The 55,154-nt window shown below is 33.7% G+C and overlaps 6 protein-coding genes and 1 long non-coding RNA gene across 17 annotated transcripts; 2 read left to right on the top strand and 5 right to left on the bottom strand.

The window, feature by feature from the left end:
• The first annotated feature begins 1,756 nt into the window (after positions 1–1,756).
• Positions 1,757–4,012, top strand: LOC130965447 (uncharacterized). Its single transcript, XM_057890208.1, has 5 exons — positions 1,757–2,298; positions 2,409–2,711; positions 2,796–2,969; positions 3,117–3,320; positions 3,406–4,012. Exons 1-5 carry the CDS (start codon positions 1,894–1,896, stop codon positions 3,772–3,774), a joined length of 1,455 nt encoding a protein of 484 aa, XP_057746191.1. The 5' UTR covers positions 1,757–1,893; the 3' UTR covers positions 3,775–4,012.
• Positions 4,013–4,953: 941 nt separating this feature from the next.
• Positions 4,954–9,939, top strand: LOC130967373 (phosphatidylinositol N-acetylglucosaminyltransferase subunit C-like). 10 transcript variants are annotated; one of them, XM_057892196.1, is made up of 5 exons: positions 4,954–5,193; positions 5,347–5,438; positions 6,415–6,489; positions 7,005–7,112; positions 8,193–9,939. In XM_057892196.1, the coding sequence occupies exon 5, from the start codon at positions 8,403–8,405 to the stop codon at positions 9,315–9,317; it is 915 nt and encodes a 304-aa protein (XP_057748179.1). In that variant the 5' UTR covers positions 4,954–5,193; positions 5,347–5,438; positions 6,415–6,489; positions 7,005–7,112; positions 8,193–8,402; the 3' UTR covers positions 9,318–9,939. The 10 variants fall into 10 exon arrangements, with proteins under 10 accessions (XP_057748179.1, XP_057748175.1, XP_057748174.1 ...); XM_057892192.1 differs by having other exon boundaries at positions 6,283–6,489; XM_057892191.1 differs by having other exon boundaries at positions 6,283–6,489; positions 7,002–7,112.
• Positions 9,724–16,006, bottom strand: LOC130967372 (phenylacetaldehyde reductase-like). 2 transcript variants are annotated; one of them, XM_057892189.1, is made up of 6 exons: positions 15,886–16,006; positions 15,614–15,786; positions 13,567–13,767; positions 10,745–10,904; positions 10,460–10,643; positions 9,724–9,868 (listed from the first exon to the last, which is right to left on the bottom strand). In XM_057892189.1, the coding sequence occupies exons 1-6, from the start codon at positions 16,004–16,006 to the stop codon at positions 9,724–9,726; spliced, it is 984 nt and encodes a 327-aa protein (XP_057748172.1). The 2 variants fall into 2 exon arrangements, with proteins under 2 accessions (XP_057748172.1, XP_057748171.1); XM_057892188.1 differs by having other exon boundaries at positions 10,745–10,913; positions 13,576–13,767.
• Positions 16,007–19,054: 3,048 nt separating this feature from the next.
• LOC130967374 (uncharacterized) lies at positions 19,055–19,925 on the bottom strand. The gene is made up of 3 exons (XR_009081326.1): positions 19,615–19,925; positions 19,321–19,496; positions 19,055–19,227 (listed from the first exon to the last, which is right to left on the bottom strand). It is a non-coding gene; the product is annotated as an uncharacterized LOC130967374 (long non-coding RNA).
• A 3,094-nt stretch (positions 19,926–23,019) lies between these two features.
• Positions 23,020–26,045, bottom strand: LOC130967371 (phenylacetaldehyde reductase-like). Its single transcript, XM_057892187.1, has 6 exons — positions 25,813–26,045; positions 25,562–25,734; positions 24,672–24,863; positions 24,390–24,552; positions 24,027–24,210; positions 23,020–23,401 (listed from the first exon to the last, which is right to left on the bottom strand). The coding sequence occupies exons 1-6, from the start codon at positions 25,958–25,960 to the stop codon at positions 23,257–23,259; spliced, it is 1,005 nt and encodes a 334-aa protein (XP_057748170.1). The 5' UTR covers positions 25,961–26,045; the 3' UTR covers positions 23,020–23,256.
• An 18,342-nt stretch (positions 26,046–44,387) lies between these two features.
• LOC130968240 (cinnamoyl-CoA reductase CAD2-like) lies at positions 44,388–47,500 on the bottom strand. The gene is made up of 6 exons (XM_057893415.1): positions 47,377–47,500; positions 46,967–47,136; positions 45,843–46,037; positions 45,473–45,635; positions 44,735–44,921; positions 44,388–44,644 (listed from the first exon to the last, which is right to left on the bottom strand). The coding sequence occupies exons 1-6, from the start codon at positions 47,498–47,500 to the stop codon at positions 44,503–44,505; spliced, it is 981 nt and encodes a 326-aa protein (XP_057749398.1). The 3' UTR covers positions 44,388–44,502.
• A 5,061-nt stretch (positions 47,501–52,561) lies between these two features.
• LOC130968239 (cinnamoyl-CoA reductase CAD2-like) lies at positions 52,562–54,745 on the bottom strand. The gene is made up of 6 exons (XM_057893414.1): positions 54,502–54,745; positions 54,236–54,405; positions 53,966–54,157; positions 53,710–53,872; positions 53,059–53,245; positions 52,562–52,834 (listed from the first exon to the last, which is right to left on the bottom strand). The coding sequence occupies exons 1-6, from the start codon at positions 54,623–54,625 to the stop codon at positions 52,690–52,692; spliced, it is 981 nt and encodes a 326-aa protein (XP_057749397.1). The 5' UTR covers positions 54,626–54,745; the 3' UTR covers positions 52,562–52,689.
• Between the last annotated feature and the right edge of the window lie 409 nt (positions 54,746–55,154).

Genomic DNA, 55,154 nt, shown 5'->3' with positions numbered 1-55,154 from the left:
GAATATAATGAGGAAGAGGATTTGGACATTTGGTTGATCAGAATTAGACAAAATAAAAAATCAAATCATAACAGGGAAATCCACCAGTACTTATTCATTAGTGGGACTTACTAAAGTCTTTTGAGTATGGACAATAATATCATGATTTTTTATATCTTAACTACTAGTAAAGTGTACGAAGTGAAGTGATGGGTCCGAATTTAAAATTTAGAACTTATTATATATGCTTTCTCAGTGATTATCACGTAAAAATGTTTGGCAAATTCTATAAGAAAAATAATTTTGTATAAAAAGAATTAAGATAAGTATATAATTTATTTTTAAAAATGAATAAAAATAAAATAAAATAATATATTAGATAGACATCCAATTATTTATCAATTTTTTTATTTTTTTCTTCATTATAGCATGTATCAAAATATTTTTATACGAAGGTGATAGTTAAAAATTATTAGATAATTTGTCATATTAAACTATATCACTTAATATATTTCATATTCATGTAAAAATACCTTTATCTTAATAATTATTATATAATTATTTAAATAAAATTTTTTTTCATATTAGAGTATTTTAGTTAGATTTTAATTTAATTAAATTATTTTCAAGAACTTATTGTAATAAATATATGCACATATATTAAATATAATATGCATATCTTTTTTTTTTGGTAAAAGACAGACTTATAAAAATTTATATCATAAATCTTTTGTTTTCTCTTTTTATTTATCTCAAACTTATGAATAAAAGGCTTGATTTTATCCTTTAAAATTTTCCTTTGCTTTGTTTTCTCTCCGGTCTAAAACGTTTGATTTTCTTATCATAAGAATATCCATTACTAGAGACGATTGAGATGATTAATGATAATGAGAAACAAACTCAAACTGCACAGAGATTCAAATTGGAATTCGATTTGCTAATATATGAGAGTATGGTTAGGCCATATTGGATTTAACTAGACTTGGATTCAACCTAATATTTTATTAGGTCTATTTTAAAAATTTGAATCTAAACTTAAATTTAATATATAATTAGTATATGTAATTTTATAAATTTTACATGATAAATTAGTAAAATTTTATCTTTAAAAATTAAATTTAATAAATACCAATAAAAATATTAATTTAAATATAAAAATATAATATTTTATTATTAATTTTATCATAAAGTATATATTTTAACTATAAAACATGACTCTAAATCATATAAAATTATTTAGCCTAAGTATTTTTTAGATCCAAGTCAAAAATTATAAATAGCAAATAACAAATTAAAATTCAGCAAATTTGAATTCAAATTTAATTTTAAATGGTATAGGATTTTGAAGATTTATATATAATAAAAAAAATATTCAAGAGTCAATAAATTTTATAATTTGTGATTATTAATTAGTCAATATTAATATTTTTAATAATATAAATTATATCTAACAGTATAAAATTATTTAATTTTTTTATTAATTAAATACTGAATAAATTTTAATAAAAATAGCCGCTTTTAGAGTTTCTTTATATGATATATGAGAGGTATATAAGGGATCCATACATATTATTGCATGTATAAATTTAAAAGTATAGGGTAATAATTAAGTTGGAATAGATGATTGGTTAGTATATATAAAAGGAGCAACAGTAATGTTTTTCAAATTCCGATGAAGAAGCAGTGGCAGTGGCAGTGTCCGACGTTGGAAATAAATAATAGTTACATAACATACACACATAACATAACACCACACCTAATAAGCTTCCAGCAATACCCAAACCAAAAAAGAAAACAAACCACCTTTCATTTCAAATCTCTTGCATTGTGTTGTGTACTTAACTCACTTCACGAGGACCTTGTTGCACTCCACACCACGCCCATTCTCTCTCTCTCTATTTTTCATTGCATGGTATGTATGAAACCCGTACCACTACTACTCCCGCCATGTCATCAAGGAGACCCCCACTCAATAAGTGGCACCTTCCACCGCCTCCCACTCCCCGCATCCTCCACTTCCCTCGTCGCCGGAGGCCTCACAACGGCAACAACGCCGACACCTTGCTTCATGGAGAACGCCGTGCATCTGCACCTCCCATCGTCCTCTTTGCTAACGGTGGGGAGAGGAGAGAGAAAGTCGCCGAAAGAAGCAGCAGGGCGGTGGTTGATGAAGAAAACTACTGCAAGTTTCAGGCGGAGATGCTGAGGGCTGAGTGTAACCTTTTGCGGATGGAGAAGGAGATTGCATTCAAGAAGCTCGAGAAGACTCGTTCCAAGATCGACACCACTCTCAGATCTGCACTTCGGACTCTTGTTTCTGTTAGTTCTACTCCCTTCACTTCTCTTTCTTTAATATATCATGTATGAAAATGATTTGGTGGCTGATTTTTGTATATGCATTACGCATGCATCTATCTTGAATAATGCAGGGAAGAATAAAGATTTGTGAAGGGGAGAACATTGAGAGTGTTTTGGACGAAGGGATTCGTGAGTTGACGGAGAAGATTCAGAGGCTGCAAAAGAGATCAACAAATTCATCCCAGGCTACTAATAATAATTATAACAGGAGAACCAAAAATTTCGACAAGCAAGTCTCGGTTTTGCAGAGAAGACTTGACAAGATTGGAGGATCCTCCAATGACATATACTTGAGGGAGTTTCAAGAGATGGCAAATATAAGCTTCTCGGTTAACACCATTCATGAATCCGTTGTTGCAAGAGGAAAACTAAATGTAAGCGGCAAAAACAAAAGCATTAATCAGTCACTAGCTAGCATCTTAATCTACATTTTGAGATATTTGTGTTTGTTTGCACAGGTGGAGATATTGAAACGGAAAATGGAGGGACTATCAAAGGGGGTATTGTTGAAGAGAATGGAAGAAGAGTACAATTCAATGTTGTCAAGTGCTAATAGTTCTGCTTCAACTTCAAAGAGAGTTGAACTTCAAGATTCATCATCTTCTTCCATCCGAGTACCTCAATCGCATCAGGTATAAATACATGTTTATTTGCCTTATTTTTAATGTATATTTTGTATTTCAATATCATTCTATACAGTAACTGGTTTTTTGTAAAAGGTAGCATATGTAAATGCAGTATTCCTGAACCCAATTGTGGTGTTGTTTTGTTTAAAACAGCAGGAAAAATTGGGTTATGAAGGAGGGAAATTGTGTTCAGGAGAATGCAAGATGATTGTTCGAAGAATCGTGGAGCAGGTTAGAGCTGAAACAGAGCAATGGTCCCAAATGCAAGAGATGCTTGCTCAGGTTAAAGAAGAGATGGAGGAATTGCAGGCTTCTCGCAACTTTTGGGAAGATCGAGCCCAGTCCCTTCAAAATGATGTAAGAAAAACTTATTTAGATGATTACTTACTCGAAAAATAGTTTGACATATTTGACTAAATTGTTATTTAACTGTTTATTATAGGTGCAAGAATGGAAACAAAGGGCTATTTCGTCTGAAAATAAAACAAAAGAGCTTGAAGCGAAAATTGCTATGGTCTCTGGTGATGTTGAAAGGCATGATGAGTTGGAGAAGAGAGTAGTGATGGTTTGCAACTCAAAGGAAAATAGTAATAGCAACAAGCATAAAGAAGTTTCAGGGAATGGGGAAAGCAAGAAAGCACAACATGCTGCCACCATAGGTGGAGTCCTCGCCACGAAACGAACACCGTTCCGAGACATTGGGAACTCATCATCATTGTTGGTGAACCACAATGCCAAGCGATTTTCCCACTTCCATAGCCATAACCATAGCCATGTTGCTTCAAATGCTGACAAGATTTTCTACGAGTGACCCTCACTAACACAACAAATATAGATATCATATAACAACCTTTAACATAATGGGATGGATCAAGATAAAGGTGATTTGGTATGTGTCAATGTAATAATGTGTACTAAGTCAGCAGAAAATGAATGCCCAAGGTTGTTATATTCATGGATAGGTTACCAACCAAATTCATTATCCAAATGAATATGAAGAGTGTAATGCGTTTGTTGGCCGGCTTCGTTCATTATTTACAGCATGATCAAAGTATAGTTTTCAAGCATCAATTCTGTGCAAATTTGTGTTTCTCTATCTCCTTCATATTCCATACACAATGCTATTTAATTCGGAACAATAACTTTTAGTTTTACACATATACATAACGGTTCCAACATATTTCAAGATTTAAATTCCAACTTCTTGGATTCTGTCTCAAATTTTATTTAGAAAATTTTTTTGAAGTACGAAAATTTTTTTTCTCTAAATTTATAGAAAATATATTTATTGTATATGACAATTTTGTAGGTATTTTTTTAATAAAAAGTAATTTTCACTCTTTATTGCACCATAATATTACTATTTTATTTAAGTTTTTCAAAAGAGAGTGTGTAAAAAAAACCTCTTACTACTATTTACAAAATAAGTTTAATTTTGATGTATTGATATTATAAAACGTATTCGTAACAAAGATATTTTTAAAAGGTCACAAAAAATTTATAAGATATTTTTTTTGGATTAAGATATTCTAGATAATTGTATTTTCTTTTTCACTAATAAATATGGATGAGCTTATTATATGTAAAACGGATTGTCTTGATATTCTGTGTATTATGTAGTAGTATTCATTTGAAGTAACAGATTTGGTTCACAAAATTCAGGAACTATTATCTCGACTTTGGCTTGTTCACGTTGAGTGGGTGTACAAGAAGTACTGCGGATTGGATGGCCAGATATAATCCCAAAAGTAACTCTAATCCAATGTTTTGAAAATCGGACCGAACTGGCCGGTCGAACCGGTTCAACCAAGAACCAGCAATACAAACGGTCCAATCTTCACCCTAAAAACCGTTAAAAAACCGTCGAATTGGCTGAGAACCGGTCGGTTAGGCCAGACCAGTAACCGGCCGGTTCAGATAAAACGGCGCCGTTTTAAAATTGTAATTAAAAAAAAAAAAAGGGATCCAGTGCTCCTGACCCCCCCCCCCCTCCTCCTTCCTCCAATCATTCGTTCATCCATGTTCTGGAGAACTCCGAATGAAAGAAACCCTAGCCGTGTAGCCCTCCGCCTAGCCCTCCATCGTCGCCGCCTAACCCAGGTCCTCAGCGCCGCCGCCGTCCCAGCTCCTCAGCACCGCCGCTTTTTCCTCTTCCCCGTGTCCAGAACCCAGAAACTCGGCAGGTCCTCTTCGGCTCTTCATCTTCGCTGGCTTCTCGGCACGGACCCAGGTTAGTGGCTTCTCTTCTTCATCTTCACTGAATGTTTGGTCTTCTTCTTCAATTTTTGTTCCATTTTTTATTTTTCTTCTTCCAACCACCGTCTTCTATGTCGTGTTCGTCGCCTGGCCTCTGTCTCCGTCGCGCTTCTGCCCCTCTGCTCAGACTGCTCAGAAGAAAAACACTTCTCCGTTCCGATTTCCTTCCTTCGAGTTTAGAGAGCAGCTCAACCAAGAAAAAAACCCGAGACTTCGAAGGTCAGTTCACAGCTAACTTCTTCTGCCTTTTTTATTTATGCCATGTTCAATGATTATTTGATTACTGATTATTTGAATGTTTTGTGTTTTAATTTTTTATTGAATGATTATTTGATTACTAATGAGCTCTGGTTCTGCTTCTGCTGTGTTGCTGTTTTTGTGTGTTGTGATTTTTAATTGAATGAGCTCTCGTTCTGCTGTGTTGCTGTTTTGTGTGTTGCTGTGTTGCTGTTTTGTGTGTTCTTTATTTTTTATTCTGTAAGTTAACTACTTGCCCTTTCTCTAGTCCATAGTATCTTGCAATTGCATCTGTTTGTAGAATGTGGGGTAGCTGACAACAACAAAGCTTCAAACCAGAATAATATAATAGTGTCTTGTAATGTGAACAATAATTCTGACTCTAAGATGGTCACAATCAAATTTTATGCACAAAAAACATGTAATGTGACACTGAAATGCATCATTTATGCTCTGTTCTGAATTTCTGATTTCTGAATAATCATTGATAAGTTGTGTTGTTGAAATTATTGATAAAAATGGCTTTGCTATGCTGCTGCTGCTGATTTTTAATTTCTGAGTCTGCTATTTTTGAATTTTTGTTGATAGATTTATTGATTTCAGGGTTTAGGGTAATTATTTGTTGCTGTTTTTTTAATTTTTGTTGCTGTTAAACAAAGTGCTTGAACTGAATTGTGTGTTTCGAGGTCCCCTGAATCCTAGATTCCTTTCCAAATTAAAGGTTTTGACATTGAAAAATTGCCCCTTTTTAAGAACCATTTTTTTGCAATGGGGCTATTCAATATCTCTCAGAGCTCCAGAAACTGAAAATTCACAGTTGCTTTAGATTAGAAGAACTTATTCCAGTCACAGAGATCGGTAGGATGTTCTTCCAAAACTGGATGTGCTGCTGCTAGCTAACTTGCCAAGACTCAGATTTGTAACCATAGACATGACATTGAGATGGTCCTCTCTACAGGTGCCCTTTGTTGAAATCTTTACCATTTTGCAAGGATAAGGAAACAAACTTAAGATCCATGTGGAATGAGTTCAGGTGGAGACACAAAACTCAATCCAAGATATATTTCTACCCTCGAATGAGCTTACATTTTAGTCATATTTCTTCATGGTTCACATTAATGTTTTATGAAGAAGTAAAAAGCAAGTTGTGCTTGTGCCTGTTGTATTAGGGTGTTTATTTGTAATTTATTTATTATTTAATTCTAAAACGGTTTTTTTGGTTGAACCACGGTTAGACCGGTTAGACCAGTAAACTAATGAATCAGTAACTAAAGCGGTTCGATAATCGGTCCGGTTCTCAGAACCTTGCTCTAATCATGTTATTCATATCCTTGGATATAGGATTTAGTTTACTTTATTTCTTTGCATGTTTTTTTTTTTGGTCGAATTTCTTTTCATGTTTAAACACACAAAAAACATGGATGGACTTATTTTCTAAAGGGTATGGCACAATCCTTTGTTTGGTAAAAAAAAGCAAAACAAAATGAAAAAAAGGGGAAAAAAAAAGGAAAGAAGAAAATGGTAATGAGTAGTGTTCATTTGCAGCAGCTAGCAAGCTGAAAGTGATCTTTGCCAACTCAACGGTGGTGACTTCCGAGTGATGGTTGCCAATTGAATTAACGCATTTCATTCCGTCTTTTCTCGTCTCTCCCTCTGGTATTCCTCTTTTCCTCTCTTCTGTTGCCTTGGAATTTGGGTTCTTAGGGTTTTGTGGGGAGTGAATCCTCTCCAATGAAAAAAAAAAACTGGATGGTGTCTAGTGTTTAATCTCACTCTTCATTGCTTTCTCTCTCCTATTTGTTTTTGGTTCCACTTATAAAATTAAAGGTGAGAAATCACACTTTATTCTCTCAAGTGTTAAAAAAAATGGAGAAGATCCATTTCCAGTTTTGTGGCATGTTTGTTTGTTTGGTTGTTCTTGTGGATTAGCATAGCATATGCTTTGGAATTTGTGAATGGATATGGCTTGAAAAAGTTGGAGATATGCGTAGCTCTGTAATTGCCTTTTTTCTTTTTCTATTGCTTGCTGCGATATGTCTTTTATTTTTATTCATTTTAGTTAAGAGTAAATGTTTCGAATCAATTTCAGTGAAAAATTTTAAAATTAGCACTGAAATAAAGTAAATTAGTTTTGATCTACAAGTTATGCATAGCCCTCTTCTCTACTTTGTTATAATTTTCTTCTCACTTAGGTAACTACATAACTGTCATTGGTCTTCTGTATTCTGCTGATTAATATATCTGGAATTTTCTCTGTATTCATTTTTCTGTGGCTTAATCTGTAATTCTGTATAATCAAGTTATAACAAAATAGAATTAGAATCACTCTTGCATAAATAGTGACAGGAGCATTATGGATTTGCTAAGTCATTCGGAACTTGATTTGTGTAGCGCACACACATCACATGAGGAATAAAAATTACTGTCTCTTTGAACTTGAAGTATTGATAGTGGCTACTTATTTCTGGCTAACCTTTTATCAGGTTTGGGCTTTAAAAAAACCTTAACAACTTCGCTGCATTTAATCCTTTATTGATTTATCTATCTAAATGTTAAGTTTTTGTTAATTGATTTTGTGTCTCAATAGCTGTTTTGTGTTGTGTAGCATAATCATATTCTTAATTCCTTGTCTTTGTATTTATTTTTCTGTTACGTCTTCAATCATATGTTCCTTTAGTTGCAAATGTGAATTTATTTCTTTGCATTTATGTGAATTCTTCAACTTTTTATCTTCAGGGTTTTGACATTTAAATCTGCAAGCTTGAAAACACAAGAGAGAGTGTGAATAAACTATGATTGTCTTACCTTACTGATTGTATAAGCCCAAAAGTGGCATCATGTCTGGGGAGCAAGATTTAAGCACATAATAGAAGTTGGAGAAGTGTTTTCATATGATAGATTAGAGACTTGAGGCAACATTTGAAGAAAATTGGGTAGCTTCTTGTGATGGATCATCACTTGGCTAGTGATTCTCCGCAGGTTCGTCCTAGATGGAGGAAAGTAGCATATGGCGGTATGCAACCTGGTTTTGATGACAATCATACCGATGAATCTTTCCTTGAAGGAATGGTCATGAATGCCAATGTTGTAAGGAGGGACATGCTAAAGGTGATGTTAGACTCTGTTTCCATTTCTGAATACTTATGCATTGTAGCTCTTGTTGTCTTAGTATGGACCTACACACTAGAATCAACCATTGATGAGAATCGTCTTCTGTGCATAGATGTTAGTCTTCTAGTTTCGGGTTTCTTGATTCTCCTTTTCACTCAGGAAAAGATTTCCCTTAGCATCCTTGTTCATCATTATTTCCTCAATATCTCGTTTTTCATAATGGGATTATATGTTTTGGCACCCATCTACCAAACCCTTACAAGATCCATCAGTTCTGATTCCATTTGGGCGTTAACCGTATCGCTTCTCGTGATTCACCTTTTCCTGCATGACTATTCGGAATCAACTGTCAATGCACCTGGGGCTCTCAAAAATCCTGCATTGACCAGTTGCATCTCTGTAAATGCTTCTGTAGTCGCCTCTGTATTCATTGCTTCTCGCCTTCCGTCGAGACTACATGTTTTTGCCATCATGCTATTCTCCTTGCAAGTTTTCCTATTTGGTCCCCTGGTTACTTACTGCATTAAGAAATATTCGTTCCGTTTACACCTGTGTTTTTCTATCAGTTTGATGTTTGTGACATTAAGTTTCGTGTACATGCTGCATTGCTTACTTTTCGTGTTGCTGCTTAGTTTGCTGGTTTTTGTCAATGTGGTCTGCCCTTATTGGCTTATACGGATTCAGGAGTACAAGTTTGAGATCAATGGACCTTGGGATGAGGCTAAGCTTTGTTTTGCTATTACAGACTGAGATAAAAACAAAGCAATTTTGAGTAGCTTTCTGGGGTTCATGTGAATGTAATCTTCTTATTTGCTGATTATGGTCCTAGATGCAAATTTTGTAATGCATGGGGCCATGGAGTTACCCTAAGTTTTTTGTGTCCTTCATAATTACAGAATGAAACTATAGTGAAAGTTTTATGTGAACAAGTTTTTGAAAATTAGTTTCACCTAATTTGAGTTATGGTGCCTTACCCTAGCTTTAAACGGATTGTTATTGATAATGCAAGTTTAAATTAATATAATTTGGTCCCTTTCCAAAGATTCACTTGATCTGGTTTAACACTCATAAGGTACTTATTCCTTCTCATTCATGGAGTTTCTAATGGTATATGGTCACCAACCGGACATGGTTGACCTTATTACAAAGCCATGGATTAGAAATTGACAATGTTCTTCTCTCTAAAGCTTTCAACAGTTTCTTTGAGGCTTACTTCCAAGGGTTGGAATTCAATTCCCAAACTCTTTGCCTTCTCTTTAGAAATCTGATATGTTGGCACATACGGCCCATCATCCTCGCACCTATTGATTAAAAAAAAAAAAAAATCAAAGTGAAATAAATTAGAAAAAAGATAAAGTATTATTTTGGTTCTTAATATTTGGGCTAAATTCTAATTCAATACTTATCGTTTCAAACATCCAATTTTAGTTCTAAAAAGTTTTAACCATCTTATTTCAGTCATAAAAAGTTTTAAATGGAATTAATGTTGTTCTACTTTTAAATTTGATACGAACAATTAACATATTTAAAAGCTAATAATATTTTATTTTAGTACATAAATAAAATTTAGCCACTACTAATTACTAATGTAAAGTTTTTCTTTTGATTATGGAGTGTTAATGATTGATTGATAGTATTTGAGGCTTTTTTACAAGGAGATTGAGAAAAAAAAAAGTTATAAGAAAGTTTTGGTTATATTTATCTATTATATAACCTAATAACTATTTATTTAAATTTAATAGTAGAACAACATTAAACCCGTTTAAAGCTTTCGTTTGAAATGTTAGAAAGTAAATTAAAATTTGACCCAATTATTAGAAAATAAAATAATACTTTAGCCTTTGAAAAAAATTGATTGTAATAAAGGGATTTCAATAAACAATTAAACTTACTCAGTAGTAATTTGTAACGTTGGGTAGAGAGAATTTAAAATCCTAGCAAGTTCAGAGTAGTGAACCACTCTTTCAGACAAACAATATCTTCCACTAGCTGAAGCAATCTCATATGCCTTAATGTGTGCCTCTGCAACATCTTTTACATTGACCCATCCAAAAGAACTATTTGGAAATTTTTTCCCTGAAATCAACCAAGTTAAAGAATTCTTCCATGTTTTTCCCTGGTAACAAGGAATGTATCAAACCAAAAACTCTAGTGTTTAAATTTTGAATGAAATGTACCATTGATTAGATTGAGGATTGGCTCAACACTTGCATTAACTTCTGGTTGCAAGAGAGGTCCTGCCACCAGCACTGGGTTGATAACAACCATGTCAATGCCGTACTTCTCTGCAAACTTCCACGCAGCTTCCTCAGCCAAAGTCTTTGAAATTGTATACCACTGCCATGACTGAGAATATGAATAGGAACCGTGTCAATTCAATGTACATAGATAAGTATAAACAACGTCTTTATAAAAAATAAAAATTAAAACTAATCAATTTATTGTACAAAAGAAAATTGAGTATGAATAGCACATTTTCTTAACAAATTTAGTCCGTTAGACACTTAGGCCAGTTTGAGTAAACAGTTTAATTAAGTTCTTTTTTAAAGTGGCTGTAAGTGAAGTAAGAATAAGAGTATATGAAGGTCTCTACCAGTCTTTGGGTACGAAAGAAGGAGAAAAAGGTATATATAGAATCGTAAATAGCCGTGAAAGAAGAACGAGAGATTTAGATCAGGTTAAGTGCATAAAGGATAAGGACAGAGAGGTGTTGGCTCAAGAGGAGAAGATTAATGAAAGGTGGAAGAGCTATTTCTAAGAGTTATTTAATGAGGGACAGAAGACTCTTTCGAGTCTTGGTCGGTTACGCACAAGAGAAGAATATCAAAACTTTGACTACTATCGAAGGATTCGAGGCTTCGAGGTAAAAGAGGCTCTAAAACAGACGAAAAATGGCAGGGCAGTAGGACCTGTTAATATCCCAGTTGAGGTTTGGAAGGGCCTTGAAGAAAAAGACATCAACTGGTTAACCAAGCTTTTTAATGAGATTTTAAGGTTAAAGAAGATGACTGATGAGTGAAGAAAAAGCACATTGGTACCTATCTACAAGAATAAAGGGGATATACAAAGTTGCGGAAACTATAGAGGGATCAATCTCATGAGTCATACTATGAAGTTATGGGAAAGGGTGATAGAACAAAGGTTGAGAAAAGAAACACAAGTAATAGAGAACCAATTTGGATTTATGCCAAACAGATCTACCACTAAAGCGATATATCTATTAAGAAAGATGATGGAGAGGTATCGTAGTAATAAAATGGATCTACATATGGTGTTTATTGATTTAGAAAAAGCATATGATAGGGTGCTAAGAGAGGTCTTATAGAAAGTTTTAGAAAAGAGGAGAGTAAGGATCGCATATATTCGTGCAATTAAAGACATGTATGATGGGGTCACGACTAGTGTGAAGACTCAAGGTGGTGTGACAGAGGAATTTCCTATTGGTATAGGATTAAACCAGGGATCATCCTTAAGTTCATACATTTTCACATTAGTCTTGAAAGTACTCACACACATCTAAGAGCCTGTGCTATGGTGCATGCTTTTTGCCGATGATATCGTCCTTATGGGAGAGTCAAAGGAAGACCTAAATAGGAAGTTGGACTTATAGAGAGAAGCTCTAGAAGGGTATGGTCTGCGCACAAGCCGTAGCAAGATAGAATATATATAATGTAAGTTCAGTCTAAGAAGGAAAAATCCTAATATAGAGGTGAAGATTGGAGAAAACATCCTACGAAATGTTAAAAGTTTTAAGTATCTTGGGTGCATTATACAGGATAATGAAGAGATTGAACATGATGTAAATCATAGGATCCAAGCAGGTTGGTCAAAATGGCGGAGTGCATCTGATTTTATTTGCGACAAAAAAGTGTCTTTAAAACTTAAAGGTAAATTCTATCGCACCGCTATAAGACCGGCTATGCTTTATGATACGGAGTGTTGGGCGGCCAAAAGGGTGCACGAACATAAATTGAGTGTGGCAGAGACGAAGATGTTGAGACGGATGAGTGGTCATACGCGATTGGATAAAATAAGAAACGAAGATATAAGGAAGAGAGTAGGAGTAGCACCCATTGTGAAAAAAATAATAGTTTAATCGCGTCTCAGGTGGTTTGGACATATGAGAAGAAGACCGATAGAACATCCAATTAGGAGGGTGGATGAGATGGGAGATGGTCAAGGGACGAAAAGTAGAGGAAGACCTAAGAAGATCATCCATGAGGTGGTCAAACGAGATCTACATGTAAACGGTATCTCTGTAGACATAATACATGACAGAGTACAATGACGTCGTTTGATTCATGTACGATCCCACTTAGTGGGACAATGCTTTGTTGTTATTTTTTAAAAGACAACTTAAATAATAAATGTTTATATTAAAAGTAGCTTATAAATAAGTTATTTTGTATTTGATTTTTTAATTTTAAAAGTGTTTATTTTAAAAGAAATGTGATAAAAAGAACTTATATTATGAGAGAAGTTATTTTTTTTAAACTTCTTCATAAACACTTAAATAGTTTCTTAGAAAACTATAATTTGGTTTTAAAAATTCTACTAAATATTAATACTATTACTTTTCATAAGTCAAAAATTCAAAAAAAAATTTGAAAATTTTCAAATAGACCTTAACCTTTTACTTTGGGTACATGAGCTGGCCAAATTGGGTTTAATTTGAAATGAATTTGATTCTAATATTTTACTGCACTAATTTTATAGGTCTCCGATCTTAAATTAATCAAAACCAATCGAGTTAAACTGAATTCACCTAATTTATATAATTTTATATGACTTAAACCCAGGTCAAAAATTATACTAGTAAAAATAACAAACTTAAATCGGACAAAATAATACCTCTATCTTCTACTATTAGAAAGATGTACGGATAAAAACAAATGTGTAGATTAAAAAATGTCATTCAATTCCTAACTTGGATGTGCTTGCTCGGTTAAATTGGTGTTTAAATCTAAGAATGAAAAATAAATAAAACACAGAGAGACACAAAGGAAACCTTCAATTGGTGGGAGAATTGTGGATCTGAGAACCAGGTCTCATCAACTACTACTTCAGGAGTTTTAGGCCTGGAAGAGAATGCAACTGCGCAAATAGAAGATGTTAAGACAACTCGTTTCACAGATGGTGATTTTACGCATGCTCCAAGTACATTCACAGTTCCCTTCACTGCTGGATCAATCAATTCAGCCTGCAACCATAAATGAATTAACACAACAAACAGATCTGTGAGCTGCAAAATTGTTAATAGATAGTTTATATAAATACAGAAATATCATTTATTTCTATAGGACCACTTCGCTGCACTCGTAACTCTATGTAGGACCAGTTTCCTATCCGGAGACATGGTAGAGTATGTGTGTGGTTTTTGTTAACATATATGATATATTTTATTCTCTCCTTCCTAAAAAATTAGGATGATCACAGTATCATATTCGATTATCCGTTTGAATTCGAATTGAATCAATTAAATTGGTTCTGAAATTAACGTATAATCGAGTCCAACCCAAACCAAATTAATTACTCTTTCTAGTAATTAGTTTGGGTGGGGGTGCAGAACCTCAACCAATTCATAGATCCGATCATATGTTAATTAAATAAAAAATAAAAATATAATATATATATATATACTTTTAATTATGTTTGGATTTTAATATGTTTAGTTTTAATGTGTTTAGTGTTTAATATGTTTATATTATTTCTATTGATTTTACATGTTTATTGTATTTACAGAATTTTTAAGATAAAAATTTTATTTTTTTATGAATTTTTGTTTCATCGTGTACCCAATTATTTGAAGTGAACTAATTCGTTTTTAATTGATTTGATTTGGGTAGATATGCGAAAAAAAACATAAATCCAAATAATACAATTCAATTGTTTCGGTTCTACTTTTACTCCAAATATAAACCAACCTAATCCATGATCACCTGTTAAAAATGTCTAATTTTATGGTTAAGATAAAATTTAGATGAATATTCAATTGTATTATATTGTTTGAGTCTCAAATTAATAGTTAAGATTCGTTAAATAATTTAATATGTTTGATTAAATTATTGTGTGATAATTTTCAATTGTCAACATTATAAAAGAAATAACGAAATATAAATTTTTACATAAAATTTGTATAAAATTTCTTATTATATAGACTAGAGTCCTTTCTTGAAGTTTTTGGAAAATTTGTTTTTTTTTCTTTCTAAAAAAATAGTCATTTGTCTGTGCTTTTAAAAAGAAAAAAAAAGTTAACATGACTTGCCAGTGGAATAGAATGCATGTAAACAGTTATTAGAATTAATGCTTAATATTTTTACAAATTTATCAACAATTTAAATAAGCAAATTAAAGCTGCTAATCTTTTATTATTGAATAAATAAATAAATTAAACTAGTATTATATATACTAGTATATCAATAGATACTAACATATCTATTATTTTTTTTATTTGTTAAACATGTATAAAAATAATAAAAGATAAAGTAGTTGAAATGACATGTGTATGACCTATAATAGTATAATTTAATTAAGGGTACTTTAAGAAAAAAAATTGGACGTTAACTCATCTTATATTCTCAATATATATAGTATATAAATATATATTATACTACAAAAAATTATCTTATCTTAAATTAAATATTTGTATTTTATTACAATATTTATATTTAAATATTGAATATTATTTTAAAATATTAACATTATTAGCATTTTAACTTAAATATTGTGAACATAGTTTAATTATTTTAAATTTTGTTTACAAAATAATTGTTGACTTAATAGGTACTTGCTTGAGCAACTTTTTATTGTTTATAAGAGAAACTTTTCTTAAAATTTTTGTTTAGATAGTTTAAAACTTTAGAAAATAGGCAATGGTAGTGGAAAGTAGTAGTATGTATATATTCTCTTTATATATGAAAATAACAAATATAGATTTAGATGAGTGGCCTTAAATTTTGAGAATGTTCATAATCAATATGGCGTTGACAAATAGAGTCATGGTGCTCTTTACTAAAGCCAAAGCAAGCTAGAAAAATGGTGAGAACCTCTGGATCTTTAACAACATGAAGTAAAACAGGCGAAGCTGTGTGAAAGACACCATCACATCCCTCAATGGCAGAGTCAAAAGAACCTTCTTCTAGAAGATCTGCCTTGAAGAGGTGCAACCTCTCCTTTGCACCATTGAGTTTGAGCAAGTGCTCAACCTTCTTTGGATCACCTGCATCCAAAACAAAAAATCAATCATTTTATTATATTCATGTGAGAAATAAATAATAATTAGTTTATTAAAGGAAAAAAGAAAAAAAAAATAACTGACTTGGATCACGAACTGTTGCCCTGACAGTGTAGCCACGTTGAAGGAGAAAGTTGACTATCCATGAAGCAATGTAGCCGGAGGCACCAGTGACACACACAACATTTCCAGTGGTGACACTCATTCTCTCCTGAGTTTCTTTTTCCTCCCTCTCTACCTCTGCCTTGTGGGCTAATTTTTTTTTATAATGGACAGATATGATGTATTATTTATGGTAAAAACTCAGGTTCAGTTGAGTTCACGTGAAGTTAATAGTTGAGAGTTGTTAGATGAAAATTTAGTCAAATTAGTCAAACCATCTAAGAGCTCTCAATTATAAACTTTATATATCATTAATTATTGGTGTGAATAAATTGGATATTTTTTTAATATAGAAATAAGAAATTTGAGATCAGATTTCTTAGTAAATTTGATGAATATACAAATTTGATTTTTAGATTTGTAATTTTAAACAAATAAAAAATTATAAACACAAATTTGACTTTTAGATTTGTGATTTTAAAAAAATAAAAAATTATAAACAAATAAAAAATCATAAATACAAATTTTATCCTCAGATTTTTTATTTTTAAATTTGACCTTCCAATTTTTTTTATTTCTCGTTCACAATTTTATGATACACTTTTTATCTCCATGGTACAATAAAACACACCTTTTCTAATATTAAAAATAAAAACACGGCCTTGTGTAGTATTTTTCTTACTTATTATTATTATTATTATTATTATTATTATTATTATTATTATGTACTACCTATTTTTTCAAGAATCGAATTGAACTCGTTGATTTGAATGGATTAATTAAGAGTGAGTTAGTTATTAAACCAGTTAAATTTAGAATAAAAATTGACCAGTAATAAATTGGTTAAAGAATAAAAAAATTAATCAAACAATCAATTAATTAATCGAACTAATTTGTTTTTTAGTAATTAACCAATTTAAAATAATAAAATATTAAAAAATTATATAATTTATAGATAAATATATTATTTTATATATCAAGTTCAACCCTAACTAAAATTTGATTAAACTTTTAAATTTCTAACTTTACTGGGTTCGATTTTCAAAAGCTTACTAACTATCTTGTACCTAGTTTTACATATAAGAGTCTACTTTTTATTTTAGTTCTTTCCTTTCACCCTGTATGATAAAGCTTTGAAAAACTGCCCTTTCCTAGTAGTGGGAATTTCGTGGAAAGAAAGTTCGAGGGAACATTCTATTTATTATACTGAGTACTGTTTGGTAAGCAATAAATATCAACTAAGAGTTAGAGGTGGCAACATGGCAGCTAGGGGCACATTTTTGTTCTATTCAACCCTACTCTGTCGTATAATAATTCGCATAGAACCTGTTCTATTTAGTAAAACGTTAAATCCTAACTTGTCTCTGCGGGTATTCGCTCCGACCCAATCCGCTCATATAATTATTAAAATTCAATAAATAAAATTAAATTTTAAAATTTATATAATCATCATCACATATATAATATAAATTAAAGTAAAAATTTAAATATAATACAATATTATTAATTATTTACTAATTATTTTACATATATTATACATATTAAAATTATATATATTATATATATAACGGGACGGGTAAGAGCAGGTATTACCTAAATCCGACCCTGCTCCCGTCCCGCTAAAAACCTGCCCCCAGTGCGGGGCGAATAATTACCTGTCCCAAGCGAGTAAGGACGGGTGAGTACCCGCAGGTTTGGATGATATTGCCATCCCTATTAAGAAGCAATTAACAATTTATTAAACTAATTTTAATTTGTGTGCTTTTTAATCACAAACTCACTCTTCATATTATTGCAATCAATTAAAATTCATAATCAACCAAGTGTTCCAATTTTATTACGTCGGGTTGGCGAAAAAATCTCTCATTTTTATTGTTCCAAGTTTAATTTAAATTAAATCACAACCAAATCTTGTCTACTTTTTATTTGAAAAAGAAGCCCTATGCCCAAAAGGGAAGCGTATGGGTTGCGTTTCAGTACATGTATTATGATCATAAATAGATAAATAAATACTAGTTAGCTGATTTGGTTTATATCAATCTTGATTACAAAGTTTTTTCCCATAAAGTCTACTTCGGTGGCTAATTATTATATTGCACAACGTGAAAATCGGCCATTTTTTTTATATGATTTACACATGTGAATTATGTTGGGTTTTGAAGTTTTTTGGAGTGATATATATTGTTATGGATGTTATTTTTTAAAATTAAGACAAAAAGAAATTGGACTGTCCGATTTTTTTATAGAGCAAAAAAAAAACATAAATTAAATGGTTCAATTTGTATAAAACAGAAGTTGAGCTAGATTAAAATTGGACTTACTAATTTTTGAGTTTAAAAATATTTTTTAATGCGAGTACACATTAATTGGACCCACCAATTTTGGGTCTATAAAAAATTTGAAATTTGAAATTCGATCAGACTGTCCAATTTATTTGTTCATGTATGTATAAACCAAAATTGCACGGAACTCTCCGCTTCTTCTTCTTCTTCATTGTGAGTTTTAAATATGAGCTCATCATGTTCTTCTCCTCTCATTCTTCTCCTTTATACTTTCAGAAAAAATAATAGTGAGATTAAGAGTGTTTAATATCATTATAGATGATAGAATTATCTTAAAATTTTATTGTTATGGACAGATTTTATTACAAACATATGAGAGAGTTTAATTTGTACGTGAAAACTCATTTAGATGTTGTTATTCTGTCCACGTTGTTATTTGAAGAATTAAAAGGTATGATTTGTGAGAAGATAAATTCTCAATATCTAGGAGAGTATGTGTAGTCTCAAATATCTTCGATACCAATATAAGTAAATTTTCAAAGGATAATGTAAAGGCATGAAGTCATCAGTAAGAATGTGACTATATCGATTGGTCCACTGCATCACCCAAAAAGAATAGGTGTCGGCCCAATCTTGCTTCTTGGGTCCAGTTAATACTTCGCCATGTGATGCACTTAGATCCCGCTCTTGATTAGGAACGCCCTGGATCAAATTAAATTACCTCATAAATCTATCGAATGCGTGTCACTTGACACATTCGAATAATATAAGCGCACCGTGGCACTCCAAATAATCGAATGATGACGGATGTCTAAAGGAATCACGTCTGACTCAATGCGTTCAATGTCATAAGCCTGCCAAACAAACTGGAAACATCGATGTTATCATATGATTACACAACAATTAATTCATTGACCAAACTAAAGCAGGTACTAGTTTTTTATAACATACATGTCCTTCTTGCAAATCATTCAACAACCTCCTGTAATGAATAAGCGAATAATATCGGTAAGCATAGTTTTCACGATCCTAGTTATGCCACCTGCCATTAGACAATCTCTTAATTAATTTATTTTATAAAAAATAAAATATAATTTCTAGTAATTCTTTCAACGAATACATTAATTCATTTTACCTGTTTACAATCAGAAACACTCGAGGATTGCCGAGAATCGGCGCAAGAAATAGTAGACGGATCGAAACCCAAGTAAACAAAAGTGTCAGCGGACCATCCATCCCGTTGCAGTCGACACGAGTTGCCCTACACAATGATCTATACAAGTGTGCGAGGCATGACGAACCCCAACTAAACTGTATGATCCCAGCGAAGTTACGAAACAAAGGCAGAAATTTTCAATGCACCACTGCACCCAACTTGTCTCCAAACAGAATTGTTCCAAATAACAACATTATGTGACACTTTACGTACCTCTGAATGTGAATATCATCAGTCAACATTATGCAATCTTTCAAACCTCTAAACCACAATTTTATAAAGCTTCCTCTACAGTCCGTCTTCTTCGGTGCAACCCCAAACTAGTGCAAGCACTCGGCCTCCAAGGCCTCAAAACTACTCATGGTCGTTCTTGTAACTGGAAGACTATTTGTCGGCAGACCGAGAATTATCACCACATCCTCCAACGTCACAACACACTCACCAACTGAAAAATGAAATATGTGAGTCTCAGGCCGCCATCTCTCGATTAAAACATTAATCATTGCTGACTGGCATTGGATGACTCCACTCTGAAAAACATGATAAAAATCAATCTCCCATAAATATCCCTCAACAATTTGGTTGTATGAATCCAACGGCATAAAGTGATCACATATCAACATCTGTAAATCCTACAATATCACATTTTCATTATAACTACCAGTAAATAATTATATTAACAATAACATAATTATATTCACATGTCCATTATAACTACCAATAAAATTATATTTTACACTCATATTTATTAACTTATAATAAAAACTAATTAACTTTAAATGCATAATCAAAATAAGTTCAATAATGATAAATTATTTATAAAACTTATATATATATATTCTTTATTTTACATAACATAACCAGAATAAGTTCACAAGTGTATTTCACACTTATATTATTATTATTATTATTATTATTATTAAAAACCAACATTATTATAATAATAACCATAAAACAATATATTAAATTTGTAATTTAAGTTTGATCTTTACTAATTTATTGTTTAAATTACACTAAATTATATTAAATTCAATTATTAATAATCATAAATAATTTATTAAATTTATATTTTTTTTAACTTAAACTATTCTAAATTCATACTTCTTCTTCTAAATTTATATTTCTAATTCTAGTACAATACAATTAAAATAAAAATATATTAATTAAAATTTCATTCCAACATATAATAATAATAATAATAATAATAATAATAATAATAATAATAATATCCACAGATTTATAAATTGATTTCATTCGTGCATTCCACCCAAAATAATCAATAATCATAAATTTCCTTCTAAAACAAAACATATTATTAATCAAAATAATTCACATACTTTATAAACTAATTAATTCTACTTTATTTACTATTTCTAAAACTTAACAATAATCATATCATCCGTACATATTTAATTAGTGCTACTATAATATTATTACTAAAATATAATATTATCACTATTATTTTTATTAAATTAAAATATTAAATAACAAAAATTTATATAATTTAGATGTCTAAGATAATTAATAGTGTAAAATTCTAGCTGATTCATTTTTTTTATTTTTGGTCTTCTTGATATTATGTTCAAATTTTTTTTCTGCTACTATGTGATTTAACAATGGCCAAAAATGGAGATGGTTGTGGAGTTGAAGAGCAAACAGAGAAAAAGATTTGTGTATGAAAGTAAAAATGATAGCCGCTAGGAGAGGGAGATAACATTGAAAAGAGTTATTGGATGTATCAAAGCCAATCAAAAACTAGCTGCATGAGCACCAAAAAGTAACAGTCCGATTTATCTTGCGCAATCTTTATAGTTCGGTGAAGCACCATAAACTTCTGTCATACTGCTATACATCAACACTCTTTTTATAAATTACTTTTTTTAACATCAATTTAAATATTATCTATGTTATTTAAATTAAAAAAAAAACATTTATGTAGGTAAGAATAGAGTGAGTTCTCCATCCATTCCCTATTATCACCACCACAAAGATCAAAAACTCTTTTCATATATTACAGAAACAATATGTATTTTTTTTTTAGACTTGAACAATATGTATTTACTCCAGCATTGTTGTTTGGCGTAGTTAGTTTTCTTGCAACAGACGACTCGCTCGTGTGACACTAAGCAGTAACATTTTGAAGGCCCGAACTAATTTTTGAAAGGAATCATTGAATTGAGTTATTGAGAGAAGTTTTCTCAACCAACATAAAGTAATCTAGTAAATGATCACATCTTTTAGAAAATATGTGGGTTTAAATATATGATTCTTCCTAAGCAGGGACGGACATACGAGATAAGTGGAGATCTTGGTCTCTCAACTTTTTAAAAAAAAATTAATAATAATAAGTTATTAAGTATGATTTAATTTTAAAAAAAAATTATTTAATATTTAGTCTAGTATAAATAAAAGTTCAATCCAATTTAAATATTAATAATTTTTAATATTTAAAAAATAAATAATAATATTTAAAAAAATATTATTATTAATATTTTTTAATTAAATAAAAATTTTTAAATTTCATAAAATAAATGTTTTTCTCTTGTGACCATTTTTTTTATTCATTTGATATTAATTTTTTTTATTTTATCTGTTACAGATGAGATATCTTTTTTAGTTATAAATATTGTGAAGAATAACTCAAAAATAAAATAAAAGATAATTTTTTTACTAATTATCTTTTAATTATATTAAAAAAATTATTAAAAAAATTAACACAAATTCTATTATCAATAAATTTTATAATATAAAAAATTACTTCATTAGTAAAGAGTACAAATTATTTAAGTAAAGAGTACACATTGGTGTCAGGTTAAAAAAGTGACAGGTGCAATTCATAAATTATGGATTGTTGGATAATGGGCTGAAAGTTGGTGGCCCATGTGAACTTGGCCAAGGATAATGAAAAATAAAAAAGTAGTCCAAAAATTCACCAAAGTGCCTAACCGAAAACCAAAGTGCACCAATGAATCCGTTTTCTTTTCAAGTTTCAACAAGTAAAAAAAAAAAAACCTCTCCTGAAAGTCGAAAAAGAAAAAAATGATATTTTTTATTTATTTATAAAATATATATTTTTTATTATAAGAATTAAATAACATACATTTTAGTCTATCAAATTAAAATATTTATTTATAATTATTTTTATATTTAAATTAGTCATAATTATATTAATGTTTCAAAAACAGAAATAATAATACATAATATATATTTATTATTATTATAACAGTTTTTATTTATTTTTAATATTTTAACTTGTTACAAAAATATTTAATTCAATCATTAAAGAAAATATTAAAAATAGTTAAAATTTCTTAAGTCAATAATCATATATATTTTATATTATTAATATTATTATAATAGTAAAATTAATAACATGAAATGCACTTTTTATTATATATTTTATTTATTTTTTTATTTTATCATTAATCATGAAATATATAAAAAATTTAAACTTAAATTTTTTGTAACAAGTTAAAATATTTAAAAAATTTCTATTTATTATATTAATAATAAATATATATTTTATATTTTATTACTAATATATAATTATAATAATAATTATTAAAAGTATTATAATCAAATAGACTAAAGTGTAGCCAACGAGTTATAACTCAAATGGCATAATCTTCCCATACTCACCTAAACAAACTTGAAAACTTCATATCATTTACATTTTACAGTATTACTTGAAAAAATATTGACTGATCTGATTCAATAGTCAATACAAACCACAGTAAACAGTATTTATTCCTTCATAGAATATAATCACGGAGTTTGTAAAATTATATTTACCAATTGAACATGGATTAACCATATTGACATTTATTACCTCATGAGATATCATGGCTGAGAAATTTAAAAGTTGACAATGTTCTTTTCTCTAAAGCTTTCAACAGTCTCTTTGAGGGTTACTTCCAAAGGTGTGAATTCGATTCCCAAACTCTCTGCCTTTTCTTTGGAAACCTGATATGTTGGCACAAATGGCTTATCGTCTTCGCACCTGATAACATTGTTCAAAGTTATAAAATGTTATCAGAAAAATCAAAAGAACAAAAACAGGCTTAAACTATTTAAACTAGAATATGAAAATAGACAGGATTATGTATAAAGATTTGACTGAATTGAATGGATGGAAAACAAACCAGGAATGAAAGAACAGTTCATAAATTTAAAAGTGGATTCTACTAACTTTATTCAACCACGCAGTCATGCAAGAAGTAAATTCATTTAAGCCAAATTGAGAGGAAAAAAATGATCTATTGAAACACATTGATGAGGGAAAAATTAGTGAAGATAAAGGATGCTATTGATGAGACTGATATATATTTACGGTGCTTATATTGGATAACTGAATACTATTATCCTTTACTATTATTAAGCCTTATACCAAAAAGATTGAAAATTAAAAGTATGCATTTTTATTAAATGATTTTAGAAAGAAAAATGTCACTCTTGCATTTATTCATGGGTACATGCATCTTCAGCACTTTTCCTCTTGATTTCAGTTTTGGCGCATACATTAGACTAAGCAAATCAATTTCAATCCTCTTGTTTTCAGCTTGAATCAAGTTTTCAAACTAGACATTAAAATTTCAAAAGAAAGTTTAGTAAATAATTAAACTTACTTATCCTTAATCTGTAATGTCGGGTAAAGATCATGCAAAATCCTAGCAAGTTCAGAGTAGTGCACCACTCTCTCAACAATAAGATATCTTCCACTAGCTGTAGGAATCTCATATGCCTGAATATGGGCGATCGCGACATCTTTCACGTTCACCCATCCAAAAACTCTATTTGGAAATGGTGCACCTGCATCAGCATCAACCAAGTTAAACAGTGGTTCTATTCTTGGATCAAGGCAAAATAATGATCAAAATCAAACTGATATTTTGATTCATTATCCAAAGATATTATTACATCAATTGACTACAATGTTCTTTGAATTTCAACTTTGATACATCATAAATTCATTATTGAATATAAGTTACCATTTATTATGCTTAGGATTGGCTCAACGCTTTCATTAACTTCTGGTTGTAACAGAGGTCCTGCTACCATTGATGGTAAAATAGAAACCATGTCAATGCCATTCTTGTTTGCAAATTTCCAGGCTGCATCCTCTGCTAATGTCTTTGAAAGTGAATACCATCTCTGACAATTCAAATAGGAAATGGCAAGAAAATCAGATAAATTGCTAACATATTACATAAGGCAAAAAGTTCTAGTTGTAGTTCATTTCTGAATGAGTTCTAGTAAGCATAGAACAAAACCTCTAGTTTCGTACAGTTATCAGCATCTGAAAACCATGTCTCATCGACCACTACATCGGGAGTTAAAGGCCTATCTGTAAATACAACCGCAGAAATAGAAGATGTCAATACTACTCGTTTCACCGATGGTGATTTTGCACAGGATTGAAGGACATTCAAGGTTCCTTTCACTGCTGGATCAATTAATTCAGCCTGAAGCAAAGAAACAAAAGAAAAGTGAATAATAGGCAACTGAGCTGTTTCAAAAGGACAGGGCAATGGAAATTAGATAGAACTCTTCTCAAGGACATTATGCATAACACCTTTTCATTTGTTAAAAAAAAAAAAAAAAAAAAAAACTAACCTCTCTTGAGGTTTTAAGTTATATACTTAGTATCCATGTATTTAATAAAATTTGGCATTGACAAATGAAGGGGTGTCATATCAAATATCATCTAAGCTTAACAGAGAGGTCTGTGTAATTTAACCTTTCTTCTTTTGTAGGTAAGACAAATAAATAATAAGCACCTTAGAATATATCAACTTGGACATGTAATTCTCATAAGTTGCATTAGATTCCATAGAAATAGAAATAGATATATTTTGTTTTCAATCTTTCAGAAATTATATATATATATATATATAATCGTATATTGTCATGCCAGCAAAAGCAACTAATTTTTAAATTCTCCGCTTAAAACTTATCCAAACATTAATTTGATTAGATTACTATATAAAGCTTCATGTCCGTACATCAAAATTAAACAATAAAGTTTCTGTCTTTAGAAAAATTTGGCCATCTAAAAAGAGTTTGTCTCTATATTTATATATAAAGCAAAGACAGTGAAATTAGCGGCAAAAAGGGGATTATGAACAAGAAATTAACGAATTGAATTATGGAAAAAAGCAACCTGCGGGTCATTAACAGCCCGAAGCGTAACAGGCGAAGCAGTATGAAAGACACCATCGCAACCGTCAATGGCAGAGTCAAAGGAGCCATCTTCTAGAAGGTCCGCCTTAAAGATCTGCAACCTCTCCTTTGCGCCGTGGAGTTTGAGCAAGTGATCAAGCTTCTTTGGATTACCTGAGACGTTGGGTTAAAATTGAGATTAAGGAGTGATTATTAATTAGTGAGAGTGAATTAGTAACTAATAAGGCTGACTTGGATCACGAAGGGTGGCCCTAACAGTGTAGCCACGTTGAAGGAGGAGGTTGACTATCCATGACGCTATGTAACCAGAAGCGCCGGTAACACACACCACTTTCCGATTTCCATTTCCAATTCCAATTCCAGCGATGCTGTTGCTCATTCTCTCAGTCTCTTCCTTTGTTGTGCAGCTCTTTCCGGATTTTGCTGCTGTCTTCTTTTCTTGTCCCCTTCTAATTTTGGTGACATTTCAGATTTCACTACTAAGTTAAAATAAATGTGAAAACTCATTTAATTTTATTTGAAATTGATCGTTGAAAATTATTAAATAATTTGATATATTTAATTAAATTATTATATCTAACCATTCTCAAGTTATTCATAATTTTATATAAAATTATCTGTATTTCAGTTTTTATTCGATTTTACTAAAAAATCAAATACGAATATAGTCAATTAGAACCAACTAACTTTAAAATAGGAGGTTCGTTATAAAAAAAAATTTATATTCCTTCTAATTTTTTAAATTTTAAAACTAAAAATATAAAAAAATTATTTGAGTTTAGCTCATGATATAATTGATTTTTACATTTTTTCAAAATCTATTTAATAATATAACATATAATTAAACGAATCAAATTCCTTCAAAAAAAAAAAATATAATGCTTTAGCCTTTAAGCATCCTTTATAATTTAGTCGTATTATAGAAATATAAGATCTAATTGGTAACATGTCAATTATACTTGGTTATTAATCACAGCCCACCAATTATTTATTCCAATATCATTAATGATATTAAAGATAATTAATTGAATTTTTCGTACAGTTGATTAGTTATTATTGTTTGTATTTTTTTTTTTGAAAACCATTTTTATTTTAATTTATCAAATATAAATATTAAAATAATAAAAAATTATCTTTTAAAAATTAAATTTAATAAGCCATTATATATATATATATATATATATATATATATATATATATATATATATATAAACTTTACGAAATCATCAACCTTAATATGCTAAAAGTGAATGTTTACGCTTTCATAACTTCTATTTCCCTTCAAAATAGAGTTTATTATTGATCACTATTATTTTATTTATATTCTTAATATTATCCAATCATTAATTACTTATTTTAACATACAATATATTAATTTTTCTATTGTCTCCACAAATTTATAATTATTACAAGAAATTTACAACTATGATTAATAATTTACGAAATAAATTATTAAGAGTAATTAAAAATAGAAGATATATACTAAGAATAAAAGCAAATATAAGTTATTATTTGATTATTTGGTGGAGAGTTTAAATTTTTTATTTTTAAATAATAAATAAATAAATCAACAATTGTGTCACGTTCTTCACTGCTATAAGAAACACTTAATACTATTAGATTTATCGTCGGATATGACAATAAATTCGTCGGATAAAAAAATTATCGTCGGATTATATTTTTTTATGGTAAATCTACTGGTAATATTTGGAAGAGAAAAAGAAAAATTGGCGCAAACATTACTGTCAGAATTATTGACGAATTTATCCGCTGATAAAGTTCAATTAATGGAACACTATGTTTTAGTCATACGAAATATATTATCATCGGATTTATCCACTGGTAAATCCAGCAATAAACCTTATCTAAATTCAAAATGCGCGGCTCTCTCCCCTCACTTTCGAGAACACTCTTTTCTCTTCCTCATTCTTCTCTCTCTTCTCTCTCCCCTGCAACTATCTCCGACAGCCCCTCCGGTCACCCTCCGCCAGTGATGCCCACCTCCATTCTCCTCCAAAGTCTGCGTCATCTGTATCATGTTTCGTTATCTCAAATGGAGTTGCTCCCTCTGTCTCCGCCACCATTGGAACTTAGAAGAGCTACCGTTGCAGTTCTCTTTGTCGCCGAAGTTGTGTCTTTCCTCCGTCGTCCAAGTAGGTTGCCCTCATCATTCTTCCTATTCCATCTTATTTTTATTTTTTAAATAAAAAATCCAAACCCCCTTTTGCCCTCTCCAATGGTGCATCTCCTTCCTCTTCCAGAGCTTGAAGCTACGAATTCCTCTTTCTGCTACTCCGCGAGCTCTATAGTCACTTTGTTGTCGTCTTATGCCTCTTGTCGCCTTCGTTTTCAGACCTACTCGCCTCCAGCTCCATTCCTTCTGGCTTTCAGGTACAGTGCATGACTCTATTATTCAATTCAGTTCTTCAACATCTCGTCGCTGATTGTTCTTCTTCAGCCTCTATTAGTTGTTTTTCTTATTACTGATTCTTCTTGTTAATTGTTATATTGTTGCATAGATGTTCAGTTCTTGTAGTTATTAAATTTATTTGTTGTTATTGTTCTTGATTAATTAAATTTTTTTTAATAATTATTCAGTTCTCATAGTTATTGTTGTTATGATCTTGTTGATTTGTTAGTACTTGTTGTTGTTGCTGTTATTATTCTTGTTGATTTGTTAAATTTTTTGCTAATAATTATTCAATTTTTCAAGATCTCTACTTTAATTTGAGCCTTGTTTTCTGTGTCTCTATTGTGTTTAGAAACATGTCGTTGAGGTACTTTTGTGTTGTTTAACCAAGTAATTGTTGTCACAATACCTTTTTTCACTGTCGTTTTTGCTTATCTAATGACGTTTAAAAGAAAGATTTGACTCACATATCTCACATTTGTTCAGATTGTCACTGGTGTCAAAATTACCAGCAGGATAAGTAAGTAACTTTAACAAAATTGTGAGTAAATTATTAGAGTTTTAGTGCATTTTAATTGATCTCTTGATTTGTTAATTTGAATAGTATTATAGCAAGGTATAGTAAATACTTCAACTTTAGCTTCTTTATGTTTTGTTATTTTTTGTTTTCAGCTTCTCTATAATTTTGTAATTTGTTTAGGATGTAAGGGTTTATTTAATTTGACGATCTTGTGATTTGAATTAGAATTGCAAATTATATAGGAATTATTTTTTGGATCTTTAGTTTTTTTATTTATCATTGTTATTGTTTAGCTCCTATATAAATGGTAGATTCCATACATTTATGAATGAAGTAGTTTTAAAGTAGAAGAAAAGAGATAAAAGAAACTTGTTTAGTTAATCTTCTGTTTTTCAGTTGTGTCACCTAAAGTAATAAATAAGTTGTTGCTGGTTCTATTTAAAATTATATATTGAATTTTTAAATAAATTTTTAAAAAATAAAATTTAGGTGTACCCTCCGTTAAATTCACTAATAATTATTAATTTAATTATTAATATTAAATAATATATTATCGTCGGATTTATAAAAAAAAATTCGATGGTAACAACCTCCAAAATTTCGTAATTAAAAATTTATATTCGTCTCTAAATTTGCCGGTAAATAATTACTAGTGACGTTTATACTGTTGAATTTATTCCATTGTTAAATTTGACGATAAATAGTTTACGGTGAATTTTTTGATAAATTCATCGATATCTGACGACTTTCTTATAGTGCACAAAATTATATTTAATGACATGATAACAATATAATAGAATTTTTAATCACAATTGAAAAATTACATTTGAAGTGAAAAAGAGAAGAGAATAATAAACACTATAAAAAATTACTAAAATAGCGACCGATTTTAACAAATATCTATATATATGATCCTAAATAATATTTAAATTTGACTAGATAATTATATACTATATATGGAAAAAATACATATAGTCCATAAAAATATAATATATTGTCTTTTATATACAATATATACAATATATATGTTCATACCCTGACCCAATGTTAAAGGCCCAGGTCCAATCGAAAGGCCTGATCCAATAGATTAAGCCTAGTAAAGCACCGACCTCCACTTAAGAGGTCGGTGTCCACCACGACTCAGTACGAAGAAGTCGGTTATGAGATTAGCTGGCAGATAAATACTCATTCAAATGAGTAACCGCCCCTGAAATCTCTCTAACCACTTCATAAAGCCATATCTTAACCCCCCCAAGATAATGGGACGGTTATTATCCTAAAGATACGGCACTACTCCAACGGTGGTTATTGGCTCACCACTATAAGTACACTGACACCAATCAGGTATTTCTAAGTCCAATACTCTCTAGACCTGCTCACACTCTTGCTAACTTAGGCATCGGAGTGTCTTTGCAGGTACCACCCCCCATTCACACGCGAGCACAAGTCGGACGGAGCCTCCCGAGTTGCGGACCTACCCGGAGTTCTCCTCCATCACACACTTGGGCCGCCAAACGCCATTCGTCGTATTAATCTCCGGTTACCTACCGTAACATTGGCGCCGTTGCCGGGGACCCGCGAGATCATCCCACGATGGCAGATAGATCCCATGAAGAAGGCCATGTCGAAACAGATTCTGAACAAGAGAATCTAGACATGGGAAATGGCAATGAAGACAACGACCAGCACAGAGAGGGTACCTCCGGAGTAAAGAATCCGAAGGTAAATTCCTCAGATGGGCGTGAATCAGAAAAGGACGGACCATCCCACGTAGCTGAACTAATAGGATTGGTCCATAGCCGCCTGGAGCAATTGGAGCAAGAGCGGGAGAAACAAAAGGAAACCGAAAGGTACCTTAAAGAGGAGATGGAACGGCGAAAAGAGTTAGAAAGAAAACTCTTACAGCTAGAATCCTCCCTCAAGAACTCCCGCGACGAAGGCGAAGATCAACTCCCGGCGGAGAAGATCCCTTCAGCGAGGACATAATGAGGGCAAAAGTTCCAAGGAACTTCAAAAGCCCTGATATGGACCTCTATGATGGAACCACGGATCCAAAGCATCATCTAAGCAATTTTAAAAGTCGGATGTATCTAGCCAATGCCTCCGACGCTACGAGATGCAAGGCATTCCCGACCACTTTATCGAAAGCAGCGATGAAGTGGTTCGATAGCCTTCCCCCGAGATCCATCACCAGCTTTGAAGACCTCTCTAGGAAATTCTTGATGAGGTTCTCAATCCAAAAAGACAAAGTAAAACATGCACCGAGCCTCCTGGGAATAAAACAGGAGGTCGGAGAGTCTTTACGAGCCTATATGGAAAGGTTCAATAAGGCATGTTTAGAGATCCAAGACCTGCCCACAGAGGCAGTAATAATGGGGTTAGTCAATGGACTTAGAGAAGGTCCCTTCTCACAGTCCATATCTAAAAGACACCCCGTCTCTCTAAGTGATGTACAAGAAAGGGCCGAGAAGTACATCAACATGGAAGAGAATGCAAAGCTAAGAGACCTGAGTTCGCGACCTGGACCCACTTCCTCCTCTAGGGAGAGAGAAAGGGAAGTCAAAAAGAAGGAAGAGCTCGGTCTCGAGAGGCCCAGGAAGTATCACTCTTATACTCCTCTAAAGACTTCTATAGTGGACGTATACAGAGAGATTTGCAACACTGAAAGGCTGCCACCCCCAAGACCTATTAAAAATAAAAAAGGGGGAAGTCGCAGCGAGTATTGCGAGTACCATAAAATATATGGTCACTCCACCAACGACTGTTACGACCTCAAAAATGTGATAGAAAAGCTGGCTAGAGAAGGTCGGCTCGACAGATATCTCATGGAAAGGTCGGACGTCCATGGAAAGAGAAAGCGAGATGATATGAACAGGAGAGATCCACCACCACAGACCCCTGAGAGGCATATCCACATGATCTCAGGAGGATTTGCAGGAGGCGGAATCACTAAATCTTCTCGCAAAAGACATCTCAAAAGAGTCTATCAAGTCGGGGATGAAACACCCGACCTCCCCACTATATCATTCACGAAAGAAGATGGGCAAGGGATAATCCCCGGGCATGACGATCCCGTGGTGATAACTATGATCCTAGCCAACGCCCATCTCCACAGAACCCTAGTAGACCAAGGAAGCTCGGCGGACATCCTTTTCAAGCCCGCCTTCGACAAGCTAGGGTTAGATGAAAAAGAGTTGAGAGCCTACCCCGACACCCTCTACGGACTAGGGGATACGCCAATAAAACCACTAGGATTTTTACCCCTTCACACCACCTTTGGAAAAGGGGAAAAATCAAGGACTCTAAGCATAGACTTCATAGTCATCGATGAAGGGTCAGCCTACAATGCCTTAATTGGCAGGACTACCCTTAATCGTCTTGGAGCAGTGGTATCAACTCCCCACCTTTGCATGAAATTCCCGACTCCAGGAGGAATAGCAACGGTAAGGGGAGATCAAAAATTGGCAAGGAAGTGCTATAACGAAAGCCTAAATCTGAGAGGGAAGGGCAAAGAAGTCCACACCATAGAGTTAGGTGGCGCAAGAACCAGAGAAGAGCTACGACCCCAGCCGGGAGGAAAAACCGAGGAGATACAAGTCGGAGAAGAGGAAGGAAAAAACACTCACATAGGAGCCAACCTAGGGGAAACCCTGAAACAAAGATTGGGCGAACTCCTAAGAGCTAATTCCGACCTCTTCGCCTGGAAGGCTTCCGACATGCCCGGGATTGATCCCGAGCTCATGTCCCATAGGCTCTCGGTTTACCCAGGGTCCCGACCTATACAGCAAAGAAGACGCAAGTTCGGCCCAGAGCGAGCCTCAATAGTAGAGGAGCAAGTACAGGCGCTTCTGGAAGCCAGCCTTATTAGAGAGGTCAAATACCCAACATGGCTAGCCAATGTAGTGCTAGTCAAAAAACAGAATGGTAAATGGAGAATGTGCGTCGACTATACCGACTTGAATAAGGCATGTCCTAAGGACCCTTATCCCCTACCGAGTATTGATACCCTGGTGGACTCCAGCTCGGGGTACCAATACCTATCGTTCATGGACGCCTACTCGGGATATAACCAAATCCCGATGCATGAACCCGACCAGGAGAAAACATCGTTCATCACACCAGGAGCCAACTATTGCTACGTGGTCATGCCATTCGGACTAAAGAATGCAGGAGCCACGTATCAAAGGCTGATGAACAAAGTGTTTTCCCCCCACCTAGGGAGCCTAATGGAAGTATACGTCGACGATATGTTAGTAAAAACCAAGCAAGAAGTCGACCTCTTAACCGATCTCTCGCAAGTCTTCAACACTATAAGGGTGCATGGGATGAGACTAAATCCCGCAAAATGCGCCTTCGCAGTAGAAGCAGGGAAATTTCTAGGCTTCATGCTAACACAAAGGGGGATTGAGTCCAATCCCGACAAATGCAGAGCCATCTTAGAAATGAAAAGCCCGACTTGTCTAAGAGAGGTTCAACAGCTCAATGGCCGACTTGCAGCCCTCTCCAGATTTTTGGCAGGATCGGCACTAAAATCCCTTCCATTATTCTCCTTATTAAGGAAGGAATGCCAGTTTGAATGGACTCCGGAATGTGAGGAGGCGTTCCAAGAGTTCAAAAAATTCTTAAGCCAACCTCCTATCTTAACCAGACCAGTACCGGGAAAAGACCTTGTCCTATACCTATCCGTGGCAAACAGGGCTGTCTCATCAGCCCTGATCAGAGAAGACGAGGTCGGTCAACACCCGGTCTACTTTACCAGTAAGGTCTTACAAGGCCCTGAGCTAAGGTACCACAAACTAGAAAAGTTTGCCTACTCCTTAGTAATAGCCTCACGAAGGCTACGACCTTACTTTCAGGCTCACACAATAAGAGTCCGTACGAACCAACCCATGAAGCAAATCCTCCAAAAGACGGATGTTGCAGGGAGAATGGTTCAATGGGCAATAGAGCTCTCCGAGTTTGATTTGAGATACGAAACTCGGACGGCAATTAAAGCCCAATGCCTCGCCGACTTCATTACGGAATACGCAGGTGAACAAGAGGAAAAACCGACTACATGGGAACTCTATGTAGACGGATCCTCCAACAAGACAGGGAGCGGCGCAGGCATAATATTGGTAGATGGAAAAGGGACCCAGATAGAGGCCTCCTTAAAATTTGAATTTCCGGCTTCAAACAATCAGGCAGAATATGAGGCCTTGATTGCCGGATTAAAGTTAGCTGAAGAAGTTGGCGCTACAAAGGTGATAATCTACAACGACTCACAAGTGGTGACTTCCCAAATAAGTGGAGAATATCAGGCAAAGGACCCCAATATGAAGAAATACTTGGAAAAAACCTTGGAACACCTCGGGCGCTTTGCGGAAACCGAGGTTAAGCACATAACTCGGGATCTAAATAGCAGAGCTGACGCCCTATCCAAGTTAGCAAGTACCAAACCCGGAGGAAACAATAGAAGCCTGATCCAAGAAACCCTCCAAGAGCCCTCGGTATCAAAAACAGAGGATCAACAAGAGGTACTTGAGGTAGTCGGCCTAAACCTCGGATGGATGAATCCCTTAGTCGAATACCTGAAATTCGACATCCTCCCCAAAGAGGAGAAAGAGGCTAAAAAGATCCGAAGGGAAGCACAACACTATACTTTGGTGAGAAATGTCCTTTACAGAAGAGGGATATCAACGCCATTGCTGAAGTGCGTACCGACCTCAAGAACCACCGAGGTGTTGGAGGAAGTACATAGTGGGATCTGCGGAAACCATCTCGAAGCAAGGTCGCTGGCCAGGAAAGTAATCCGAGCAGGATTCTATTGGCCGACCTTGCAGAAAGATGCAACAGACTTTGTGAAAAAATGCCAGCCATGCCAGATGCATGCAAATTTCCACGTGGCTCCACCAGAAGAGCTCATCAGTATAACTTCCCCTTGGCCTTTCGCAAAATGGGGAATGGATTTGTTAGGTCCTTTTCCCCAAGCACCAGGGCAAGTCAAATACTTGATCGTGGGAATAGATTACTTCACAAAGTGGATAGAAGCAGAACCACTAGCCACTATCACCGCTCAAAGAAGTCGCAGGTTCCTCTACAAAAACATTATCACAAGGTATGGAATACCTTATTCCATCACCACAGATAATGGAACCCAATTCACCGACGCCACCTTCAGAAGTTTGGTAGCCAGTATGAAAATCAAACATCAATTCACCTCGGTAGAACACCCACAAGCCAATGGGCAAGCCGAGGCAGCTAACAAGGTCATACTGGCAGGACTCAAGAAGAGGCTACAGGAAGCAAAGGGAGCTTGGGCTGAAGAGCTCCCTCAAGTGCTATGGGCTTATAAGACAACTCCCCAATCCGCCACGGGAGAAACACCCTTCCGACTAGTCTATGGCGTAGAAGCCATGATTCCAATAGAAATCAATGAGCAAAGCCCAAGGGTAATTCTCCACGATGAGGTCGGAAATATACAGGGGCACAAAGAGGAGCTCGATTTGCTCCCCGAAGTCCGAGAGGGAGCCCAGATAAGAGAAGCTGCACTAAAGCAAAGAATGACTACAAGATACAACAAGAAAGTCATTCGAAGAACATTTGCTACAGATGACTTGGTCCTAATCAGAAATGACATTGGAGTCAACAAATCGGGAGAAGGAAAACTCGCCGCATATTGGAAGGGACCATATAAAGTCAAAGAAGTCTTAGGAAAGGGTTATTATAAAGTAACCGACCTAAATGACACTGAGCTACCAAGGTCGTGGCATGCTTGTAATATGAAAAGGTACTACAGTTAAAAGCGAACTCTACTCCCTGATGTACTCTTTTCCCAACTTCACGAGTTTTTTCCCAAAAGAAAAGGGTTTTTTCTGGAGAAGGGTTTTTAATGAGGCATCATAGTAGAGGCTAAGGGAAAATAGGCTATCAAGACCCTTAGTAGCAAAAAGGTACCTTCCAAATTAATAAAGATCTTTTTTCAATATCTCTTATAGCATCCTTCTTTATTCTAAGTCTTTCTACGAAACGCGCCGACTTAAGCTCGACAAAGCGTGAAAATCCCATGAACCGACCTAGATGGTCGTCAGGATAAAACGACGAGGTACAAGTCGGCGTAAAGAGGTTATATGAGTTGATCGTAAGAACTCAGGAATCATCCGACTCACAAGTCGAAATGAAAATCCGAGTAAAACGAACTCGAAAGAGCTCCGAGTAAAAGAAAACCGAGCTCCGAGTAAAGGAAAAACGCATCACAAAAATAACCTAAGTCATAGAAGCTCACTAAAGTAAAGTTGAGTACAAAGGATAACAAAAGAGATAGGAAAACCTGGAAAAAGTTTAAAGGCTGCATAAAAGCCCTTGAACGAAAAAGGCTCGAGAAAAGCAAGCCAACAAAGAGGTTTCTTCAAAAAAGATCAAAAAATATATCAAAAAAGCATGCACGCACGAAGTAACTTAGAACCCTTATCCAAAAAAGGGCATTTATTTTTCTACGCCCTTGTTTAAAAGGGGCAATCGCCATAAATATTTTTTACGGCCTTAAAAGGCCAAAAAGAAATTGTTCACGACCACCAACAGAGAAACAAAGTTTAAAAAAGAGGGGACCCACAGGCCGGGCCCTCATATAGCCATAAAAAATAAAGAGTCATTTCTTCAAAGGAGTCGAGGAATCACCACCGCTAGGCTCAGGAGGGGCGCCACCAGGACCGGCCGGAGGAACGGAGGAAGAACCCGAGGCATCCTTAGAACGAGGAGGAGACTCTATAATCCTCTGCCCCCGAGTCTTCAGGTCTGACTCGGAAATGACCTCGGGGGCAGGAGGATCCACGATGGCGCCATCAATAACTACCTTGTCGGGATGTAAAGGAGAAAGGTCCAAGTCGGGAGCAATAACTCTGACTTGTTCCAAGAAAATTCTCCAAGACTCCTCGGCACCATCGGCGATAGAGTCCTCCAACTCGGCGTATGCGTTCCGAGAGTTCAGCAAGTCCTTCCTCACAGCAACAATATCTTGAAATAAACTGTGGTAGCTGTCTTGTGCTGTTTTCCTCAAATTTGCCTCCAAAGTGCATTGAGCCTGCAGCTTACCTACCTCCTCCCTAAGGTGATCCCTCTCCTTCCTCAATTTATCTCTCTCCTCCTTCAACTCCTTCTCATGTTTTTCAGAAAGAAGAAGCCTCCCCTCCAACTCCTCAACTTTTGAGGTTGCCCCCAAAGAGCTGAGGGGAGTCTTCTCAAAAATGTCCAAAAGTTTGCCGCAAACACCCGCCGTCCTAAAACTCTCCTCGGCCATGGTGGTAAGGTGATTTCGAACAGAAACATCATCCATATTTATAAAAGGATAGATGTTCTTTCGGACGAATGCAAGAGCATCCGCCTTAACCCCACCATCAAAAGAAGAAGGGCCAGACTCTAAAGTCTTGCGCTTCTTCTTCTCGGGCTCGGAGAGAATTTGGGCAGAAGGGGGTGGTCGGGGCAAACTCGAGGAAGAAATGACAATGGGTTGAGAAGGAATGCCAGTGTTCTTAGGAGGAGGAGGAGGAGGAGGAGGAGGAGAGGTGATCGCCCTGGCACCCCCGGACCTAGCCCGGGACTTCGCCTTGGCTTCCTGGACCCTTTGGTAGGCCTCCTGAGCGTTCCTTTTTGCCATATCTACAAAAGAAAACAAATAACAAAAATTACAAGTCGGTAGAATGCAAGTCGGCAGAAACAACTCGGAAATTAGGTATGCATGCACTACCTAATTGAGATTGAACAAAAGTCGGTGTTCCCTGGAGGATTTTTCGGGTATCCAAGTATGGGGATTTCCTCCACGCTTCTCGGAAAAACCCCACAATAGCCGCCTCCACTTCGTCCAGGTCATCGGGACCATACTTTTCACAAGAGGAAGGCGGCGACCAATAAAGGGGGAAGCGGGGAGAGGAATGCTCATCCAGGAAAAAGGGGTGGTGACCCTCTACAGCTTGAAGTTTGAAAAAGAAGTTTTTGAAGTCGTGAAAAGATTCGTCGAAAAGGGTGAAAATCCTCCGACCTTGTATGGCTCGGAAGGATACCCACTGCTGTTTGTTGTTTAGCCCACTAAAGGGCTTAGTCATATGGAAAAGAAAGAAGAAAATCTTCAAAGAGGTCGGAAAGTCCAGAGCATGGCTGATAAACTGGTAGATCTTCAGAAAACCCCAAGAATTGGGGTGAAGTTGAGTAGGGGCAACTCTACAGTGATGCAAAACAGATATCTCGAAATCGGAGAAAGGAAGAAAAACACCCAAACGGGTGATCATGCACTCATACATAAAGAAAAAATGAGGGGCCGCCTCATTTTCTCTCCCAAAACAGACCCGGTCTTCAGGACCCGGGATTATTAGTTCATATTTTGGCTCGTCCTCCTCCGAAGTACAGAGCCGGTGATGAGTACGAAGATGAGTGATAAACTCAGCATCGAACAGGGGTTCCTCCCCAAGAACAGTGTCATCAACCCACAAAGAAAGAACATCTACGGAAGCCATTTTTTATACAAAGAAAAGTGGCAGAAACCTACAAAAAGAAAAAGAAAAAGAAAAATAAAAAAAACACGGCCCCTAAAGAGGAGAGATGCGAAGCCAGAATCTACAGGTCGACCTATCTACTCACAAAACAAAACATGCAAATGCGAAGCATGACATAAAAGAAACAAAACTAACCTTTATCCGAAGAAACGAAGGTTGGAAAGAACGGAAATCTTCGAACACAAGAATGCAGCACGAGCAGGGAAAAAGAAAAGTTTGAAAGATTGCAGAAACGGAAAAACGAAAGAGAGGGAAAGTATTTATAAATAGGCTGAGGGACATAATGGTAAAAACGAGGCAGTCATTAATGAGACTGCACCGTTAACAAAGCCCTCAATCCCTAAACGCTTCCCCAACGGACACGACGCTTGAATTGACGTAACTGTCAAAAACAAAAGGTCGCGAAAATCACGTCGGTTTCAAAACCCGTGAAGGTCGGCTACGAACCCGAGTTAAGTACTTGAACCCAAGCCTTAAAAGGAACTCGGGCTCAAGTAGGGGCACTGTTCATACCCTGGCCCAATGTTAAAGGCCCAGGTCCAATCGAAAGGCCTGATCCAATAGATTAAGCCTAGTAAAGCACCGACCTCCACTTAAGAGGTCGGTGTCCACCACGACTCAGTACGAAGAAGTCGGTTATGAGATTAGCTGGCAGATAAATACTCATTCAAATGAGTAACCGCCCCTGAAATCTCTCTAACCACTTCATAAAGCCATATCTTAACCCCCCCAAGATAATGGGACGATTATTATCCTAAAGATACGGCACTACTCCAACGGTGGTTATTGGCTCACCACTATAAGTACACTGACACCAATCAGGTATTTCTAAGTCCAATACTCTCTAGACCTGCTCACACTCTTGCTAACTTAGGCATCGGAGTGTCTTTGCAGGTACCACCCCCCATTCACACGCGAGCACAAGTCGGACGGAGCCTCCCGAGTTGCGGACCTACCCGGAGTTCTCCTCCATCACACACTTGGGCCGCCAAACGCCATTCGTCGTATTAATCTCCGGTTACCTACCGTAACATTGGCGCCGTTGCCGGGGACCCGCGAGATCATCCCACGATGGCAGATAGATCCCATGAAGAAGGCCATGTCGAAACAGATTCTGAACAAGAGAATCTAGACATGGGAAATGGCAATGAAGACAACGACCAGCACAGAGAGGGTACCTCCGGAGTAAAGAATCCGAAGGTAAATTCCTCAGATGGGCGTGAATCAGAAAAGGACGGACCATCCCACGTAGCTGAACTAATAGGATTGGTCCATAGCCGCCTGGAGCAATTGGAGCAAGAGCGGGAGAAACAAAAGGAAACCGAAAGGTACCTTAAAGAGGAGATGGAACGGCGAAAAGAGTTAGAAAGAAAACTCTTACAGCTAGAATCCTCCCTCAAGAACTCCCGCGACGAAGGCGAAGATCAACTCCCGGGCGGAGAAGATCCCTTCAGCGAGGACATAATGAGGGCAAAAGTTCCAAGGAACTTCAAAAGCCCTGATATGGACCTCTATGATGGAACCACGGATCCAAAGCATCATCTAAGCAATTTTAAAAGTCGGATGTATCTAGCCGATGCCTCCGACGCTACGAGATGCAAGGCATTCCCGACCACTTTATCGAAAGCAGCGATGAAGTGGTTCGATAGCCTTCCCCCGAGATCCATCACCAGCTTTGAAGACCTCTCTAGGAAATTCTTGATGAGGTTCTCAATCCAAAAAGACAAAGTAAAACATGCACCGAGCCTCCTGGGAATAAACAGGAGGTCGGAGAGTCTTTACGAGCCTATATGGAAAGGTTCAATAAGGCATGTTTAGAGATCCAAGACCTGCCCACAGAGGCAGTAATAATGGGGTTAGTCAATGGACTTAGAGAATGTCCCTTCTCACAGTCCATATCTAAAAGACACCCCGTCTCTCTAAGTGATGTACAAGAAAGGGCCGAGAAGTACATCAACATGGAAGAGAATGCAAAGCTAAGAGACCTGAGTTCGCGACCTAGACCCACTTCCTCCTCTAGGGAGAGAGAAAGGGAAGTCAAAAAGAAGGAAGAGCTCGGTCTCGAGAGGCCCAGGAAGTATCACTCTTATACTCCTCTAAAGACTTCTATAGTGGACGTATACAGAGAGATTTGCAACACTGAAAGGCTGCCACCCCCAAGACCTATTAAAAATAAAAAAGGGGGAAGTCGCAGCGAGTATTGCGAGTACCATAAAATATATGGTCACTCCACCAACGACTGTTACGACCTCAAAAATGTGATAGAAAAGCTGGCTAGAGAAGGTCGGCTCGACAGATATCTCATGGAAAGGTCGGACGTCCATGGAAAGAGAAAGCGAGATGATATGGACAGGAGAGATCTACCACCACAGACCCCTGAGAGGCATATCCACATGATCTCAGGAGGATTTGCGGGAGGCGGAATCACTAAATCTTCTCGCAAAAGAGTTGAGAGCCTACCCCGACACCCTCTACGGACTAGGAGATACGCCAATAAAACCACTAGGATTTTTACCCCTTCACACCACCTTTGGAAAAGGGGAAAAATCAAGGACTCTAAGCATAGACTTCATAGTCATCGATGAAGGGTCAGCCTACAATGCCTTAATTGGCAGGACTACCCTTAATCGTCTTGGAGCAGTGGTATCAACTCCCCACCTTTGCATGAAATTCCCGACTCCAGGAGGAATAGCAACGGTAAGGGGAGATCAAAAATTGGCAAGGAAGTGCTATAACGAAAGCCTAAATCTGAGAGGGAAGGGCAAAGAAGTCCACACCATAGAGTTAGGTGGCGCAAGAACCAGAGAAGAGCTACGACCCCAGCCGGGAGGAAAAACCGAGGAGATACAAGTCGGAGAAGAGGAAGGAAAAAACACTCACATAGGAGCCAACCTAGGGGAAACCCTGAAACAAAGATTGGGCGAACTCCTAAGAGCTAATTCCGACCTCTTCGCCTGGAAGGCTTCCGACATGCCCGGGATTGATCCCGAGCTCATGTCCCATAGGCTCTCGGTTTACCCAGGGTCCCGACCTATACAGCAAAGAAGACGCAAGTTCGGCCCAGAGCGAGCCTCAATAGTAGAGGAGCAAGTACAGGCGCTTCTGGAAGCCGGCCTTATTAGAGAGGTCAAATACCCAACATGGCTAGCCAATGTAGTGCTAGTCAAAAAACAGAATGGTAAATGGAGAATGTGCGTCGACTATACCGACTTGAATAAGGCATGTCCTAAGGTAGGTAGGTAGGACATTCTCCATTTACCATTCTGTTTTTTGACTAGCACTACATTGGCTAGCCATGTTGGGTATTTGACCTCTCTAATAAGGCCGGCTTCCAGAAGCGCCTGTACTTGCTCCTCTACTATTGAGGCTCGCTCTGGGCCGAGCTTGCGTCTTCTTTGCTGTATAGGTCGGGACCCTGGGTAAACCGAGAGCCTATGGGACATGAGCTCGGGATCAATCCCGGGCATGTCGGAAGCCTTCCAGGCGAAGAGGTCGGAATTAGCTCTTAGGAGTTCGCCCAATCTTTGTTTCAGGGTTTCCCCTAGGTTGGCTCCTATGTGAGTGTTTTTTCCTTCCTCTTCTCCGACTTGTATCTCCTCGGTTTTTCCTCCCGGCTGGGGTCGTAGCTCTTCTCTGGTTCTTGCGCCACCTAACTCTATGGTGTGGACTTCTTTGCCCTTCCCTCTCAGATTTAGGCTTTCGTTATAGCACTTCCTTGCCAATTTTTGATCTCCCCTTACCGTTGCTATTCCTCCTGGAGTCGGGAATTTCATGCAAAGGTGGGGAGTTGATACCACTGCTCCAAGACGATTAAGGGTAGTCCTGCCAATTAAGGCATTGTAGGCTGACCCTTCATCGATGACTATGAAGTCTATGCTTAGAGTCCTTGATTTTTCCCCTTTTCCAAAGGTGGTGTGAAGGGGTAAAAATCCTAGTGGTTTTATTGGCGTATCTCCTAGTCCGTAGAGGGTGTCGGGGTAGGCTCTCAACTCTTTTGCGAGAAGATTTAGTGATTCCGCCTCCCGCAAATCCTCCTGAGATCATGTGGATATGCCTCTCAGGGGTCTGTGGTGGTAGATCTCTCCTGTCCATATCATCTCGCTTTCTCTTTCCATGGACGTCCGACCTTTCCATGAGATATCTGTCGAGCCGACCTTCTCTAGCCAGCTTTTCTATCACATTTTTGAGGTCGTAACAGTCGTTGGTGGAGTGACCATATATTTTATGGTACTCGCAATACTCGCTGCGACTTCCCCCTTTTTTATTTTTAATAGGTCTTGGGGGTGGCAGCCTTTCAGTGTTGCAAATCTCTCTGTATACGTCCACTATAGAAGTCTTTAGAGGAGTATAAGAGTGATACTTCCTGGGCCTCTCGAGACCGAGCTCTTCCTTCTTTTTGACTTCCCTTTCTCTCTCCCTAGAGGAGGAAGTGGGTCTAGGTCGCGAACTCAGGTCTCTTAGCTTTGCATTCTCTTCCATGTTGATGTACTTCTCGGCCCTTTCTTGTACATCACTTAGAGAGACGGGGTGTCTTTTAGATATGGACTGTGAGAAAGGACCTTCTCTAAGTCCATTGACTAACCCCATTATTACTGCCTCTGTGGGCAGGTCTTGGATCTCTAAACATGCCTTATTGAACCTTTCCATATAGGCTCGTAAAGACTCTCCGACCTCCTGTTTTATTCCCAGGAGGCTCGGTGCATGTTTTACTTTGTCTTTTTGGATTGAGAACCTCATCAAGAATTTCCTAGAGAGGTCTTCAAAGCTGGTGATGGATCTCGGGGGAAGGCTATCGAACCAGGGGCGGTTACTCATTTGAATGAGTATTTATCTGCCAGCTAATCTCATAACCGACTTCTTCGTACTGAGTCGTGGTGGACACCGACCTCTTAAGTGGAGGTCGGTGCTTTACTAGGCTTAATCTATTGGATCAGGCCTTTCGATTGGACCTGGGCCTTTAACATTGGGCCAGGGTATGAACAATATATATATATACAAGCTATTATTACTCTACAATATAATATATTGTATTTTTTCTACAATAATAATATAATTTGTATTATTAATGTCTAACATTATTATTAATCCAAGCATATATAAGAATTTCTGTAATATCACATACATCAGCGATTTATTAGATCATGGCTCTGTCATTCTTACGGGTTTTTTTACTAATGTACCACATTTTCCAAAATTTATTATTAAAATAGTATTTTTTAAAATAACTTTTTTAAAATAACAACCAATTTGTTATTTTATTATTAATTATCATAATATAAAAAATAAAATATTATTTTGATGTTCAATATTTGGATCGAATTTTAATGTGATCTCTAACATTTCAATCGTCTTATTTTTTTAAAAAATTTTAAACGTCTTATTCCGATGTCATAAGTTTTTAATAAATTTAATATTATTTCACTATTAAATAAATAATTAGTATATTAAAAATTAATAATATTTAATTTCAATATATAAATAAATTAACCTACTAATAATTACTAAAGTAAAAATGATTTCTTTAATTCTAGAATTTTGATGATTATTTGATAAAATTTAACGTTTATTTACAAAAAAAAGACCAAAAAAAAGTGTTATAAAAAAATGTTGCATGTATTTCTCTAACACACCAAAAAAATATGAATTAATAATAATGTTAATGTTAACATCATTCATTTTATTAATTATTTATGTAAAATTTAATAATAAAAAAATTAAAATTTATTTAAAATTTTTTAAAATAAATATAAGATATTAAAAATGTTATAAATTAAATTAAAATTTATTCCGAATATTTAATATTAAAATAATATTTTATTTTATAAAAACATAATATTTGAATAATTAATTTTAAAAGAAATATATTTTAATATTAAATTAAAAAAATGATACATCAGTCAAAAGACCCTCATTCTTATCTCTTAAGTAGTCAACTTATTATCATAATTAAGGATTCATTCATATTAACATCTAATAGCCGTACTTACGTATAATCAGATAACTTATCAAGTAATATATATTATCTCTTAAGTAGTCAACTTATTACCATAATTAAGGATTCATTCATATTAACATCTAATAGCCGTACTTACTTATAATCAGATAACTTATCAAGTAATATATATATTTGATCCAATTATATTACGTGTACACTAAAATTAATTATTAAAATCAGTTATTAATATAAAATATATATTAAAAATAAATTAAACTACCTACATATTTATATATAACTATAATTTTAGTGACTAATTTTATATACAAATAATATTTTTAATATTAACATATTTTGATTTCGAATCAAGCCTTATAGTTTGATATTAGCAACAGAGTTTTTAGTTATCTTATTTCACGATGGATGTCTCGATTATTAAAAAAAAAAATTTCAATATGAAGCACACATATACAGTACATTAATATTATGGCATTTTATCAACATTTATTCTTCAAACGGAGGAAATGACGAATTAGAAGTTGAATATCTTATTTTTTCTAAAGCTTTCCACGGTCTCCTTAAGGGTCACCTCCAAAGGAGTAAATCTAATTCCCAAGTTCTTAGCCTTTTCTGAAACCCGATATGTTGCCACATATGGCTCATCGTTCTCACACCTGTCCAAATATTAACAAAATACACATGCGATATGAAGATCACTGATTATAAGTATGGTTGGAGTTGGAGAAATTAAATGGTTTACGTACTTATTTGCAATTTGTAATGTCGGGTAGAGATTACGTAACATGTTAGCAAGTTCAGAGAAATGCACCACTCTCTCGGCCAAACAATATCTTCCACTAGCTGAAGCAACTTCATATGCTAAAATATGAAAGTTTGCAACATCTTTCACGTTCACCCATGGATAACACAAATTTGGAAATGTCTTTGTACCTGAACACTTACGTCAAACACTTCCAATTATAAACAACTCTTTTCTGGGGGCAAAATTGTAATTTTTCTTTTAGATGATGGAACTAAACACATGGCCAAAATCTTGAAACTAAATCTATCACCACAGATATATTTACAATTAACACACTCATATTCTAGCACTTTTATTATAATCATGAACAATTGATATGATTCTATATATTCTAAGTTCCAATAATTAAAATATATATATTAACAAAAATTCACATTTAATTGTTTTTATGTGAAGTTGTTAATTAAAAATCGTTAAATAATTTGACATATTTAACTAAATTATTATCTAATGATTCTTAACTAGTATCTGCATATTAATTCATCATATGTATTTTGTTAATAGGCCCAAAAAAAACTTTTCACACTCATATAAAAAAAATTAATTAAGAAAGAAAAATAAGTATTTGGTTGTTAAAAAATACTAATATCAAAACAATATTTATTATAAAAAATTTAGACATGGTGAGATTAAAATAGAAATAACTCAACATGAGGAGTAAATTAAAATGAATTACTACCATTGATTAGGTTTAAAATTGGTGTAACACTATAATTAATGAGTGGTTGTAAGAGAGGGCCAGCCACCATTCCTGGGTTAATGCAAACCATGTCAATGTTGTTGTTCTTTGCAAACTTCCATGCAGCATCCTCGGCCAATGTTTTCGAAAGACAGTACCACATCTTTGCGTATACACGCAACACAAAATAAGAAAATTAGGAAAGTTTGAAAACAAATAATGCGCACTTCTAATTAATTAATTAATAATTCGCACTTGATTAATATAATTAATTAATCATCATGTGTTTCCACTGATAAGGCTAATATAATAAAATAAGCTTCCAATTATTGATTTGATTTTTCTAAAATAATGTGCACGTGGAAACTACCTGTGATTCCCTACAGATATCTGGAAGAGAGAACAGTGTCTCATCAACAACATCTTCGGGAGTAGTTCTATTCTTTCCACTATATAGATTTGTAGCCATGGAAGATGTTAACACCACTCGCTTCACTGATGCTGTTTTTGCACATGATTTAAGAACATTAATTGTTCCCTTCACTGCTGGATCAATTAGTTCTCTCTGAAATTAGAAATTGTGGACACAAAAGTTGTTATATATTTAGGGTCTGTTTGAAAAATTTTAGAAGTAATTTTTTTTTTATTTTTGACTTATAAAAAGTAGTATTATTAATATTTGGTGTAATTTTTAAAATTAAATTGTAATTTTTTAAGAAACTATTTAGAAACTTACAGAGAAGTTAAACTTCTCTTATACTACTTCTACTTTTCATCACATTTCTATAAAATAAGCACTTTTATAGTTAAAAATTCAAATACAAAATAACTTATTTATAAGTAGTATAGTCATTTATTGTTTAAATTATTTTATTAAAAAGAGTTTAATTAAGTTGGTTACCAAACTGAATCTTATTAACCCCGGATAAAACTAAAGGCTCAATTCATCGGTTTTAGAATAGGATTTTAAAAAATAAAATTAAAACAAAAAAATTGTAACTTTATTACAATATATTAAAAACTTAAAAAATTTATATTTTCAATACAGTGATGCTATATAACCAAATATTTTCACCTAGTATTTTTATTTTTCGATAATATTATATGACTAAATTATTTTAATAACTAAGTTCAACTAAATTGGTTTAGTAACTTAAGAATTGATAACAAAAAATTTTAGTTAAAAAAAAAGAAGAGAAGGATAAGAGACATAAAGAAAAAGAAAGATTTGGTTAAATAAAATTAGTTACGAAATAATTTGTTTAACTAATATTTTTTTTAAATATGAGTAATATTATAGGACCAGTTCAGTTATTAATTTTAGTTAATAGTTAGCTAATAATATTTAAAAGTGTTAGTTAAAAGTATGATAACGAGCTACTAAATTAAAAATGTTGGATTATTGATTAAATTTGCTGGTCCTTTAAACTTTTTCATTTTGAATTTACTAAAGGAGTTTTCTTTTTCAATATATATATTTTTTAATGGGCGAACCTGTGGATCTTGCACATCCAAAAGAACAGGTGAAGCAACATGAAAGACACCATGACAGTCCCTAATAGCAGAATCAAATGAACCTTCTTCCAAGAGATCTGCCTTAAAGAGGTGCAACCTCTCTTCTGCACCATCAAGCTTGAACAAGTGTTCAACCTTCTTCGGATTACCTGCATGCGTGTTCACCAAACAAATCGATACTCTTTATATATATTTCTTTCACAGAAAAATAAAAAATGCAAGTATAAATTCTTTAATTGAAATAGAAGTTTAAAATTAAAGAAAACCTTATTTTCTTTTATTAAAATGGATCCGAAGGCAGAGGTCAGTTGGTAAAATGGAGGAGCTAAGACAAACATAAATGTGGAAGGAAAGCTAATTAAAGGGAGAGAGCAATATAATTAAATTACTTGGGTCGCGAAGGGTGGTTTTAACGGTGTAACCCCGGTGAAGGAGAAGCTTGACTATCCATGAAGCTATGTAACCAGAACCACCAGTCACACACACCACCTTTCCACTTCCATTTCTCTCCATTCTTCTATCCTTCACTTTCTCTTTCCCTTCGCCTGTTGCCTCGCATTTTATATATCTGGTAAGAGAAATGCTAGGAATAGTTAAAATACAAAGCGCATGTTTGAGCGCCATTATTTTGTTAAAAAAAGATTTTTTTTAATTTTTTAATGTGTTTGACAAATTTTTAGTAGTAAAAATAAAAGCACTAGTAAAATAAAAAAAAGATCTTTTTTGAGAAGCTGTAATTTACATCTTTTTTTAAAAGATTTTTTTTTCTTAAAAAAAAAGATATTTTTTATGTAATAAATAAACAAAAAAGTACTTTTATATTGTTATACCCAAACATAATTAATAGATAAAAATACCTTTTTACATGAGATATCCAAACATAAAATTACTTTTACTTCTCTATAAAATCTTTTAAAAAAAATAACTCGAAAAAAGATCTTTTCTTAAAAGTTCACCCAAACAAACCCAAACTCTAGAAGGCAACTTTTTATTAAAATTTGGTAATACTTATTAATGGATAAAAGAAAAGTAAGTAATTATATATTTTAGATATAATTTTATATTATTAAAAACATTAATAATAATTAATCAATAACTATAAGTCATAAAATTTATTAATTTTCTAATATTTTTTAATTAAAATTTATTATTTTTAGTTTTTATTTAATTATTAATTTAATTTTTTAATTTAATAATTTAATAACATATTTTATTATATATTTTTATATATTAATTACTAATAAATAATTAAATTTTCATATTTTTTTATTAATAATATTTAAAAAATAATAAAAAATAATATATATTCTTTTATTACCGAATATTTCTGTTTTTTTTTTATCGATGAAAATTTCTGTTTATATATAACTTCCAACACCAAATATTTGGGCATTTGCCCAATGTTTTCCCTAGATGGCAAGGTCAAGGTGGACACGTGAACATGTACAAGAAACTTCAATAGATAAGTACATGGGATGGGCCAACATCAACTTCCAGTCTTCCACACATATCTCTCACCTAGTCACCTTGTGTCCTCCTCTATTTAATATTTTGATCTAATTTTTAAGAAATAATTTCAATATATGGGATGAGCCAAAATATTTATTCTTTTCTAATCTTTATCACATACTTTATTATTATTAGCTCAAAATAATTAAAAATACCCAATCCATGTTACAACATTATAATATAATAGAAAAAAAAAATCCCAACAACATCACATGTTGCATTAACAACTTTACTATGTTGTACATATTTCAATTAGAACCTAAATTTCTAATTCATATTGGCCCATGAGTTAATATTCTTTCTTTTTTATTGTTTATTTTTAATATGAAAGATTACAAATTAATGAAATTATTGGATCCATTAACTTGTTAAAAGTTAAATTTCTGTTATTTATATATGTTTTTCCTCTACCAATTTTGGGGCTAATTTTTTTTATATTGATTAAATATATGTGTAATATGTCATTATTAGAAGATTGGGTATTTTTTATATGGTATTTTTTTTAATTAATAATATTCAAATTGGATGGTCAATTTATTTGAAGAAAAAAATAAATTACAAATCGGAGGGTCTGATTTATACTCTTAAATTTTTTTGTTTTTTAAAATAAAAATCGGACGGTCCGATTTTAATATTAATTTTTTTTTAATTTTCAAAGATATACATCGGACCGTTCGATTTGTGATTGTTAGTTTAAAAAACAAAATAATACAAACAAATCAGTGCCTCCGATTTGTATAATCCATAGCAATGTAAAACATTTCTCTCCTCATAGTATTTTGTGATACACCTCTCTTTCTCTCACATGAAAAATAAAAAGTACAATTTCGGTTCCACAAGAGGGTCATTCATAAAATTCACTCCTTTTTCCCTTTCAACATTAATATATTAATTTATAAGTAAAAATTTAAGTATGGTTAATTTTATATGAAATTGATAATTAAAAGTTATTAGATGAAAATTTAGTCAAATCAATTAAATTATTGAATGATTTTTAACTATCAATTTTACGTAAAATTGACTGTACTTAAATTTTTACTAATATTTAATTGAAAGTAATTTTAGAGTTACTCTTTTCACGCATCTTAAAAGATTGAAAATTATGTTATACATATGTTTATTAACAAAAATATTTGGTAATCAGAACAAATTAGTCAAAAATAATTAGAATTTATTTTATTTAATATTTATTAATTATTATAACAATTAATAAATATTAAATAAAATAAATTCTAGTTGATTTTTTTGTCTTTCTAACATAACCGCTTACTAAATATGCTTGTAACGTTAATTTTAATTGGATAGCTAGAAGAAATTATTAGTATAATTTAATCTATTATAATTAAAAAATGTAATATTGACTCTGATTTCATATCAAGTATTGACCTCATAAAAAAGTATTATGCAAATTAAGAAAAGTATGATTTTTTTTCCATATTTCACTATATAATTTACATTTTCTCCTCTTCCTTCAATTAAAATTACTTTCATTATTTGTATTTTTGTAGATAGTGTTTTTAAAGGTTGTGGTAAGTTTAGAGAAGAGAAGGATTGAATCTATGCCTTTTTTTTTGAGTTGCTGTTATGACCTTTTAAAAGAAATTTTTAGTTTTGATTCTGTTTGTACTCAACAGCAGAAATTTATGAGACAATTTATTTTTGTCTCATGAATATCAGAAAACATAACACAACAGAGAGAAAAAAAGCTAACACCAACATATATCCTGGTTCGGTTGCCTTATGCTATGTAACCTACGTCCAGTTTCCTCCACAACAATAGAAGAATTTTCCACTATAGTTAACAGTATTACATACACCAATTTCACACTCAAGTTCTAACCTAACTTGACATTGGCTATACTAATACCTAACTATTCACTCTTAGTGCTAACCCAACTAAGAAAGGGATACCTTACAGGTACAAGATACAAGACACTTATCTAACCTAAAAAAATCAGAAAATAACTCTAGACTTTTTTCTCAAGTGTATCACTCAACCTTTTTCCACTCATGGCTTTTACTTGAGCTTTCTCACAATGCCTTTTCTCACAAGAAATTACAGAAAGATAAACATAGAAAAGTACATCACAATCTGTAAAACATGAAGGAGATTGACTTCATCAATAGCCTCTTTGCTATGTGCAAAACCAGATTCGCAAACCTCAGATACAGTTCTTCAGTATTGGCCGAATGCTTCTTTGAAAGAAAGCATTATCCAAGTAGAGGAACTTCACAGAACACAACTCACAAACTCTGGTTTTTCTCCTTGACTTCTGAATGAACAACAATCCTCTTTTATCTCTTTGCATATTGCTGGGTTCACCTTCCTAGGTCAACTTCTTGAGTCTTGAACTTCACCAACCCAGCCGATCACCTTTTTTTCAGTAATCTTCAAATTAGAAACTTTGCTTCTGACTTCTCTATTTTGACCGAAAGTCATAAAGCAACAACTACAAGAGTCTTCCAATGGTCAACCGAATTTGAGCCATTGAGAAGCTACTTGGTCCTCAAGAATCTCTTGTGACCGTAGATACATAGCAGATTAGGGCAGAGAGCAACTTTCTCTTGTATGTCATTTTTGGACTTGCAGAGAGTTGGGAAGAAGAGAAGAATATCTTAAGCATGTAAATGGAAATGGGTTACCTTTAACCTTTACCTAAGCTTGATTTGGTTTGAATTGGATGATTAGACTTCTGCTTTTCAAGTTTAATCTCTCTCTTTCTTTCATCTTCTGTGAATGGCATGTGGAAGAAGTTCTTTCTCTTTCTTCTGTGATTTGACTGAGACAGAGAAGTATACGTTGCTTTTGGTTGAAGCACATAGAAGGAGTTTGAACTGAGTGAAGTGCTAGAGCTTGGGTCGGATCACTTCATTTTGCCCGTTTTGATTTTTCCAGCCTTGTTTTCTTATGGGCTTCGTTTATATTATTGACCCACCAACCTTGCTATATTATTTTTATTCCAATTAGGCTGCTAAACTAAGTTTTGGCCTACAATATATTTATAAATAATTAGTAACATACAATTATTAATTAATTAACACTAATTATTTATCTTGCCCAATAATATTTATCATCACTAATTTATTTAATTAATTTCTTAACTCAACAGTTTTTAAATACTGCGACAGCATCATAATATTTTCCTTCATTCACATTTAATTTACATAGTGATACTAAATCTTTTTTTCTTCTATTTAGGTTATTAAATAATAGGTTATGAGAGAAAAATTAACAATGTAAAAGATAATTCTAAAAAGAATCTAAACAAGAGAATTGATGAGTTCATTTGTTTTAAAATCCTTATTTTTAGCCAAAACGTTATAGTCATTATTTATTTTATTATTTTTATTGTAAAATGTTGTCTTTTTATATTCCAACCCAATAAAATTTTATTTAAAAATAAGAAATAGAATATCCAGACCCAAAAGAAGTAGATTATAAAAAAAGAGTAAAGTATCGTTTTTGTCCCCAACGTTTAGAGTAAGTTCTATTTATGTCCTTAACGTTTAAATCGTCCTATTTATATCTCTAACGTTTATAAAAGTGATTCAATGTTATCCTACTATCAATTATACTAACAAATCAAATTATCTTTTTCAATTATTCTCACTTGGATGTATTCATTCTCAATTAGGTCTCACTTAGATGTGTTCGATTTTAATATTATACCCACTATTTGTATTTAGATTCAATTATGTCCCTAGAAAAGTGAATTATGTAAATGTTGTAGGAATGCGTTTTAACTTTTGATGAGTTATTTTTCGGAGTGGATCATCGATTCTATCCCAGACATTTGTATTCTAACTTCAAGAAAATATTTTTAAAACTCAAACTAAAGCGTTCATGATGTGTAATTGACGACAGGATAACATTGAATCACTTTTACAAACGTTAGGGATACAAATATGACGATTTAAACGTTAAGAACACAAATAGGATTTATCCCAAACGTTGGGGATAAAAATAATATTTTACTCTAAAAAAATTATAAGATAAATAAAAAAATAAAATGGACAAATCCAATCTAATAATTTAAGTTTAAATAATTATAAAAAATTTGAATCTTATTTTGTATATGTAGCAATTTATTGAATAATTATAAAATCTTATAATAAAAGTCAAATTTACAGTGAATTAGTTCTTGATATGCAAGCCTAATTTATAGTTGAGATGTACTCCTCTAATGAACTAGCTAGAATATAATGAAGTTCTTTTCTTTCAAGCTTTCTACAGTTTCTTTAAGGCTCACTTCCAAAGGAATAAACTCAATTCCTAAGCTCTTTGCCTTTTCTTTCGAAACCTGAAATGTTGGCTCATAAGGCTTATCATCTGCACACCTGATAAGTAATAAAATTGTGAAAACCTTGTTATTTGAAAAAAAAAAAAGAAAGATATTAAAAGTAGCAACTTAATTATCTCTTAATTAGTTCATTAGTCCTTGTACATACAATTCATAGATTAAGGGAAAAACAAAACCAAAATAATTAGCTAACATAAATTTCAAGTATGTAATTTTTTTAATTGAATTTTATTGTTTTCCTAACAAAGTTGTTAAACTCACTTGTCTGGAATTTTTATTGTTGGGTAGATATCATGCAAGATCATGGCTACTTCAGAGAAATGTGAGACTCTCTCCACCAAACAGTATCTTCCACTGGCTGAGGCAATCTCATATGCCTGAATATGTGCATTAGCCACATCTTTCACATTGATCCATCCAAAGGTTTTATTTGGAAATGTTTCTGACCCTGCTTGCACCACCAACCAAGTATAAGAGCTCTTAGAAAAAAAAAAAAAAAATCAAAGTCCTCATCTACCACTTGAATAGGTTTTAGTTTTCATATGGATTATTTAAGTTTTATATTGGTTCTCTGTTTTTTGCCTACCTTTTCATGTCTAGTCAACAATTTCATACAAAAGAATCAAACTTTGTACTTGTAAAGCATAAGACTTTTACTTCTATTAACAATCTTACTCTAAAATGTTTTTTACACAGAATTTTTAATAATGTAAAAGATGTTAGAGAACATGGAAAAATAGAGAGTTGACTAGTATTAGTTTAAATATGAAAAATAAACAATCATATTAATTAGGTGCATATTAAATTTAGTCACTAGTGTAGAATATATATTAAAAATAAGATAAATTACACATGTATTTATACACAAATATACCGTGACTAATTTTAATGCGTATGTAGTAACATTCTTACCGTTGACTAGGTTTAAAATTGTAGAAACACTTGCATTAAGCTCTGGTTGCAATAATGGACCTATGGTCATTGCTTGGTTAATTACAACCAAGTCAATATTATTTTCACTGAGGAATTTCCTTGCAACATTCTCAGCCGAAGTTTTCCCAAATGAATACCACTTCTGTAGTTAAGGAAGGAAAAGCACACATAAATATGCATTATGACTATGATTAAGACCAAGTTTTAGGGAAAATTATTAAGGGAGGGGTCGTACGCGTTGTTCCTTGCAGTAATCTAGATCTGCAAACCATGTCTCGTCAACAATTACATTCGGATGCTTAGGCTTTCCATTATGTATAAGTGTTGCAAAAGATGATGTTAAAACAACTCGTTTCACTGATGCTGATTTTGCACATGATTCAAGAACGTTAATCGTTCCCTTTATTGCTGGATCGATTAATTCTGCCTGAAATAAAAGTAAATTAGTTAAAATTAGTTAGAGCTGTTAGTTGTGCGGTAAAGTTAGTTAGAATTTGTTACATACCTGTGGATCTTTAACGGTAAATAAAACAGGTGAAGCAGTGTGAAAGACACCGTGACATCCCTCAACAACAGAGTCAAAAGAAGCTTCTTCTAGAAGATCTGCCTTAAAGAGTTGCAACCTCTCCTTTGCACCTTCAAGTTTCAGCAAGTGCTCAACCTTCTTCGGATTACCTACTCCAATTAAAATAAATCAAATTACATTCACAATACGCTGTACTAATTAATTTATAATTAAGCCCCAATTAAGTAGAAAAAGAAGACACTTACTTGGATCACGAACGGTGGCTCTAACAGTGTAATCACGTTGGAGGAGGAACTTGATTATCCATGAAGCTATGTAACCAGAACCACCCGTCACACACACCACCTTATTTTGTGCTCCGCTGCTCATCTTCCTTCTTTTTCTTTTGATTGCTTCAAAGTTTTGGACTAATTCATATAATCTAAGATTTTCTTAATTGTGTTTGCTAATGACGACAGCAAGCGCATCATCATTTCTTATAGTCATTACTACTTAGCACTAAAAGTCTTAACACTATAATTTTCAAACTGACTTGTCAATGTCCAGATTTTAATTTGAATTCAGATATTTCTCACAAAATTATTACAAATGCCTATTGTCACTGTGAAATATAATTAAACTTAGGTTATGTTATCCATGACTTGAGCTGAATTTTATGATAAATTATGTAATATGTAATGTGACGCGTCTATATGGGTACTTGCCAAAGAGATTGTCTTGCAGGAGATAAATCCTCTCAATTTTTTTTAATAATTGTGAGAGTAAAATGTGATCTTTCATTATTAATTTTATAAGTGGGACAAAAAAAAATATAAAAGAAAGAGTAATTAAAGGTTAGAGATTACATTTTAGACTTTACACTCTTAATTTTTTTAAACAATTGAGACGATCCATTCTC

Source organism: Arachis stenosperma, chromosome 3, assembly GCF_014773155.1.
Source record: "Arachis stenosperma cultivar V10309 chromosome 3, arast.V10309.gnm1.PFL2, whole genome shotgun sequence".
In the NCBI taxonomy this organism is placed as follows: Eukaryota; Viridiplantae; Streptophyta; class Magnoliopsida; order Fabales; family Fabaceae; genus Arachis; species Arachis stenosperma.
Note: the sequence above shows the minus strand (reverse complement) of the source record. Positions and strands in the feature narration are given on the sequence as shown.

What these genes read in the sequence shown, in the direction of transcription:
- LOC130968239 (XM_057893414.1), bottom strand. Translation starts at nt 54,625, where the DNA reads ATGAGCAGCGGAGCACAAAATAAGGTGGTGTGTGTGACGGGTGGTTCT. An exon ending in AGCCACCGTTCGTGATCCAA is followed by an intron (nt 54,406 to 54,501) that starts GTAAGTGTCTTC and finishes TAATTGGAGTAG; the next exon opens with GTAATCCGAAGAAGGTTGAG. An exon ending in ACAATAAAAATTCCAGACAA is followed by an intron (nt 52,835 to 53,058) that starts GTGAGTTTAACA and finishes ATTACTTATCAG; the next exon opens with GTGTGCAGATGATAAGCCTT.
- LOC130967373 (XM_057892190.1), top strand. Translation starts at nt 8,403, where the DNA reads ATGGATCATCACTTGGCTAGTGATTCTCCGCAGGTTCGTCCTAGATGG.
- LOC130967372 (XM_057892189.1), bottom strand. Translation starts at nt 16,006, where the DNA reads ATGAGTGTCACCACTGGAAATGTTGTGTGTGTCACTGGTGCCTCCGGC. An exon ending in GGCAACAGTTCGTGATCCAA is followed by an intron (nt 15,787 to 15,885) that starts GTCAGTTATTTT and finishes TTTTGGATGCAG; the next exon opens with GTGATCCAAAGAAGGTTGAG. An exon ending in AATCCTCAATCTAATCAATG is followed by an intron (nt 10,644 to 10,744) that starts GTACATTTCATT and finishes GGTTGATTTCAG; the next exon opens with GGAAAAAATTTCCAAATAGT.
- LOC130965447 (XM_057890208.1), top strand. Translation starts at nt 1,894, where the DNA reads ATGTATGAAACCCGTACCACTACTACTCCCGCCATGTCATCAAGGAGA. An exon ending in GAGTACCTCAATCGCATCAG is followed by an intron (nt 2,970 to 3,116) that starts GTATAAATACAT and finishes TGTTTAAAACAG; the next exon opens with CAGGAAAAATTGGGTTATGA. An exon ending in CCCAGTCCCTTCAAAATGAT is followed by an intron (nt 3,321 to 3,405) that starts GTAAGAAAAACT and finishes TGTTTATTATAG; the next exon opens with GTGCAAGAATGGAAACAAAG.
- LOC130968240 (XM_057893415.1), bottom strand. Translation starts at nt 47,500, where the DNA reads ATGGAGAGAAATGGAAGTGGAAAGGTGGTGTGTGTGACTGGTGGTTCT. An exon ending in AATTTTAAACCTAATCAATG is followed by an intron (nt 44,922 to 45,472) that starts GTAGTAATTCAT and finishes GTAAGTGTTCAG; the next exon opens with GTACAAAGACATTTCCAAAT. An exon ending in ACATTACAAATTGCAAATAA is followed by an intron (nt 44,645 to 44,734) that starts GTACGTAAACCA and finishes ATATTTGGACAG; the next exon opens with GTGTGAGAACGATGAGCCAT.
- LOC130967371 (XM_057892187.1), bottom strand. Translation starts at nt 25,960, where the DNA reads ATGAGCAACAGCATCGCTGGAATTGGAATTGGAAATGGAAATCGGAAA. An exon ending in GGGCTGTTAATGACCCGCAG is followed by an intron (nt 24,864 to 25,561) that starts GTTGCTTTTTTC and finishes TCTTTGCTTCAG; the next exon opens with GCTGAATTAATTGATCCAGC. An exon ending in ATAACTGTACGAAACTAGAG is followed by an intron (nt 24,553 to 24,671) that starts GTTTTGTTCTAT and finishes TTGAATTGTCAG; the next exon opens with AGATGGTATTCACTTTCAAA.